The 72,089-nt window shown below is 40.6% G+C and overlaps 1 protein-coding gene across 8 annotated transcripts; it reads left to right on the top strand.

Annotated features, from left to right (window-relative positions):
* The first annotated feature begins 15,765 nt into the window (after positions 1–15,765).
* LOC102552595 (uncharacterized) lies at positions 15,766–57,754 on the top strand. Of its 8 annotated transcripts, XR_015620474.1 has the most exons (7): positions 15,768–16,128; positions 35,391–35,466; positions 39,446–39,561; positions 40,237–40,338; positions 56,077–56,148; positions 56,588–56,688; positions 57,460–57,754. XR_015620474.1 is itself a non-coding variant. In XM_087551543.1 (6 exons), the coding sequence occupies exons 1-5, from the start codon at positions 16,074–16,076 to the stop codon at positions 56,610–56,612; spliced, it is 357 nt and encodes a 118-aa protein (XP_087407669.1). In that variant the 5' UTR covers positions 15,857–16,073; the 3' UTR covers positions 56,613–56,688; positions 57,460–57,754. The 8 variants fall into 8 exon arrangements, 1 of the variants encoding a protein (XP_087407669.1); XR_015620472.1 differs by lacking the exon at positions 35,391–35,466 and having other exon boundaries at positions 15,766–16,108; XR_015620473.1 differs by lacking the exon at positions 35,391–35,466 and having other exon boundaries at positions 15,782–16,108; positions 40,250–40,338.
* Positions 57,755–72,089: the final 14,335 nt, after the last annotated feature.

The following is a 72,089-nucleotide window of genomic DNA, read 5'->3' as shown; positions in this document are numbered from 1 at the left end:
TTTAGCAGATCCCTGCTATTAGTGTGCTTTTCCTGTTATTACTAAATATATATAACAATCACTAGGTATTATCCCATGCTTTTGAACAGATCTTTGCTGATCTACAAATATGTACTCTCTTGTAGTGATGCTATATAAACAAATGAAGACTTCTTAAATTTTAATGATGATCCTCTAAGAATTCCTAAAGTTGTATCAGTGATTGTTAAGCTCTTTTGTAGTGAGACTGCTATTACATCCTTTTCTGATAGTTAAAACTGCAGTGAGAACTCTGTCAGTCTCCCATGTGTTATCAGTCAGTTGCCTCTTAGATATTAACCAGACATTATACTACTCAGAGCATTTTCCAAGAGGTTGAAAAACCATTAAGGAAGAGCATAGAAAGTCAACAAATGATTGACTTACTTTAGGTACTGGGACAGAAGATAAAATATTGACTGGGTTTATCTATACAGAACTTTACCAAAAACTTAGTTATGTCTTTTATTAACTCTCAGTGAATCTGTGGAGCTGGGACAGGTGATAGATGTTACGTTGTAAAATTCTATTTCAATTTATGATTTGATTTTTTGTGTGAAATTGTAATGAACATTTCATCATGTGCTCATGAATTCTGAAAAGATGTATAAGCAAGGAGAACAGTAAGGGGAACTGAGCTAAGGAGAAGTTTTAGACAGAACTGAACTCAAGAAGAACTTAAAAGAATAGACATAGAATTGGGAGAAAAGGCATTGAGAGTAAGGGTATTATTGTGACATCAGAGCAGGAGGAGAGAGCAAAATTTGAAGAAGAATGCAAAGTGGAGTAACTTAGAAATTATAGGTAACAAAAACTAAGAGAACAATGTACAGAATGCAGAGGGAAAGAGGAAAAAAAGAAGAAATTGTAGAGAAAGCAAAAGGAGCAGACAGGCTTCTCCTTACCCTGGAACAGAACAGGACTTTTCTTCATAATATGGCAGGCTTAGTCTTACTAAAGGAACAAAGCTTTTTTTCTTATAAACGGGTTTAATTCATTTAGCAGAAAAGGGTAGAAGCTTTTTCTTTCTCTATTCAATAAAGATTGGAGCCCATTTTTCATCCAGAATGAATGAGTTCTTTCTGCACCGGTTCTTGGTATTTTGTTCCATATGCATACATGTGTGTGTGTGTGTGTGTGTGTGTGTGTGTGTGTGTGTGTGTGTGTGTGTGTGTTTGTGTACACAGGTACATAAGTAATTGTGAGAATATATGTGTGTGTGTGTGTATATGTATGCCGATCCCAACTGGATGATGGAAATGTATAAATGCACATGTGTGAATCTGTATATGAATTTATACGAGTTTACACATATTTATTTATGTAAAAGTTTTTTATGAGCATTACTCTCATCTCCTGGTTTAATAGAAGTTTATTGCTCCAAAATTCTCCCTAGCTGGACAAGTGAGAGGCATCTGGACAAAAGGAAAAAGGCTCTAGAAATTAATCCTTTACTTAATCTCCTGTTGTCTTATAATGCAGTGCTAAGTGCCAGAGACAGCAGATTTTGGCCTCAGAGAAGCACAGAGGGCAGGTCAGCTACAGTAGCAAAGTAACATAGACTAATATAATTAATTTTTTAATATATTACAGTAACCCTAAAATCTCTTTAGACAAAGTCTTACCCTCTGCCAACACTCTTCTCCATCTGCTGCCTCAAAAAGAACTGACTAGGAAGAAAACCCCCACCAGGGCTGACCCCTGGCAGCATGAAGTAAAAATCATTCCAACTGTGATACGGTTGTCAAAAAAGAGACAGTTCTTCTCTCCTAAGATAAAGCTGAGAGAGGAACCATAGTTCAATTATTTCAAGACACTAATATTGTCACCTCAATGTCCTTAAGCACAAAATGGGAGCATGCATCGGATCTGTTAAAGGCTGAAAAGGGAGCTTCTGGTCTATAAAAAGTGCTGAATAAACACACCCCAGCAATGATTTTGCTGCAGGGAATGCTAAGACTGTGTCACCAGCTAGGTGAGGTCACCTGAGTCACTGCAAGCCACCCTGATTGGCAGCCAGAGTTCCAAGCACTTGTCACTGAGCTAAGATGTTGTTAGCTGGATCCTAGTTGCTCTTGTTGGTCTATCTTGTGTTCTGGTGTTGTGATGACAGGTCACTAGGGAGTCAGACCTATCACTAGAAGTGCCACAACTACCCCTTGTGTGCTTGTCCTGGAAAGGTGAGTGATAAGTAGATGGGCACAGGGCAGGTGACCCTCTGCCATTCACAGCTGGGATCATATCTGCAAAGCAAGTACTGTAAGGGCAAGTATTTGGGATTTGGGAGTTGGTCTGCATTGGAGAGAAGGCAATCCTGTGCTTTTGGTGAGATCTTAGGGAGAACTGTGCACTACTGAACTCTATGCAGCTCATAGTCTGGCCAACCTGTTCCTGCTGAGCTGGGGAACACACACAGGCATTCAGTTTTTCATAGTTACCTCACATTACTTACTATACCTGAAAGTGAAGCACAGTGAATTCTTGCTTTCCAGTGGGGAAACAGTATATAAACAATTAAGGGAAACATGTTGACAGAATCCATTTAGGAAAGGTTATGCAAGCAAGTGAGTTTTCTGGAGATGGACACATATATGCCTAGTTCAGGGTCTTTGAATTTACTGTTCTTTTGACCACACATACTTAATGGCGTTTTCATTCATTCACTTGAGCTCTGTTCATAACTCAGTTGTCACTTTCTGGGTAAATTCTGTCCTAATTAACTACAAGCACAAGCTCACACTTCAGGATCTGTTTTCTTACATGTGGAGAAAGCAAAGTGAGGGTGGACACATGTTGGGACTTTTAAGGCTTGTGTAAGGACTTGGAATAGGACTGTGTAGCCAAGGCTTTGTACCCACTATGTAGTTCAGGCTAGCCTGTAACTTAGGATGTGGGTAGCAGAATATGCCTACTTTACATATGTAAAGAATTAATCTCAGCCCATTGTGCTAGATAAAGCCTGTAGAGAACTAGTTTATGGAAGTAATTCTCCAAAACTCAGGAGACAAAAGGAGTATGTCCGCAACTTTGATACTGGCATGATCTATATGGCAAGTTCCATATCAGCCAGAGGCACATAGGGGGACCCAAAAATAATAATATTTATTTAGTTAAAATTTAAAATGAAGTGGATGAATCTTTCTATTTGTGACATAAGATAGTCATTAGTATGCCCTTCAAGTATTTACCAAAATAAAAGCTGTGTGTGTCATTAGAAAGAAAGGGATTGAGGAACAGAGTCATAAAAATTACAAGGATTGTAGGCTGCTTATCAACAGAGATGATAACATGTATTTTCCTCAGGACCTTGATGGGGCTGGATTTATTATCTGTAAAAGTTTCTTTAAAAATCTTCTTTAAAAGATTCCTGGTGTAGGATTCAGCCCATTGGTCTGTTCTGAATCTCTCTGGCTTCATCCTGTAGCTAGTTTTCTTTTCTCTTCTGAAAAAGTGAAGAGAGATCAGGGCCAAGGAAGGTCTATGGACAGTAGAAATGAAGGAGAGATCCCCAGGGATCAGACATTATGCTTAAAGGCATGATGACCTGTCTGTCTTGTCTCAACAGTGTTCTTTTTGTTTTAATTGCTCTGTTGAGAATTTTCAATATCAAAGGAGCTAAGAGGGTAAACTGCAGACATTAAATACCAGAGAAGCCTGTGACTCAGAGCTGTTACTATAGTGTGACAGTGTCACTATAGTAACAGCTGTGTGGTAGAATGAAGTGTTTAGAAGTGGTGGAGCTTTGACATATTTGAGGGTGATGTCACAAATTTAGATATGGCATGAAAGACAAGGGAGGCAGAGATAGCACCACAGTTGTGGGTTTGAACAAATAGAAAGAGAAATTCTTTTTTTGCCAAGACGGTAGTTTGGAGGGGGAGCACATGTGAGGAGTACTTGGTGTGTATATATGAGTTGTGGGGAGAGGGGTACTAGGGAGGGGCAAAATGTAGATATGGAAGGAATGACAGGGAGAGTGGGAAAGGGAGGGAGAGAGCCATAGAGAGGGAAGGAGGGTGGGAGGGAGACAAGCACAAACACACACTGACAGAGAGAGACAGATGGGGGAGGGAGGAAGGAATGGAGGGAGGGAGGGAGAGAGGGGGGAGGGGAAGGGAGAGAGAAACACTGGGGAAGGAGAAGCAGTAAGATCATGAGTTCAGGGCAGGCCAACCTGAAGACATTGCCAGACCCTACCATAGACAAACTAAAATTTGATTCAGAATTGTCCCTATTTAAATTAAGGATCTTTATTATTGTTTAGTTATTGATTTCGTTAGTTTGAGCCTTTAATTTGAGTGTGTGAGTGTGAGTGTGAGTGTGTGTGTGTGTGTGTGTGTGTGTGTGTGTGTGTGTGTGTGTGTAAGAAAATGTAGAAGTGAACTACCAGGGACTAACCCACTACCCAAAGACTATACGTGGACTGACTCTGGACTCCAACTGCATACAACAATGAGTAGCCTAGTAAAAGCACCAGTGGAAGGGGAAGCCCTTGGTCCTGCTAAGACTGAACCCCCAGTGAACGTGATTGTTGGGGGGAGGGTGGTAATGGGGGGAGGATGGGGAGGGGAACACTCAGAGAGAAGGGGAGGGGGAGGGGGTAGGGGGATGTTGGCCTGGAAAACGGGAAGGGGAATAACAATTGAAATGTAAATAAGAAATAATCAAGTTAATAAAGATGAGATTAGAAAAAGAAAATGTAGAAGTATGACAAAAGTTTGTGGGATACATTCCTTTTCTTCCCCTATATGGGTCTCAGGGATTAAACTCAGGTCCTTACGCTTGGCAGCAGAAGTACCATGCCAACCTTGCCTGTTGCCTTCTTTAATCCCATTGCCCATAGTAACCTACAGTTTTCCAGGTAAACTCGGGATCCTTTTTCCTCTGAATCTTAAGTACTGGGATTAAAATCATGGGTACTATGCCAGATTAATTTGATTTTTACAGATAGTTTCCTATGTAGCACAGGTTGTCCTTTATCTTGATATGTAACCAAGGATAACTTCTCATTATCCTTAATCTCTATCTTATCTTTCTTTCTTTCCTTCTTTCTTTCTCTTTCTTTCTTCCTCCCTTCCTTCCTTTCTTTCTTTCTTTTTTTTTTTTTTTTGTTATTTCATGTTAAGACAGAATCTCCCTCACTGTGTACCCTAGGCTTCATCCAGGCTAGCCTCAAATCCCTAGCCTCCACCTTGTGAGTACTGGGATTATAGGAACCACAAGTCCAGGGTCCCAAAGGTAATCTTGAACCCCTGATATTCCTACTTTCTGAGTTACAGTGCTCAGTGTGGAGACCATGCTGACCTAGAATTAAGGATCCTATGTTGCACATCTGTAGAGTTGAGACTCCTGACATGTTAGGACATGTGAGGTAGACCCAGTTTTTGATTCTGTAAATCTAATACTGTTTCAAACAACTGGGAGGTAATACAGAAGGTGAGAACTTTAGTTCAGAATGTCTTCACTCTTGTTCCATCCTGTCCTGTCACAGTGTAAAGTCACCTCAGGAGTGATGATGTCAGTAGTGGGAACTCCTTAGTTTCTGGAGTTGGTGTGAACAATCAGAAAACAGCCAAGCAGAGACAGTGAGAGAACATCCTGAGGGGTGGAGGTGAAGTCAGGAGTCTTGTAAGCCACTTGAAGAATTGTCCCCTGAAGAAGGAAGCAAGCCAAGAGAATTGTCTAATGCCTGAAAATACAGGGTTGAGGAGGCCCAGGAAGTTAGATGGCTGCAAGTTCAAAGACTGATTTGATTATCTAGTCAGTTGTGAGATTATAGTGAGTTCCTGCATAATCATGAGTAGTAACCCACCTAAAATCAATCAGACAAACTAACAAACAAACAGAACAACCAATCCTTCACCAGACAGAAGAGAAGGGAAGATAGGAGATCTTCAATCTTCACATAAGTCTTTTATGAGCAGAGTAGGAATTCGTCATTGACTCAGCCATGTGTATGAGTGCTGATAAAAGCAGTTGGAGCCTGATTTTTAAGGCAGGTTGAAGAGAATCACAGAGAAGAAAAATTAGAGTCTGTTAATATGGACAGGACTTATGAGACTTCTTCAGATCCCAGTGTACTAGGGCCAGGCTCATAGAAGATGTGAGATAGGTGCTGCCCTTTCCAGCACTAAGCTTGTTGCTCACAAAATTGTGTTGTGTTGGGAATGGCCAGCTCCTGCTACAGGGGCAAAAGAGTTTACCAGACCAGAACAAACATAAAAGTCTTAATGAAGAATAGACCCTGTGTACAGAAACACAGTAGGCTGATTCTATAAGAACTGCACCTCAGCAAGGAGTGGGGCACTTGTTTTACAGTTCAGAGAATCTACCTTGCCTTGCTTCAGTATTCCCTTTGTGTTTGTGTTTGAGTGGCCAGAGGCAGGCAGTGAATCAGTTAAAAGTAATTGTCCTCTGTGAGGCTGGCTATTTAGGGTGTAGGCTCTTTAAGCTCTAGTTGTCTATAAAGCATTACAGGTCACTCTGTCAGGATGCAAAACCCAGGGGATTTTGTTTTTCGTTTTTAGTCTTTGCCTGTGTGTGCCTCAGGCACGTCATGTACCTCATCCTGGTCCAGGCAATCTTCTTGCTTCAGTCTTCTGAGTGATGACATTACAGATATATGTCACTGTACTTGGCTCCCTCATTTGTTTTTTGTGTTTTAAATTTACTATGTAGCCAAGCAAAACTTTGAACTTCCAGGGCTTCTTATTTTGCCTTCCAAGTCCTGGGCCCATATGTGTGCACCCATTGTGTAGATTTGCCATCCTGAGGTCTTATGCAGAGATTTTTCCATGCTGGACTAGCCTTCTCTTAACATGAAGACTTCTCTAGCCTAACATGGCATTCTGAAGCTTGTTAGTATCTGCTGGACAGAGCTGAACAAGAAGCATTCTGTAATCTGTTAGTGTTGAGGCGAAATTCATGTAAAAAGAGGTTTACCATTCTCAGTGCACAGTTCAGGGGTATTGAGTCTGTCCAGAAGCTGACAGAAACTTAGCTTCTCTCAAGTTTCAGAACTGTCAGCACCCAGAAAACACAGATTAAGACTTTTTTTTTCTTTTCCTCATCACTTTTGATAACCTCCAGTACATGTTCTATGTTTGTGTGATGTATTACTCTGCATATAACATGTAAAAGGTATCCCATAATTTATGTCTTTTGTGGAGGGTTTTTTGGAACAGACTTTGAGGTTCATCCTGGTTGTAGCCTGTTTCAGCGTGCTATTTATAGGGGAATAGTGTTTCATTATACTAATATAGAACCTCTTGTTTATCCATTAATGGACATTTGGTTTCTTTTTACCTTTTGCCATTACTAACAACATTACTGCAAACTTTTGTGTAAAGTTTTATCTGGCTCTGAATTTACTTTGGTACAAAGGTAGGAGCGGAAGTGATCAGACATATGATGACAAATGTCACAATTCGAAGTCTGAACTCAGACCTATGGGCTTTACTGGCTCAACCCACAGCCATCTGTACTTCAGTTCCTGAGTATCAGATTTTCTTTTCTGGCCTCAAGGGTACCAATTTTACATATGGTGTTCAAATGTACATGTAGGCAAACCTGTGTATACATAAAATCAAACAAATGAATCATTTTAAAACTGTAATAAAAAACAATGAAATGAAAAGTAAGCTTGGGGCTAGTGAAACATCTCATTCCATAATGTGCTTGTTTAATAAATGTAGGAACCTCAGTTAGATACCCACATCCACAGGTGAAGAGACAAGGACCTGTAATCCCGGTGCTGAGGAGGCCAAGACATGGGAATCCCTGGCATTGCTTACCAGAGTCTAACCAAATCAAGGAGTTCCAGGTTTAATGGGAAATGTTTTCTCTAAAAATAAGGACAGAAAGAGTCAGGAAGAAACTGGATAGGTTTCAGTAGCCCAGGTTGCCCTGGAACTTTCTCTGTAGCAGTGAATGATATTAGACTCTTGTTTCTCATGCCTCTGCTTGGAAAGTGCAGGGATTATAGGCCTGGACCACCATACCAGCATGGTTATACTTTTTGCTTCTTCAGCCAGGGTGTCTGATGCAAACTGAGGAGGAAATTGTGGGTCAAAGTTGGTGTCCTAAATGGGTGAGTTAGTAGGATCCTGGTCCAGCAACGAATGTCAGGAGGTCTTCACCAGAGACTTCATTATTACAGCTCTTTTAGATGGTATTCAATGAATCAGCTGTTTGATGATATTCAGCAAAATAGCTTGAAGTCTTTCTTCATTGTGAGAGGACAGTATAAACCTTAGAGAGTGGGCAGGGTTTTTTATTAGCATGAAGTTTCATTGCTGAGGCCTAAGGTACTGGGGATTTCTCATTTGTATGGAGATGCATTCTAGGAAGATGAACCTGTAATTTCAGCAAGATTACATAACATTCCTCAGGTACAGTATGAGTATCTGGCTCCCCAGATAAGGTAGAGAAGTGGAAGCTCTGTTAGGGAAAAGGAGTTCTCCATTTTTTTGCAGAACTCTGGACAGCTATCCAGACATTTTAGACCTTTAAATAGCAGGATATTGCCTGAGCTCTGGTTTTCTCTTGAAGGTAGCTGCTAGCTGGGCAGTAGGAGTGGAGTCAGGAGGAAGGTGTCAGTGGAAACAAGAGTTGGTCTTGGGAGAGATTTGGTTTGTTTTTAATTATAAGGTAGACCTTTGACTTTAGATTACTCTGAGGCCAGAAGCTGCAGGCTTTTGGACCTACTGACATTTGTTGCTAACAGCAGAGGGGTTAGGCAAATGATTTATTGCTATGACCCCCTTCTCTGCTAAGTAGCTAGAAACCTTTCTGACTCAGCTAGTTAACTCTTGGTGAATCAGAAATGCAGGAAAGGAAAAGAATTAAAGTCTTTAACACAAGGAAATATGCACAGAAACATACTCAACCATATACACATTTTCATTTTCATTCACATTCACACTGACATATTAACAGATTCTCATTTTTCTTTGGCCCAACCCCCTGTCTCATACACAACTCAAGTATCCATGCATGCTTGCATATACACATATATCTATACACATGCATATAGGTAGAAATATAGATTTGGATGGATGGGTGGATAGATGCCAAACCATCCAACCAACTTTATTTCATTTCCCTGGGTTTTTATAAAATTTTAGACAAAATATTCTTTAGAATTTTATCTCAGAGATAAAATGTTACATAAAATAGGAGTTATAGGATATTGATAGTAAGCTCAAAGCACTGTTTCATTCTGTATGATCATTAAAGGTTCAAAGCAGGTTTTTTCATGACCTTGCTTTATCATACCTGTGGCTGCATCCTTGGATTTTAATATTTTTCCTTGAACACAAAGTTGCCCCAAGTGTATATTTCTTTTTAGTGTATGCTATGAAAGCTCAGTGTATCTCTTATTATGCAGGCTTTACTGAGTATATGAGTGGGCATGTTCTGTTCCTGATTCAAATATTCTGACGTCTTTCTAGCAATGCACCTAAGACCATCTCTTCATTTGCATAACTGAAGAACTTATAGTAAGACTGAGGAGTTACATGAAGCTGTCAGAGCCTGTGAAGTATGCGTGAGAAAGACAAGGAGAGATATTTAGGACTCATCTGGCTGGTGCTATTCCAGCTTCTATACTCTATTTAAAGGTGCTGGCTGTTAGAGTGTGTTTCTAGTCAGTGATAGATGGCAAAGAAGAGGAGAATATAGGAATCCAGTGTAAGGATAAAGACAAGGATCTCAGTTCTTAGACTGAGAAGTGGCCAAAATATAGGGTGCTTTAAAGTGTCATTTTAGAAGTCATGTGTGATCCAAGCACTCAGGAGGGTGATACAAGTGGATCTTTATGAGTTTGATACCAGCCATTTTGCAAAACCAGTTTCAGGCCAGCCAGGGCTACAGAAACACACAGGCACATGCACCCACACATGCACCCGCAAATGCACATTCACATGCACACTCACTCACACACATGAGAGAGAGAGAGAGAGAGAGAGAGAGAGAGAGAGAGAGAGAGAGAGAGAGAAGTGTTGAGGTTGTACTTCACAATTTGAGGCCATTTGGTTAACTCATGGTCATCTGAGGTTTCTGGAATCTGTAAGACCTAGGTCAAGTAGTTATGCAGGAGAATGAGGAATTGAGTGATGTATTGAATGGAGAGCTAGAATCTGTCTTTAAGGAAGATTCCAAATGACAGCAGTGTAGCAGGCATTATGGTACCGATTACTTCAGATGAAAGTGCCCATAGGTCTAGGGGCAACATTTTAGGTCTTTTATTTGGAGGAGGCAAAATCTAATGGAATAGAAATTATTCTACCTGAGAGATAGTTATTACAAAAACAGACAGCTTTTCTCTGCTAGACACAACTGAGACAAAAGGCACAGTTTAATTCCTTGAGGACACTAACCTTGCCACCTTGATGTCCTTATGTATAAAATGGGAGCAGGGAAGCAGCTTCTGGTCTGTGGTAAGAACAGAATAAATACATGTCAGCAATCCTTTTACTGCATGGAATGCTCAGTCTGCAGCACCAGGTCTAAGACATGTTCAACTGGGTCCCTGAGAGTCACCCTGATTGACAGCTGGGGACACAAGCACTTGTTCTTGTCACTGAGCTATGATAGTGATACATGGCTCCTGATGGCTCTTCTCTGTCTGTCTTCTCTCCTGGTGTTGAAATGCTAGCTCCTAGGGTGTCAGGACCTAAAGTCAGAACTATCGCAACTACCTGTTGTGCTCTTGCATGAGAAATGTTGAGTGAGGACTAGATGGACACAAGGCAGGTGGCCCTCCTCCTTTTGCACCTGGGTTCATATCAGCAAATTCAGATCTGTAAGCTTGAGTGTTTTGGATTTGGAGGCTGCTCTGTAAAGGAAGGGAAGGCAGCCCTGTGTTTGTGGTGAGTCCTCAGGGTAAGCTGTGTAGTTTATGTTGTCTTTGTTAAAATCCTAGCAGATTAGCATCAACCTGCATCATCTAACAGTCATGTCAGCCTGTCCTTGCAGAGCTGAGAGGGACATTCAAGTTTTCATTCCTTCAGTTGACTCACATCACCCACTATCCCTGAGTATAAAACAAACTGAATTCTTTGCCCTTCAGGAATATGCTTTCCACTGAGGGAACATACTATAAGGAAATAAGGGAATCATGGCAAATGGTGATGGGTGCAGTGGAAAGAAACATAGCATGTGGAAGAAGATATAGCCTGAGGGGTGAGCTTGTGCTTGTGGACAGCAAGGTTAGAATAGGATTCACACAAAAGAGAGAAAACTGTGCAGAGCTGAAGTGGATGAGGGAAGATGCCATATGGTTGTGTTGTCAAAGGAGCAGCAGATGCAAGGGCCCTAAACTTGGTGTATTACTGTCCAGATCAATGGAGGAGACACAAATGGACCAAGAAAGGAGGAGAACACATTTGCTGAGGCTTTTTATACTATTGTAAGGATTTAGAATTGGACTAGGAACTTGTGAGGAGGTGGGTAGCAGAAAGTCTGTATCCTACATTGGTAAGGAATTGCTCCAAGCCCATTTTTGTTGCTAATTCCTATAGAGAGCCAGTTTAGGAAAGTATCTCCCACCCCACTCTGCACCATGTAGGAGGCCAAGGCAGGGGAATCTGTATAAGTTTCAGACCTTCCTGAACCCTGGGTGTTTTCTGGATTTTATCTTTAATTTCTGTTGTCTTTTTTTTTTCTGGTCTTCTTGCGTGAGGGTCTAGAGGTTTTGGTGACCAGTGGTTTTGCAGATCCAGTAGGGTTTCTGTGCCAGGTATTTTTAGTCACATATGTGACCTCTGGGGGCGGGGGGTGTCTCAGTCCCAATGTTGCATCTGGGGTCAAGAATTGGCATGGCCTCTAGGAATGCAGAGGTCTTATGCCAAAATCATGTGTTACAATATGGATGTGAGGGGCTGGTGTGTATTTTACAATGTTGGGATGGTTTTTAGGGGAGATGGCATACATTGGGCAGGATCTTACTTGGGATCCCTGGTACCTGTGTGCCTTCCAAAAAAGCAGTCAGAGTGTAGTAACAGTGACTTGTAAACTAACACTTGTTTTTCATGAGCATGGTCATTTGACGTACAGGATCTTCAAGTTCTAGTAGTTTGGAAAATGTCACAGGTCACTCTGTCAGGATATGAAAAGCAGGGGATTGTTTTTTTCATTGTTAGACTTTGGTTGTGTGTCCCTCAGGCAGTTCATGTTCCTGAACCTGGTCCTGGCACTTCTCCTGCTTCAGTTCTCTCTGATGACATTACAGATTTCTGTCACAACAACTGGCTTCCCCTATCGCTTTTAAACTTATTTATTCAAATTTGATAAGGAGCCAAGAATAACCTTAAACTTCTAATCTTCCTCCTTCTGGTTTCCAAATGCTGGGACCATCTGTGTTTACCCTTGCCTAGGTTACGTAGTACTGGTGTCCTACCCAAGACCTGGTGCATGCTAGGCAAGTACCCTATCAGCAGGGCTACTTCTCCCAATACATATGAATTTCTTTTTTTTTTTGAATTTTTAAAAATTGGATTTATATTTATTTACATTTCAAATGATATACCTTTCCTGGTTTCCCATCCATAAACCCCCTATCTCATCCACTCTTCCCCTTCTTCTATGAAGGTGTTCCCCACCCCACCACCCACTCCTTCACACCTCCCCACCCGACCTTCCCCTACGCTGGGGGGTGGTCCAGCCTTGGCAGGACCAAGGGCTTTCTCATCCCATTGGTGCCCAACAAGGCCAAACTATGCTATATATGCAGCTGGAGCTTAGTCTGTGACTAAGGCATCTCTTTTTTTTTTTTGGTTGGCATTATTTTTCTTTTTTTTTTTAAATTTAGAGAATACTTTATTAGTTTTTGTAATCAAACCCACGTAGATAAGACCTTACATATTTAATACAGTGCGTTACCCCTGTACAAATGGAAAAAACTTAAGTTCAACATTTCTAGACCAATATGGCTGTTAATTTCTGTACAGTGCCAACTCAACACAGTAAACGGGGATACTTTTTTCCAAAGTTGACAGCACAGCTAAAGTTTCGAAAAATTCAAATTATATATCTGTATATATATATTTATATTTATATAAAAAGACCAATAATAGCAGTGCGTTATGCATCAACAGCAGCAACAGCTTTTCCAGGTTCTGCAGTCATCTGAACAAAACTGTAGAGACATCCAGCACACTCCATTAAAAAAAAAAAGTAAAAAAACAAAACCCGAGAAAACAGCACAGTTCTGTTACTCTTGTGGTACCTGGCACCATTTTTTTTTTAAATTAGCTTCTCAATCATCATCTGGAAAGAAAACATTCTGAGCAACATCATTAAAAACAGCTCTGATAAAGCACGTCACTACTACGTATCATAAAGCAGGTACAAGCTATTTTACATCCACAGAGGTATGATACACTACTGTCCTATATCTATAATACTAGAGGATACAATTTAAAAGGCATTATTTGAGACTTGATTCTACTTTTCCAGCAGAGGGCCCAAAGGATGGTGTGACACAGCTTTGTAAAGAAACATACTCTAGACAGGATTTCCTTTCACTAGTGGCACAGTTCTAAGGATTCATTCTCTCCATGAATGTCAGCTAAAACCGTTATTAAAAAAATGAAATATCCCTAAAACAAAACCGTATAACCACCGGATTCACATGAAGATGACCTAGTGGAGACAAGCTGGACCTCACCTTACCAACAAGCTATCAAATCTGTTATGTTTAAACAGTGAGACCTCCAAGGAAGGAGATGCCAAGTAGTGCTTCAAAGCTTCGGACCACAATCAAACACAGCATCCTTTTCAACAGAAGCAGAAGCTCATCTGAATATGCTCAAGGATGCTGACATCAACATTTAATCATCTCCTCACTCATCCAGGAAGAGGGGGAGATCAGTTACTACTGTACTTTATTGTGTTCAACCAAATCACCATGTTACAAAAATAGCAAGCTGCCATAATAAAAAATAAGGCTCCTCTATCCAGCACCAGATAGCATCATTTTACTTTCAAGCCTAGAAATTGCACACTTGTATATAAACCAACCGAAGATGAGGATTGAGAGTTCATCTTGGTGGATTTTTCCTTTGATGAATATGAAGTGTCCTTCCTTATCTTTTTTGATTACTTTTAATTGAAAATTGATTTTATTTGATATTAGAATGGCTACTCCAGCTTGCTTCTTCTGACCCTTTGCTTGGAAAGTTGTTTTGCAGCCTTTCACTCTGAGGTAGTGTCTGTCTTTGTCTCTGAGGTGTGTTTCCTGTAGGCAGCAGAATGCAGGGTCCTCGTTGCATATCCAGTTTGTTAATCTATGTCTTTTTATTGGGGAGTTGAGGCCATTGATGTTGAGAGATATTAAGGAATAGTGATTATTGCTTCCTGTTATATTCATATTTGGATGTGAGGTTATGTTTGTGTGCTTTCATTCTCTTTGTTTTGTTGCCAAGACGATTAGTTTCTTGCTTCTTCTAGGGTATAGCTTGCCTCCTTATGTTGGGCTTTACCCTTTATTATCCTTTGTAGTGCTGGATTTGTAGAAAGATATTGTGTAAATTTGGTTTTGTCATGGAATATCTTGGTTTCTCCATCTATGTTCATTGAGAGTTTTGCAGGATACAGTAACCTGGGCTGGCATTTGTGTTCTCTTAGGGTCTGTATGACATCAGTCCAGGATCTTCTGGCCTTCATAGTTTCTGGCGAGAAGTCTGGTGTGATTCTGATAGGTCTGCCTTTATATGTTACTTGACCTTTTTCCCTTACTGCTTTTAATATTCTTTCTTTATTTTGTGCGTTTGGTGTTTTGACTATTATGTGACGGGAAGTGTTTCTTTTCTGGTCCAATCTATTTGGAGTTCTGTAGGCTCCTTGTATGCCTATGGGTATCTCTTTTTTTAGGTTAGGGAAGTTTTCTTCTATGATTTTGTTGAAGATATTTACTGGTCCTTTGAGCTGGGAGTCTTCACTCTCTTCTATACCTATTTTTTTGGTTCTTTTTTTTTTTTTTCGGAGCTGGGGATCGAACCCAGGGCCTTGCGCTTCCTAGGCAAGCGCTCTACCACTGAGCTAAATCCCCAACCCCTCTTCTATACCTATTATCCTTAGGTTTGATCTTCTCATTGAGTCCTGGATTTCCTGTATGTTTTGGACCAGTAGCTTTTTCCGCTTTACATTATCTTTGACAGTTGAGTCAATGATTTCTATGGAATCTTCTGCTCCTGAGATTCTCTCTTCCATCTCTTGTATTCTGTTGGTGAAGCTTGTATGTACAGCTCCTTGTCTTTTCTTTTGATTTTCTATGTCCAGGGTTGTTTCCATGTGTTCTTTCTTGATTGCTTCTATTTCCATTTTTAATTCCTTCAACTGTTTGATTGTGTTTTCCTAGAATTCTTTCAGGGATTTTTGTGTCTCCTCTCTATGGGTTTCTACTTGTTTATTTATGTTTTCCTGGAATTCTTTCAGGCATTTTTGCGATTCCTCTCTGTAGGCTTCTACTTGTTCTCTAAGGGAGTTCTCCACGTCTTTCTTGAAGTCCTCCAGCATCATGATCAAATACGATTTTGAAACTAGATCTTGCTTTTCTGGTGTGTTTGGATATTCCATGCTTATTTTGGTGGGAGAATTGGGCTCCGATGATGCCATGTAGTCTTGGTTTCTGTTGCTTGGGTTCCTGCGCTTGCCTCTCGCCATCAGATTATCTCTAGTGTTACTTTGTTCTGCTATTTCTGACAGTGGCTAGACTGTCCTATAAGCCTGTGTGTCAGGAGTGCTGTAGACCTGTTTTCCTGTTTTCTTTCAGCCAGTTATGGGGACAGAGTGTTCTGCTTTCGGGCGTGTAGTTTTTCCTCTCTACAGGTCTTCAGCTGTTCCTGTGGGCCTGTGTCTTGAGTTCACCAGGCAGGTTTCTTGCAGGGGAAAAGTTGGTCCTACCTGTGGTTCCAAGGCTCAAGTTTGCTCGTGGGGTACTGCCTAAGTCCTCTCCGCGGCGGCAGCAACCGGGAAGATCTGCACCACTCTTTCCAGGAGCCTCCGTGCACCAGGGTTCCAGATGACGTTTGGTGTTTTCCTCTGGCGTCTGGATGTGCACAGAGTGCAGTCTCTTCTGGTTTCCCAGGCATGTCTGCCTCTCTAAAGGTTCAGCTCTCCCTCCCACGGGATTTGGGTGCAGAGAACTGTTTATCCGGTCTGTTTCCTTCAGGTTCCGGCGGTGTCTCAGGCAGGGGTCCTGCCGCTCCTGGGCCCTCCCCTACGGGAACCCAGAGGCCTTATACAGTTGCCTCTTGGGCCAGGGATGTGGGCAGGGGTGGGCAGTGTTGGTGGTCTCCTCCGCTCTGCAGCCTCAGGAGTGCCCACCTGACCAGGCGGTGAGGTCTCTCTCCCACGGGGTTTGGGAGCAGAGAGCTGCTGCGGGCCGGGATCCGCGGGTGTCACATATGAATTTCTTAAATTGTTAGGATCTGATAGAGCAGAAAAGGAAGTGTTCTTTTGTTTATTACTGCTAAGGTGAAATTAATTCTTGTAACCTCAGGTTCACTGGTTTCCATACACAAGTTGGTGGGTTTGAGCCTGTTTACAAGCTGAGGCATTGGCAACTTCTTTCTAGTTTCAGACTTTTCAGCACACAGGAAACACTCCATGTGGTCAGCCTAAGTCATTATTTCTGTCCCCACTCCTTTCAATTCTGATAACCTCCAGCCTATTTTCTATACATGTGGTGTGTCTAGTTTTGTACATAACAGGTAAAAATTACCTGATAACTTGTCTTTTGTGTAATGCTATTTTCCATGCTTTGGGGATCATCTAAGTTGCAGCCTGCCTCAGTACTTCATTTCTATTCATGGGTGAATAGTATTCCATTGTATGAATATACCACAGGGTACTTATATAGTAAGGCACATATTTTTAAACTTTTGCTATTACCAACAGTACTGCTGTAAACATTTGTATAAAGTTTTATCTAGACATATTTTTATTTTTCTAAGTTGTAAAAATAGGAGTGGAATTGCTGGGCCATCTGATAATACATGTTTAGTTTTGTTTTTAGAGACTGCGATACATTTTTTTCACAGGGGTTGCATTACTACATTTCCACTATTGTGGCACAAGTATTCTAATTGCTCCATATTCTCAAAGTCTATCTGATGTTGTTTTAACTTGCATTTCTGTAAAGAAGAATGGTGCTGTTGACCATTTCCAATCTTCTTGCAGACAGGTTATTTTCATTCTTTTCCATTTCTTTTTTAATGTTTTCGTTTATTTATTTTGATGGTTTTTGGGATCCATTTGCTATTTATTTTATGTGTATGGGTTCTTTTGTCTTAATGTATGTTTGTGTACCATGGGTATCAGTGGCCACAGAGGGCAGAGAAGGGTTCCCCTGGAACTATAATTATAAATAATTGTGAGCCAGCAAGAACCTGCTAGAAAGAACACTCAGTGCTTTTAAAGGCTGAGCAATTTCTATTATACTATTTATTTATTTTGAAACTTTACCTCATTGTCTAACCCTGTTGGCCTGGAATTTTATCTGTAGATTAGGCTTGTTAGAATGTTGGAAGGAAGGCATCCACTACAATGCTAGAGTGAAGATTATCATTTTTTTAACTAAGACTGGAGAGATGGTTGAGTGGTTAAGAGTATTAGGTGCTCTTGCAGAGAATCCAGGTTGGGTTCCCAGATCCCACAGGGAGAACCATTCATCCCTCCAGTTGCAGAGGATTAAGTACCCTAATCTTTTTTTCATCAGGCAACATGAACATACATAGTGCACATGCATATGTTGCATACATACATGCAGGGAATTATTCACACTAAAATGAAAATAAATTTTCTATAAATATTTTTATTTATGTATATGTATTTCTGTAAATGTCTTGTGTTCACATGCCCTTAAAGGCTAGAAGATATAGCTAAACACCCAGAAGTGGCCTTCAGGGCTTCAACTTATATATTCAGCTAATATAATCCACACTATTAACCACTTAATCACATTTTAAGTCTAATGCCACACACACACACACACACACACACACATGCACACACACGTGCGCGCACACACACACACACACACACACACACACACACAGAGGCATCATTTCTTCTTTTTTCCCATCTATATTAAATTGGTATTTCTTATTTACATTTCAAATGTTATTCCCATTCCCAGTTTCCAGGCCAACATCCCCCTAAACACTGACCCCCTTCTATATCAGTGTTCCCCTCCCCACCCTCCCCGCATTGCTGCCTTCCCCCAAAAACTCTCATTCACTGGGAGTATAGCCATGGCAGGACCAAGGGCATCCCCTTCCGCTGGTGCCCTTACTAGGCTATTCATTGCTACCTATGCAGTTGGACCCAGGGTCAGTTCATGTATAGTCTTTGGGTAGTGGCTTAGTCCCTGGAAGCTCTGGTTGGTTGGCATTGTGGTTCATATGGGGTCTCGAGCCCCTTCAAGCTCTTTCAGGCCTTTCTATGATTCCTTCAACAGGAGTCCCGTTCTCAGTTCACTTCAGTGGTTTGATGCTTGCATTCACCTATGTATTTGCCGTATTCTGGCTGTGTCTCTCAGGAGAGATCTACATCCAGTTCCTGTCAGCCTGCACTTCTTTACTTCATCCATATTATCTAGTTTGGTGGCTGTATATGTATGGGCCACATGTAGGGCACGCTCTGATGGACGTTCCTTCAGCCTCTGTTCTAAACTTTCCTCCCTATTCCCCCCCAAGGGTATTTTGTTCCACTTTTACAGAAGGAGTGAAGCATCCACATTTTGGTCATCCTTCTTGAATTTAATGTGTTCTGTGCATCTAGGGTAATTCGAGCATTTGGGCTAATAAACACTCATCAGTGAGTGCATACCATGTGTGTTTTCGTGTGATTGGGTTACCTCACTCAGGATGACATTTTCCAGATCCATCCATTTGCCTATGAATTTCATAAAGTCATTCTTTTGGATAGCTGAGTAGTATTCCATTGTGTAGATGAACCACATTTTCTGTATCCATTCCTCTGTTGAAGGGCATCTGGGTTCTTTCCAGCTTCTGGCTATTATAAAAAAGGCTGCTATGAACATAGTGGAGCATGTGTCTTTGCTATATGTTGGAGCATCTTTTGGGTATATGCCCAAGAGAGGTACAGGCTGGGCCCTCAGGTAGTGCAATGTCCAATTATCTGGGAAACCTCCAGAATGATTTCCAGAATGGTTGTACCAGTCTGCAATCCCACCAACAATGGAGGAGTGTTCCTCTTTCTCCACATCCTTGCCAGCATTTGCTGTCACCTGAGTTTTTGATCTTAGCCATTCTCACTGGTGTGAGGTGAAATCTCAGGGTTGTTTTGATTTGCATTTCCCTTATGACTAAAGATGTTGAACATTTCTTTAGGTGTTTCTCAGCCATTCGGCATTCCTCAGCTGTGAATTCTTTGTTTAGCTCTGAACCCCAATTTTTAAAAGAGTTATTTGTCTCCTTGCAGTCTAACTTCATGAGTTCTTTGTATATTTTGGATATAAGCCCTCTATCAGTTGTAGATTTGGTAAAGATCTTTTCCACATCTGTTGGTTGACATTTTGTCCTAACAAGAGTGTCCTTTGCCTTACAAAAGCTTTGCAGTTTTATGAGATCTCATTTGTCAGTTCTTGATCTTAGAGCATAAGCCATTGGTGTTTTGTTTGGGAAATTTTCTCCTGTGCCCATGTGTTCCAGATTCTTCCCCACTTTTTCTTCTATTAGATTGAGTGCATCCGGTTTGATGTGGAGGTCCTTGATCCACTTGGACTTAAGCTTTGTACAGGGTGATAACAATGGTTTGATCTGCATTCTGCTACATGCTGACCTCCAGTTGAATCAGCAACATTTGCTGAAAATGCTATCTTTTTTCCATTTGATGGTTTTGGCTCTTTTGTGAAAAATCAAGTGACCATAGGTGTGTGGGTTCCTTTCTGGGTATTCAATTCTATTCCACTGGTCTATCTGTCTGTCTCTGTACCAATACCATACAGTTTTTACCACTATTGCTCTGTAATACTGCTTGAGTTCAGGGACTGTGATTCCCCCGGAAGTCCTCTTCTTGTTGAGGATAGTTTTAGCTATCCTAGGTTTTTTGTTATTCCAGATGAATTTGCAAATTGTTCTGTCGAAGTCTCTGAAGAATTGGATTGGAATTTTGATGGGAATTGCATTGAATCTATAGATTGCTTTTGATAAAATGGCCATTTTTCCTATATTAATCCTGCTAATCCAGGAGCATAGGAGATCTTTCCATCTTCTGAGATCTTCTTCAATTTCTGTCTTCAGAGGCTTTAAGTTCTTTTTTTTTTTTTTTTGGTTCTTTTTTTTCGAAGCTGGGGACCGAACCGAGGGCCTTGCGCTTCCTAGGCAAGCGCTCTACCACTGAGCTAAATCCCCAGCCCCGGCTTTAAGTTCTTATCATACAGATCTTTCACTTGCTTAGTTAAAGTCATACCGAAGTATTTCATATTATTTGGGACTATTATGAAGGGTGTCATTTCCCTAATTTCTTTCTCGGCTTGTTTCTCTTTTGCATAGAGGAAGGCTACTGATTTATTTGAGTTAATTTTATACCCAGCCACTTTGCTGAAGCTGTTTATTGGGTTTAGTAGTTCTTTGGTGGAACTTTTGGAATCATTTAAAAACACTATCAAATCATCTGCAAATAGTGATAATTTGACTTCTTTCCAATCTGTATCCCTTTGGTCTCCTTTTGTTTTCTGATTGATCTGGCTAGGACTTCAAGAACTATATTGAATAAGTAGGGAGAGATTGGGCAGCCTTGTCTAGTCCCTAATTTTAGTGGGATTGCTTCAAGTTTCTCTCCATTTAGAATAATGTTAGCTACTGGTTTGCTGTATATGGCTTTTATTATGTTTAGGTATGGGCCTTGAACTCCTGTTCTTTCCAGAACTTTTATCATGAACTGGTGTTGAATTTTCTCAAATGCTTTCTTCGCATCTAATGAAGTGATCATGTGGTTTTTATTTTTCAGGTTGCGTATATAGTAGATTATGTTGATGGTTTTTCATATATTAAACCATGCCTGCATACCTGGATTGAAGCCTACTTGATCATAATGGATGATTGTTTTGATGTGCTCTTGGATTCGGTTTACAAGATTTTTATTGAGTATTCTTGCATCGATATTCATAAGGGAAATTGGTCTGAAGTTCTCTTCCTTTGTTGGGTCTTTGTGTGGTTTAGGTATAAGACAAATTGTGGCTTCATAGATGGAATTTGGTAGCGCTCCATCTCTTTCAATTTTGTGGAATAGTTTGGATAGTATTGGTATCAGGTCTTGTATGAAGGTCTGATAGAATTCTGCACTGAACCCATCTGGACCTGGTCTCTTTTTGGTTGGGAGACTTAATGACTGCTTCAATTTCTTTAGGAGTTATGGAGTTATTTAAATGGTTTATCTGTTCCTGATTTAACTTCGGTACCTAGTATCTGTCTAGGGAATTGTCCATTTCCTCCAGATTTTCAAGTTTTGTTGAATATAGGCTTTTGTAGAAGGATCTGATGATTTTTTGAATTTTTTCTGATTCTGTAGTTATGTCTCCCTTTTCATTTCTGACTTAGTTAATTTGGACACACTCTCTGTGTCCTCTGTTTAGTCTGGCTAAGGGTTGATCTATCTTGTTGATTTTCCCAAAGAACCAGCTTTTGGTTCTGTTGAATCTTTGTGTTGTCCTTTTTTTCCTACTTGCTTGAATTCAACACTGAGTTTGGTTATTTCCTGCCTTCTACCCCTCCTGGGTGTATTTACTTCTTTTTGTTCTAGAGCTGTTAGGTGTGTTGTCAATCTGTTGATATATGATCTCTCTTGTTTCTTTCTGCAGGCACTCAGAGCTATGAGTTTCCTCTTAACAAAGCTTTCATTGTGTCCCATGAGTTTGGGTATGTTGTACCTTCATTTTCATAAAATACTAAGAAGTCTTTAATTTTTTCTTTATTTCTTACTTGACCAGGTTATCATTGAGTAAAGCATTGTCCAACTTCCATGTATATGTGGGCCTCTTTCCTTATTGATATTGAAGACCAGCTTTAGGCTGTGGTGGTCTGATAGGATGCATGGGATTATTTCTTTCTTTCTGTATGTGTTGAGGCCTGTTTTATAGCCGATTATATGGTCAGTTTTAGAGAAAGAACCATGAGGTGGTGAGAAGAAGGTATATCCTTTTGTTTTAGGATGGAATGTTCTATAAATATCTGTTAGTCCATTTTGTTCATGACTTCTCCTAGTCTGTGTATGTCTCTGTTTAATTTCTGTTTCCATGATCTGTCCATTGATGAGAGTGGGGTGTTGAAATCTCCTACTATTATTGTGCAATGTGTGCTTTAAGCTTTAGTAAGGTTTCTTTTATGTATGTAGGTGCCCTTGTATTTGGAGCATAGATATTTAGGATTGAGAGTTCATCTTGGTGGATTTTTTCCTTTGATGAATATGAAGTGTCCTTCCTTATCTTTTTTGATGTCCTTTGGTTGAAAATCAATTTTAGTCGATGTTAGAATGGCCTCTCCAGCTTGCTTCTTCAGACCATTTGCTTGGGAATTTGTTTTCTACCCTTTTACTCTGAGGTAGTGTCTGTCTTTGTCTCTGAGGTGTGTTTCCTGTAGGCAGCAGAATGTTGGGTCCTCATTGCATATCCAGTTTGCTAACCTGTGTCTTTTTATTGGGTAATTAAGTCCATTGATGTTGACAGATATTAAGGAATAGTGATTGTTGCTTCCTGTTATATTCGTATTTGGATGTGAGATTATGTTTGTGTCCTTTTCTTCTCTTTGTTTTGTAGTTGTTTCTGTCTACTGGCTTTCAGCTTTTCCTGTTGGCGTGTTTCCTGAGTCCACTGAGTCACTTGGAGCAGGCTTGAAGTTGCTTCTGGGGACTGGGTTTCAGCTCTCTGTGAGAGCAGCAACCAGAAGGGCCTGCCCCTCTTTCTTCTGGGTCCCTGTGCACAGGGGACCCAGATGGCCGTAGGTGTTTTTCTCTAGAGTCAGAAATGTGGGCAGAGAGTAGTTTCCTCTGGCTTCCCAGGTGTGTCTGCCCCTCTGAATGTCTAGCTCCCCCTCCCACGGGATTTGGGTGCAGGGAGCTGTTTGACTGGGTCCCTTCAAATCCAAGCGCAGTCTGGACCACAGGGCTCCTGCACCTTCAGTGCCCCTACCTTCCTGTTCCTGTTGAGGCCCTATATAGTTTCCTCTTGGGCCAGTATCGAGGCAAAGGTGAGCAGTACTGGCGGTCTCTCCTGCCCTGCAGTCTCAGGAGTACCCACAGGTCTGGGCAATCAGCTCTCACTCCCTGAGGCATCATTACTTAATTATAATTTTGACCGTGCTATGTTGTAATATATCTTAAAATCTTGAGGACACCGAACTCAAATACCTATTTCACAAATATTTTGTTTTACCGTGGAGGCTACCATCAAACACTAGCTCCAGCTTCTTTTACTGTGGCTTGAGACTCCATGGGGCTTTATTGAACTGAATGTAGTGCTTGAGAAAAATGTGACAACAGCATTCTGAAAGCACACTAAACAAATATTAATTCACAATGAAGGATGATATTATAGAATTGTTTTAAATATGAGTATTTTTCTTCCTGTGACCAAGCTCCAGGAATACTAACAACTCCAAGAATCAAAATATATTTTAAAACACCTTGGCCATAAACTATGGCTTTTTATCTGATTAGTTCATATATTAATATTCCTTTTATTATTTAGTAGAGGTGGCATGCTACCTCTACTCAGGTTCTATGTGTCTCCTTCCTAGGGATTCTGCTTCTGTGTCCATTGGGTAATTCATGTTGTTCTTAAGATTTTCCTTCTTTGAATGGAGACTATGACCCAAGGCAACTCTTTTTTTGTTTGTTTGTTTTGTTTTGTTTTTTGTTTTTGTTTCTAGCTGCTGAGTTTATACAGAGGGCAAGTTAATCATAAAGTGGAGTCTGAAAGTAAAACGGAGTTTATAATGTTAAACTGGGCTCTTCAACTCAAGCCCTGTTTGAATTAATTTCTTTTTTTTAATCTTTATTGAGAATTTCTTATTTACACTTCGATTGTAATTCCCTTTCCCAGTTTCTGGGCCAACAAACCCCTAACCCCTCCACCTCCTCTTCTCTATGGATGCTCCCCTCCCCATCATCACCCCATTACTGCCCTCCCCCAACAATCACTTTCACTGGGGGTTCAGTCTTGGCAGGACCAATGGCTTCCCCTTCCACTGGTGCTCTTACTAGGCTAATCATTGCTACCTATGAGGTTTGGAGCCCAGGGTCAGTCCATGTATAGTCTTTGGGTAGTGGCTTAGTCCCTGGAAGCTCTGGTTGCTTGGCATTGTTGTTCATATGGGTTCTTGAGCCCCTTCGAGCTCTTCCAGTTCTTTCTCTGATTCCTTCAACGGGGGTCCTATTCTCAGTTCAGTGGTTTGCTGCTGGCATTCGCCTCTGTATTTGCTGTATTCTGGCTGTGTCTCTCAGGAGAGATCTACATCCGGTTCCTGTTGGCCTGCACTTCTTTGCTTCATCCATCTTGTCTAATTGGATGGCTGTATATGTATGGGCCACATGTGGGGCAGACTCTGAATGGGTGTTCCTTCTGTGTCTGTTTTAATCTTTGCCTCTCTATTCCCTGCCAAGGGTATTCTTGTTCCCCTTTTAAAGAAGGAGTGAAGCATTCACATTTTGATCATCCGTCTTGAGTTTCATTTGTTCTAGGCATCTAGGGTAATTCAAGCATTTGGGCTAATAGCCACTTATCAATGAGGATGTACCACATTTTCTGTATCCATTCCTCTGTTGAAGGGCATCTGGGTTCTTTCCAGCTTCTGGCTATTATTAAATAAGGCTGCTATGAACATAGTGGAGCATGTGTCCCAAGCAACTCTTATAAGGGCAACATTTAATTGGGGCTGGCTTACAGGTTCAGAGCTTCAGTCTATTATTATCAAGGCAGAAACATGGCAACATCTAGGCAGGCATGGTGCAGGAGGAGCTGAGAGTTCTACATACTTGCTTCCAGGATGCTAGGATGAGAGTTTTATAACACACACCCACTGTGACACACCTTCTAATCATGCCATTCCCTGTGCCTAGCATGTACAAACAATCACACTCTCCCTGGTCCTGGTAATTCCCCTGCTTCAGTTTTCAGTGATGACATTCCAGGTATGGTTCTTTATGCCTTGTTCTGGACTTTTTCTTTTTTGTATTTTTAATTTGCTAAGGAGCCACAAACAATCTTGAACTTCTAATCCTCCTTCCTCAGTCTTCCAAGTCCTGGGACCATATATATATACACCCTTGCCTAGGTTATGTAGACCTGAGGTCCTACCAGGACTTGGTACATGCTGGGAAACATACTATCAGCAGGTCTACTTCTCCTGCCACACATGGACTTCTGAAGATTGTCTGATACTGTTGAAATTCATGTAACATCAAGGTCACAGTTTAAGTGTACAGTTTTGTGTTATTGACCCTGTTCACAAGCTGAGGCAACCTCAACTTCTTTGTAGTTTCAGAACTTGTCAGCACACAAGAAATCTTCCATATGGGTTGTCATTTTTTCTTTCCCCATCTTCTCACTCCTGATGACCTCCAGCCTATTTTCTATGCTTATGGGATGTCTTATTTGGAACATAATAGATAAAGGTTATCTGATCATTTGTCTTTTGAGTAGTGCTTCTTTCAAGAACATGCTTTCAGGTTCATACAAGTTTAATATTTTATTTCTATTTATAGGTGAATATTATTCCATTGTATGAACACCACAGGTTATTTATTCAGTAAGGCACAATTGACTTTTTTTTAACCTTTCATTACTGCCAACAATAATACTATAAACATTTGCATAAGGTTTTATCTTTGTGTTTATTTTTCTAAGGTGTAAAGGTAGGAATGGAATTGCTGGGTTATTTGATAATTGCATGCTTAATTTTGATCTTAGACAGGACCAAAATTTTTCACAGGGGTTGTATTGCTACATTTCCACAAAGAGGGCACAAACAATTCTATTGCTCCATGTCTTCAAAGTCTGAGTACAAATCAGAACATTGTTATTTTAACTTGCATTTCAGTAAAGAACACTGGTGCTATTGGCCACTTCCTATCTTCTTTCAGACACAGTTTTTTATTCTTTCCCATTTCCATTTTTATTACTTCATTTAGTTATTTTGTGTGTGAGTTTTTGTCTGAATGTATGTCTTTATATCATGTGCATGCAGTGCCCAGAGAGGGCAGAGGAGTGTTCCCCTGGAACTGTAGTTACAGACAGTCGTGAGCCACCATCTAGGTCAGCACCTAGAACAGTCAGTACTTTTAAAGGATTAGCCATTTCTCTAGTCCTATGTATTTATTTTAAGATAGGATCTCATGATCAACCCCTATTAACCTGGAAATTGACAGATTGTTGGAAGAAAAACATTCACCATCATGAACCTGAACTTTTAATTTTTTTAAAACTGGGACTTGAGAGACGGCTGAGTGGTTAAGAGCATGAGATGGTCTTGTAGAGGATGAAAGTGGTGCTCTCCACAGCCACAGAGCAGCTCACAACTGTTCATACCTACAGCTACAGAGGATTAAGCATCCTCTTCATGCCTCTTCAGGTATCATACATGTAGGTAGTAAACACATATACATTACGTACATACATTCAGACAAAACAACATACAAAATGAAAATGAAAAAGTCTATAAAAATTGTATTTGTGTATGTGCATTTGTGTAAATGTCCTATGCTCAGATGACCACAGAGGCCAAGAGATACGGTGGAACTTCCAGAGTTGGAGTTTGAGGTCTGTGAGTCACCAGACCTTAGAGTCTCTGCAAATAGAGTGCACACTTCCTCCCCCCCACACACAAAATTTCTTGATTATACTTTTCACCTTGCTATGTTGTAATACTTCTTTAAACTTGCGAACATTAAAATCAGATACCTGATTCATAAATTCTTTGTTTTATCATGGAGGCTGACCTCGAACACTCACTTCCGGCTCTTTTACTGGGTATTGAAAGCCCATGGGGGTTTACTTTCTTGAATGTGGGGCTTGAGACATGGCAGAAGTAACCTGCCATGTGGCAGAACTTAGACAAGAATAGATGGGGTATCAATTTATGAACTAATTGTAAATGTGAGTATTTTCTTCCTTGAGCCAAGCTCCTGGAATAATGACACAAAGATTCAAAATATATTTATAAACACTTTGATTATAAGCTTTGGTTCGTTCTCTGACTAGTTCATAAATTAATATTCCATTTATTCTAATATAAGTTCTGCTACAAGGCAGGTTACCTCTGCTCGGTTCCATGTGTCTCCTCTTTGGGGTTCTTAAGAGCCAAGATCCTTCCATGAGGTCTATCCCAGTATCTTTCCTGCCTACCAGTATCCCACCATCTATTGTGACTTTTCCTATCAACCATTGGCAATTTTATTGACCAGTGACACATCCATACAATACACAAGATATTCTCTCAACAACTCCTTTTAGTTCAATAAAAGTGTCCTGTACTATAAAATAACAATTATGAAACAATTGTGAAAGCGATTAGGTAGGATTTATAGTCACAATATCCAGTTCATATATATTTGGCAACTTAGAAGAAATACTCTATTATCTGTCCTATCTACATGAGTTTAAAGTTCTGTACCTAAATCATTTCTGTAATAACTTGCCAATTAAAAACATGGTCTTATACCTAAAATTATTTTCTCAAATTATAAACAAGCTAGCTTAATATTAAGACAACAACCTCCTCAGAGAATTGAGTATGCAGGAAGTGCAGAGCAAGCAGCTTCCAAAGCTATCAAAATGACAGAGAAAGCCGACTGCCGGAACAGTTGCCCTAAAAGCTTCTAGAACTTTGAATAATTAATCTTCAGACTTCTGGTCCAGAATATCAGACAAACTTATTTGTAAGACAGAATTATGAAGAGCTGCTAACCTTGAATTTGTGAAGCTCAGCAATAGACTTCCCTGTATCCACGTTCCCTGTATCCTAGTTTGGACAGCATTCTGTCCACATTGAACACATGGCATTGTCTTGCCCAATGGCGGTCTGCTGCATCTGAAGCAAATTCCATATGGAAGTCACTTGATGCTCTTCATCTTCTTTGATGTGAAAAATGGGTGGTGCAAGGAGCTCACATGTCACTGTCATGGGGACATGAAAACTTAGATTATAATAAGAAAATAATTTAAGGTATATAAGAATGAATAAAGAATGCTTCAGATTTTGTCCCTTCACTATGTTACTATTATATTAAGGACTCATAGTTCAGAGAGAACATTAACTAATGGAATTGTGATAAGTTATTGGTCTAGTTCGGATAAAGCCTTCAACTATATGATCCCATTCATAGTCACAAGCTACATATTTTAAATTTCATTTAATATAGACTTAAAGTATTTCTTTTTTTTTTATTAACTTGAGTATTTCGAGTGTTATTCCCTTTCCCCGTATCCGGGCAAACATCCCCCTTTCCCCTCCCCTTCCTTATGGGTGTTCCCCTCCCAACCCTCCCCCCATTGCCGCCCTCCCCCCACCAGTCTAGTTCACTGGGGGTTCAGTCTTAGCAGGACCCAGGGCTTCCCCTTCTGCTGGTGCTCTTACTAGGATATTCATTGCTACCTATGAGGTCAGAGTCCAGGGTCAGTCCATGTATAGTCTTTAGGTAGTGGCTTAGACCCTGGAAGCTCTGGTTGCTTGGCATTGTTGTACATATGGGGTCTCGAGCCCCTTCAAGCTCTTCCAGTTCTTTCTCTGATTCCTTCAACGGGGGTCCTATTCTCAGTTCAGTGGTTTGCTGCTGGCATTCGCCTCTGTATTTGCTGTATTCTGGCTGTGTCTCTCAGGAGGGATCTACATCCGGCTCCTGTCGGCCTGCACTTCTTTGCTTCATCCATCTTGTCTAATTGGGTGGCTGTATATGTATGGGCCACATGTGGGGCAGACTCTGAATGGGTGTTCCTTCAGTCTCTGTTTTAATCTTTGCCTCTCTCTTCCCTGCCAAGGGTATTCTTGTTCCCCTTTTAAAGAAGGAGTGAAGCATTCACATTTTGATCATCCGTCTTGAGTTTCATTTGTTCTAGGCATCTAGGGTAATTCAAGCATTTGGGCTAATAGCCATTTATCAATGAGTGCATACCATGTATGTCTTTCTGTGATTGGGTTAGCTCACTCAGGATGATGTTTTCCAGTTCCAACCATTTGCCTACGAATTTCATAAAGTCGTTGTTTTTGATAGCTGAGTAATATTCCATTGTGTAGATGTACCACATTTTCTGTATCCATTCCTCTGTTGAAGGGTATCTGGGTTCTTTCCAGCTTCTGGCTATTATAAATAAGGCTGCAATGAACATAGTGGAGCACGTGTCTTTTTTATATGTTGGGGCATCTTTTGGGTATATGCCCAAGAGAGGTATAGCTGGATCCTCAGGCAGTTCAATGTCCTATTTTCTGAGGATCCTCCAGACTGATTTCCAGAATGGTTGTACCAGTTTGCAATCCCACCAACAATGGAGGAGTGTTCCTCTTTCTCCACATCCTCGCCAGCATCTGTTGTCCCCTGAGTTTTTGATCTTAGCCATTCTCACTGGTGTGAGGTGAAATCTCAGGGTTGTTTTGATTTGCATTTCCCTTATGACTAAAGATGTTGAACATTTCTTTAGGTGTTTCTCAGCCATTCGGCATTCCTCAGCTGTGAATTCTTTGTTTAGCTCTGAACCCCATTTTTTAATAGGGTTATTTGTTTCCCTGCGGTCTAACTTCTTGAGTTCTTTGTATATTTTGGATATTAGGCCTCTATCTGTTGTAGGATTGGTAAAGATCTTTTCCCAATCTGTTGGTTGCCGTTTTGTCCTAAACACAGTGTCCTTTGCCTTACAGAAGCTTTGCAGTTTTATGAGATCCCATTTGTCGATTCTTGATCTTAGAGCGTAAGCCATTGGTGGTTTGTTTAGGAAATTTTTTCCAGTGCCCATGTTTTCCAGATGCTTCCCTAGTTTTTCTTCTATAAGTTTGAGTGTGTCTGGTTTGATGTGGAGGTCCTTGATCCACTTGGACTTAAGCTTTGTACAGGGTGATAAGCATGGATCGATCTGCATTCTTCTACATGTTGACCTCCAGTTGAACCAGCACCATTTGCTGAAAATGCTATCTTTTTTCCATTGGATGGTTTTGGCTCCTTTGTCAAAAATCAAGTGACCATAGGTGTGTGGGTTCATTTCTGGGTCTTCAATTCTATTCCATTGGTCTATCTGTCTGTCTCTGTACCAATACCATGCAGTTTTTATCACTATTGCTCTATAATACTGCTTGAGTTCAGGGATAGTGATTCCCCCTGAAGACCTTTTATTGTTGAGGATAGCTTTACTGTCCTGGGTTTTTTGTTATTCCAGATGAATTTGCAAATTGTTCTGTCTAACTCTTTGAAGAATTGGATTGGTATTTTGATGGGGATTGCATTGAATCTGTAGATTGCTTTTGGTAAAATGGCCATTTTTACTATATTAATCCTGCCAATCCATGAGCATGGGAGATCTTTCCATCTTCTGAGGTCTTCTTCAATTTCCTTCTTTAGTGTCTTGAAGTTCTTATTGTACAGATCTTTTACTTGCTTGGTTAAAGTCACACCGAGGTACTTTATATTATTTGGGTCTATTATGAAGGGTGTCGTTTCCCTAATTTCTTTCTCGGCTTGTTTCTCTTTTGTATAGAGGAAGGCAACTGATTTATTTGAGTTAATTTTATACCCAGCCACTTTGCTGAAGTTGTTTATCAGCTTTAGTAGTTCTCTGGTGGAACTTTTGGGATCACTTAAATATACTATCATATCATCTGCAAATAGTGATATTTTGACTTCTTCTTTTCCCATCTGTATCCCCTTGACCTCCTTTTGTTGTCTGATTGCTCTGGCTAGAACTTCAAGAACTATATTGAATAAGTAGGGAGAGAGTGGGCAGCCTTGTCTAGTCCCTGATTTTAGTGGGATTGCTTCAAGTTTCTCTCCATTTAGTTTAATGTTAGCAACTGGTTTGCTGTATATGGCTTTTACTATGTTCAGGTATGGGCCTTGAATTCCTATTCTTTCCAGGACTTTTATCATGAAGGGGTGTTGAATTTTGTCAACTGCTTTCTCAGCATCTAATGAAATGATCATGTGGTTTTATTCTTTCAGTTTGTTTATATAATGGATCACGTTGATGGTTTTCCGTATATTAAACCATCCCTGCATGCCTGGGATGAAGCCTACTTGGTCATGGTGGATGATTGTTTTGATGTGCTCTTGGATTTGGTTTGCCAGAATTTTGTTAAGTATTTTTGCGTCGATATTCATAAGGGAAATTGGTCTGAAGTTCTCTTTCTTTGTTGTGTCTTTGTGTGGTTTAGGTATAAGAGTAATTGTGGCTTCGTAGAAGGTATTCGGTAGTGATCCATCTGTTTCAATTTTGTGGAATAGTTTGGATAATATTGGTATGAGGTCTTCTATGAAGGTTTGATAGAATTCTGCACTTAACCCGTCTGGACCTGGTCTCTTTTTGGTTGGGAGACCTTTAATGACTGCTTCTATTTCCTTAGGAGTTATGGGGTTGTTTAACTGGTTTATCTGTTCCTGATTTAACTTCGGTACCTGGTATCTGTCTAGGAAATTGTCTATTTCCTGCAGATTTTCAAGTTTTGTTGAATATAGGTTTTTATAGTAAGATCTGATGATTTTTTTGAATTTCCTCTGAATCTGTAGTTATGTCTCCCTTTTCATTTCTGATTTTGTTAATTTGGACGCATTCTCTGTGTCCTCTCGTTAGTCTGGCTAAGGGTTTATCTATCTTGTTGATTTTCTCAAAGAACCAACTTTTGGTTCTGTTGATTCTTTCTATGGTCCTTTTTGTTTCTACTTGGTTGATTTCAGCTCTGAGTTTGATTATTTCCTGCCTTCTACTCCTCCTGCGTGTATTTGCTTCTTTTTGTTCTAGAGCTTTTAGGTGTGCTGTCAAGCTGCTGACATATGCTCTTTCCTGTTTCTTTCTGCAGGCACTCAGCGCTATGAGTTTTCCTCTTAGCACAGCTTTCATTGTGTCCCATAAGTTTGGGTATGTTGTACCTTCATTTTCATTAAATTCTAAAAAGTTTTTAATTTCTTTCTTTATTTCTTCCTTGACCAGGTTATCATTGAGTAGAGCATTGTTCAATTTCCAAGTATATGTGGGCATTCTTCCTTGATTGTTATTGAAGACCAGTTTTAGGCCGTGGTGGTCCGATAGCACGCATGGGATTATTTCTATCTTTCTGTACCTGTTGAGGCCCGTTTTTTGACCAACTATATGGTCAGTTTTGGAGAAAGTACCATGAGGAGCTGAGAAGAAGGTATATCCTTTTGCTTTAGGATAGAATGTTCTATAAATATCCGTTAAGTCCATTTGGCTCATGACTTCTCTTAGTCTGTCTACATCTCTGTTTAATTTCTGTTTCCATGATCTGTCCATTGATGAGAGTGGGGTGTTGAAATCTCCCACTATTATTGTGTGAGGTGCAATGTGTGTTTTGAGCTTTAGTAAGGTTTCTTTTACATATGTAGGTGCCCTTGTATTTGGGGCATAGATATTTAGGATTGAGAGTTCATCTTGGTGGATTTTTCCTTTGATGAATATGAAGTGTCCTTCCTTATCTTTTTTGATTACTTTTAATTGAAAATTGATTTTATTTGATATTAGAATGGCTACTCCAGCTTGCTTCTTCTGACCATTTGCTTGGAAAATTGTTTTCCAGCCTTTCACTCTGAGGTAATGTCTGTCTTTGTCTCTGAGGTGTGTTTCCTGTAGGCAGCAGAATGCAGGGTCCTCGTTGTGTATCCAGTTTGTTAATCTATGTCTTTTTATTGTGGAGTTGAGGCCATTGATGTTGAGAGATATTAAGGAATAGTGATTATTGCTTCCTGTTATATTCATATTTGGATGTGAGGTTATGTTTGTGTGCTTTCATTCTCTTTGTTTTGTTGCCAAGACGATTAGTTTCTTGCTTCTTCTAGGGTATAGCTTGCCTCCTTATGTTGGGCTTTACCATTTATTATCCTTTGTAGTGCTGGATTTGTAGAAAGATATTGTGTAAATTTGGTTTTGTCATGGAATATCTTGGTTTCTCCATCTATGTTAATTGAGAGTTTTGCAGGATACAGTAACCTGGGCTGGCATTTGTGTTCTCTTAGGGTCTGTATGACATCAGTCCAGGATCTTCTGGCCTTCATAGTTTCTGGCGAGAAGTCTGGTGTGATTCTGATAGGTCTGCCTTTATATGTTACTTGACCTTTTTCCCTTGCTGCTTTTAATATTCTTTCTTTATTTTGTGCGTTTGGTGTTTTGACAATTATGTGACGGGAGGTGTTTCTTTTCTGGTCCAATCTATTTGGAGTTCTGTAGGCTTCTTGTATGTCTATGGGTATCTCTTTTTTTAGGTTAGGGAAGTTTTCTTCTATGATTTTGTTGAAGATATTTACTGGTCCTTTGAGCTGGGAGTCTTCACTCTCTTCTATACCTATTATCCTTAGGTTTGATCTTCTCATTGAGTCCTGGATTTCCTGTACGTTTTGGACCAGTAGCTTTTTCTGCTTTACATTATCTTTGACAGTTGAGTCAATGATTTCTATGGAATCTTCTGCTCCCGAGATTCTCTCTTCCATCTCTTGTATTCTGTTGGTGAAGCTTGTATCTACAGCTCCTTGTCTCTTCTTTTGGTTTTCTATATCCAGGGTTGTTTCCATGTGTTCTTTCTTGATTGCTTCTATTTCCATTTTTAATTCCTTCAACTGTTTGATTGTGTTTTCCTGGAATTCTTTCAGGGATTTTTGCAATTCTTTCAGGGATTTTTGCGATTCCTCTCTGTAGGCTTCTACTTGTTTATTAATGTTTTCCTGTGTTTCCCTAACGGAGTTCTTCACGTCTTTCTTGAAGTCCTCCAGCATCATGATCAAATATGATTTTGAAACTAGATCTTGCTTTTCTGGTGTGTTTGGATATTCCATGTTTGTTTTGGTGGGAGAATTGGGCTCCGATGGTGCCATGTAGTCTTGGTTTCTGTTGCTTGGGTTCCTGCGCTTGCCTCTCGCCATCAGATTATCTCTAGTGTTACTTTGTTCTGCTATTTCTGACAGTGGCTAGACTGTCCTATAAGCCTGTGTGTCAGGAGTGCTGTAGACCTGTTTTCCTCTCTTTCAGTCAGTTATGGGGACAGAGTGTTCTGCTTTCGGGCGTGTAGTTTTTCCTCTCTACAGGTCTTCAGCTGTTCCTGTGAGCCTGTATCTTGAGTTCACCAGGCAGCTTTCTTGCAGCAGAAAAGTTGGTCTTACCTGTGGTCCCGAGGCTCAAGTTCGCTCGTGGGGTGCTGCCCACGGGCTCTCTGCAGCAGCAGCAACCAGGAAGACCTGTGCCGCCCCTTCCGGGAGCTTCAGTGCACCAGGGTTCCAGATGGCCTTTGGTATTTTCCTCTGGCGTCCGAGATGTATGTACAGAGAGCAGTCTCTTCTGGTTTCCCAGGCTTGTCTGCCTCTCTGAAGGTTTAGCTCTCCCTCCCACGGGATTTGGGTGCAGAGAACTGTTTATCCGGTCTGTTTCCTTCAGGTTCCGGCGGTGTCTCAGGCAGGGGTCCTGCCGCTCCTGGGCCCTCCCCCACGGGAGCCCAGAGGCCTTATACAGTTGCCTCTTGGGCCAGGGATGTGGGCAGGGGTGGGCAGTGTTGGTGGTCTCTTCCGCTCTGCAGCCTCAGGAGTGCCCACCTGACCAGGCGGTGAGGTCTCTTTCCCACGGGGTCTGGGAGCAGAGAGCAAGTATTTCTTATTATGCTAAATCTATATAAATTCAGTCTTCTAGATAGATGGAAATAGCCATGCTTTCATGGCTTATAGTCATACTGAAAATCAAGGTCAAATGAATGTTCGTCTGTTCTACTCCATGGAAGGCTCCTTTCTTCTCTTGGCTCACTTTTAAAGAGCATCTATCCATGCTTTAACCCCAAACCATTTTCCAAGTTTTGATTATAACACAAAATTATGAGTCTATTTGGGTTTCAGTACAGATTACAAATAGTGGTTATACTAACATACCCAGAATTTCTCTCCTTTTATAAAATTTAAAAGAAGCATATAACCTTCAGAGAATGACTTGAATCCACCTGCCACTGGTAAAATGGACTCCAGATAACCACCTGTTCCTGACTATGGGAATTTCTCCCTTTTTTTTAGGATTCTTCATCTTCCCCAATTATTAGGATATTTTAATACTGTCCTTAATCTATATTTGTCTCAACATATTTTTAGTGGGCTGAGAGACTGTATTCAGCTATCACTTGAGGATGGCAAATTGTTGAGGTTTGAACTTCTTTTTTTTTTTTTTTTAGGAGCTGGGGACCGAACCCAGGGCCTTGCACTAGCTAGGCAAGCGCTCTACCGCTGAGCTAAATCCCCAACCCCGAGGTTTGAACTTCTTGATAGTTGATGTAAATGTGATTGCTCCCTGTCTTTCAGCTATATCTGTTAATCTGATGCTTCTGATAAATGCCCTATTGCCTTGTCTTTGACTAGCCATTTCAGCTTGCCAGGGGACTTGTAGAAGTGCCCTAGATATAGTTACAGAAGAGATTACATTATCCATTGTTCCACTGACAAGAATGAAATAAGAAGTCACAAGAAAACTCCATGGCATAAGGGAGAAATAGCTACCCATAATGCTGACTGACATACCACTTTCATCACCAGTTTAACTGGGCACTTATTTTTTACTTTCCTAATTGTGCTTCATGACCCTTGCATGATAATCTTCATTCCATGTTTTATTCAAGATAGCATTAATACTATCAAACTTATGGTTTTGAGGGCAAAATAGAATCCCTTATATAATAGATAGGAATTGTAACATCAAAGACTTGATTCAGGTAGTGATGGAGAGTGTTGGGAATAAACAAAAGAAACGTATACCTTTTAATTTTCACACTCCACTTCATCAGAGGGTGAAACTAAATTCAAGGTCCCAGGCCCTAGGGAAGCTGAGGACTTTCTAATAGCTGAACAGTTTCTGTTGTATGGAAACAGTTGTATGAATTCAGGTATCTCAGGGATGACTTTTAAGGGAACAGGTGTCTGAGTGGAGACATCTCAAGGACAACTTTTCCATCCTACTGGAATTGTCAATCTAAGCTCAAGTTCCTAGGCCTCGGAATCCATTCCTATTCTGATTGTTGAAAATTCCCTTGCTCAACCAATTATGTCAAAATAAAATTGAACAATTTTACAGCCTACCCCGTTTCTCCCTCACTTTGTGCTCTCATCTTTTACATAGCTATGCAATTTTTCTTCAGGGCCACAGTTATGCTCCCATGTCTGCTCCTGGTTATGATAAATCAGTAGTGTCTTGATTATAGTAACATTTTATCATCCACATTAACATGGTGTTCGAGTTATGTTGGATATAAATTTCATTTAAGTGAATCCCATAAAATATCCCTACCATGAATATATATGCCCATATATATGCACACACACACACACACACACACACACACACACACACACACACAAACAAGCAAAGTAAATAAATAAAATGTGATAAAGACATAGGATAAGAGATGGTTAATTTGTTAAGCATACTCATTGGTTTTCCAGAAGCCTTGGATGCCAGAATCTACACCCATTCATAACCTCTGTTCCAGGGGATTCAACGTGCCCTACTGGCTTAGCAGGTGTCAAGGTTGTGTACATTCATTTAGGCAAACATGCACATATGTAAAAATCAAATAAAGAAATCATTTTTAAAATTAAAACAATAGCAACAAAAAGAAAAAAAACAGTTTTGGGCTAGTGAGATATTTAGTGAGTAAAGTGCTTGCTGCATAAGCATGTGAACCTAAGTTGGATGCCCACACCCACAGGTGTAGGAACAGGCATAATGTTTTGTTCTGAGGGGACAAAACAAGGGGATCCCTGGGGGTTCATGGCCAGAGAGTCTAATTAAATCAGAGTATTTCAAGATTCTTGGCAATCTGTGTCTCACAAATAAGATGAGAGAAAGGAACTGAATAGGTCTCAGTAGCCCAGGTTGCCCTGGAACTCTATGTGGATGACTTGAATATTTATTCCCTCCTGCCTCTGCCTTGAAAGTGTTGTGATTGTAGGCCTGGGCCAACATAAGCAGCTCAGCTTTTACTTTATAAATTGCTGCATGATTTGTATTTTTACAGCAAGAATACATAGCAACATGCCCCCATCTCTGTCTTTCTGTCTCCTCCTCTCCTCCTCCCCCTCTACCCTTCCCCCACTTTCCCCTCTCCCTCACCTCCCTCCCCCTCTCTCCCCTCTCTGTGCATTTGAAGGTATAAAATACCCTCAGATGTTGTTATCCAGGAGGCCTCCACATACTTTTTGAAGCAAGGTCTCACATTGGCCTAAAATAGCCAGAAATTTTGGGCTGGTTGGTCAGAGATCCTCAGGGATCTTCCTGTCTCTACCTTCTCAGTGCTAGCATAAGCACTCACAACCATGCCTAGAAATTTTGCTTGGGTTCTGGGGATCAAATGCTGGCCCTAGTACTTGTAAATCATGCACCTAAATGATGGAACTATCTCAGCGCTTTGTTAGATCAGCGTAACTATCTATCTATCTATCTATCTATCTATCTATCTATCTATCATCTATCTATCCACCTATAATCTATCTAATTTATTTATTTATTTACTTACTTACTTTCTTACTTACTTACTCTGTATGGGTGCTTTCCCTGAAAGCATTTCCCTGGTACCATTTGGGTACCTGATGCCCATAGAAGCCATAAAAGGGTATCAGATCCCCTGGAACAGAAATTACATACAGATATGATCCACCATGTTGAACCTGGGTCTTTTGGAAGAGCACCTAATACTTTTAAATGCTGAACCATGTCTTCAGTATTCCTTCAGTACTTTAATTTTTAAAACATAGAATCTCGTTGTATAGTCCTAGCTGGTCTGGAAATATCTATACGAATCAAAGTCATCTGGAACTTGTTGCAATCTTCCTGGCTCTCCCTCCCAATTTGAGAATTGCAGGCATCTGCCACCTTGTCTCTTATGGAAACATAACTTTAAAACACAGGATAAAATGATATGGACACATGAAACATTTCATGTAAAATGATGCACTATCTGCCAGTTATGGTAGCTCAGGCCTCGGGTACAAGCACTTGAAGGCAGAATCAGGTGAATCTCTGAGTTTAGGCCAGACAGGGATGTATAGTTACTTATTCTGTAAAACACAATGGGACCAGCCAGAGCAGAGAGTGGTTCTGTTTACTAGCATGGAGGAAGGTAGAACTGCCTTCCCTGATGGTAGTTGCTTATCTTAGACCCTTAATGAAGTCTACACTGGGTTCCTTCATAACATAGAAACATAACTTCCAGAACAAACAGAGGGGAACAGAGCGGGACACAGCAAAATATGGTGTGAACACACACATATGTATATGTATGTATATATATATATATACATGTGTGTACATATATATAGGCAATAAATAAATAAATTTAAGAGCTAGGGAGATGGTTTACTGGTTAAGGACACATACTGATCTCAACCTTGAGTTCAAAGCACTCTCATTGGTTTAGGGCTGGGGAGATGGCTCATAAGTTAAGACCCCTGACAGGCATTGCTAAACACCCAGGTTCATTTCCCAGCACCAGAATAGAGACTCAGAATTGTCCCTGAAGTTCAGACAGATTTTACGCTCCTTGGATACTTGTTTTTCTATGTGATGTATAAATATACAGGCCAGCAAATCACCCCACATAAAATAAAAATGAAAATTATTAATTGAAAAAGAAACCGTTACCCTGCCCAGGCCTTTGCTGCACCTCTATAATGGAAGCAGTCAGATGGTGGAAACAAGAAAATAATGTAGCAATTCATGACCAAAATGAAGCAATTCATGACCAATATAGCAAGATGTTGTATCAGGAAGAACAAAAGAAGGAAAGAAGGAAAGACAGAAGGAAGAAAGGAAGGAAGGAAGGAAAAAGAAAGGGGAAAAAGGAGAGAAAGAAGAAACCACAGAGTGAAAATATACCTTGAAGGCTAAGAGTCCTGTTTGAAGTTACAAGTATATTCCCACTTGTCCTTTTTGTTTGACTCATCTGCACTGGACGGGCTTGATCACATGTGAATGAGAATTTCATAAGCTGGAAATTCAGTAGACTCTAAAATTGCCCTTCATTGGATGTAGGTGAAAAGTACTAGGCAGGGAATAAGTCAAGATGTAAGCTTGGCCATGATTAGACCTGTTGGGAAATGTGGAGTGTGCATTTCAAGCCCCTGTAAATTGTGTCTTCTGGCCATTTTATGGGTACCCAGATGAAGACCTGGGCAGTATTTAAAGAAAATTTGCTTCAAATTTGCCTTTAAATTGTAGCAATGTTTTTATTTTCCACAGGTGGGATTAATGGAATGACATCGACATTCCTTCTCACACCAATCAGAATGGCTAAGATAAAAAAACTCAAACAACAGCACATGCTGGAGAGAGTATTAAGGAAGAGAACACCACTGGTAGGTTTACAAATTTGTACAACCACACTGGAAATCAATCTGTTGGTTTCTCAGAAAATTAGAAATAGTTCTACCCAAAAGACACTCCAGCAAATCATAAGGACACATGCTCCACTATGTCCATAGCAGCTTTATTCATAACAGCGAGGATTGGAATCAACCCAGCTCTTGCATAAGGTCAGGTGGGCACCCCTATGGAAGAGTTCAGGGAACGATTGAAGGCACTGAAGGGGACAGGAATCTCACAGGAAGACCAACATAGTGACCGTTAGGAGCTCTCAGAAACTCAAACACCAATCAAAAAGTCTACATGGTATCTACGAAGCTTCCTGGCACATATGTAGCCAATGTGCAGTTCGGTCTCCTTGTGGGTCCCAAAACAACTGAAGTGAGGGCTGTCCCTAAAGCTGTTGTCTGTCTGTGGACTTTGTTCCCCAACATGGCTGCCTTGCCTGGCCTCAGTGGGAGAAGATATGCCTAATCCTTCAGAGACCTGATGTTGTGGGGTAGGGGCACACCTTCTCTGAGCAAAAGGGGAGGGTGCATGGGGTGAGAGATCCTGTGGGGGAGGGACCAGGAGTGGGGCAATAAGTGGGATATTAAAAAAATAACAGAAGGAAAAGAAGCTCATGGTATCTCATTAACATTCTGTAAAGAATCCCATAATTTTCTCAGTTTTCCTGCCCAGATTGCTCTTCCTCAAAATCTGCAAGATTCATCCCACCATCCTGCTTCTAAAGATACTACAGGCTTGGTGAACAGGACGGACATTAGGAGGTGAGCTAAAGCATCGTGATCACAGACAGCCATGGTGGTGATTTGAAAGGGAAGAGCCTTCAGTCTGGAAACAGAGGGGGTTTCTGGTTCTTTCAGGCTTCATAGAATTGAGAGATTCTTCGCCACATAAACTCTTTGCTATAAGCTGTGAAAGCACATATTAATATAGGGACTTACATATGTAGAGGCATGTCACCAGAAATTCACACCCAGCTGGAACTTAGCTGTTTGTCTAGCTGTATAAAGGGAGGAAATCACTCTGAGCTGCTAAGAATAGGATGAATATCTTCAATGAAAAGTCGGTTGTTTAAATTCAAGTGCTGCATGTGATATTTGTATATTAAAAATTGAGAGAAAAAAAAAGAAAAGATTGTTAATGAGCCAAGGTTCCAGAGGCTGAGGTTTATTGCCTAGGTGAAAACCTCTTGGAAATATGGGACCACACACCATGCCCAGCCTTTTTGTTGTTGTTTTGATGTTGTTTGTTCCAGAGACTTGTTTAAATATTAAGGTGTTTTCATTGTGCATGATGTTGCTGTTTTGTTATGAACATTTGTCTATTTTGATGTGTAGGAGTGTTTTGTCTGTACATATGTAAAGTGTACTACAGGTATGCCTCATACCAGCACAGGACAGAAGATGGTATTGCATTCCTGCGACTATATTTAGGGCTGACAATTAAAACCAGGGCCTCATACATGCTATGCAAGCACTATACCATTGAGCTATGCCCCCAAGGCATAACTTTTTCATTATTTTTTTTGTTTTGAGGGTTACTCATTTTAACCCTGATTGTCCTCGCACTCACTGTAGACCATGCTGACCTAGAACTCAGAGATCTACCTACTTCTGTCTCCAAAGTGGTGAGATTAAAGATGTGCACCACCACACTCAGCTGAGACAAGATTTTTTCATAAAGATTTTGAAGGAGAGGCTTTTTTTTTATATCTTCAATTTTTTTCATCTTTATTAACATGGGTATTTCTTACTTACATTTCAATTGTTATTCCCCTTCCCGGTTTCTGGGCCAGCATCCCCCTAGCCCCTCCCCGTCTCCTTCTCCATGGGTGTTCCCCTCCCCATCCTCCCCCCATTACCGCCCTCCCCACAACAATCACGTTCACTGGGTGTTCAGTCTTGGCAGGACCAAGGGCTTCCGCTTCCACTGGTGCTCTCACTAGGCTATTCATTGCTACCTATGAGGTTGGAGCCCAGGGTCAGTCCATGTATAGTCTTTGGGTAGTGGCTTAGTCCCTGGAAGCTCTGGATGGTTGACATTGTTGTTCATATGAGGTCTCAAGCTCCTTCAAGCTCTTTCAGTCCTTTCTAAGATTCCTTCAACGGGGGTCCCGTTCTCAGCTCAGTGGTTTAATGATGGCATTCACCTGTGTATTTGCTGTATTCTGGCTGTGTCTCTCAGGACAGATCTACATCTGGTTCCTGTCAGCCTGCACTTCTTTGCTTCATCCATCTTATCTAGTTTGGTGGCTGTATATGTATGGGCCACATGTGGGGCAGGCTCTGAATGAGTGTTCCTTCTGCCTCTGTTCTAAAAGGAGGATGAGTTGCAGAGTAGGGATTCAGAGGAGAGGACAGTCTGTGCAAGAGAGGCTCCTAGAAAAGAAGTGGAGTGGATTCCAGACAACTGTGTAGAGGTTCTAAGTACTTAACTTCTCTGAAGCTGGTAGTGACAGGAATGATACAGAAAAATAAATGAGCTGTAAGAGGGCCACAATATGCAGACCCTGGGTGAAAAAAGAACAAGGAATGAAAGTTGAGGGAAGTTCAAAGCCTATATGGAGGTCAGAGACAGAACATGTACTGGGAATAAGTGAGTTAGGTGGAGTCTCATTGTAGAGAATACCCTGTCAGACTGGAGAGTAGGGAAAGCTCTGGAATTTTAGATTTGGGTCAACTGACAGACCAGCAGTCAGAAGCCTGCGAGCAATTTGCCTGACAAAAGAGCTGGTTGTCAAGACTGAGGAGAAACTATCAGGATTTGAGAGAAGCATGAGGCAGGCAATGAGAGCTATCCAGCCCATGGAGTTGTTCCAGATAGTCCACCTGGTGGAGTGTATTTAAAGGCATTGGTTGCTGCAGTGGGTTGCAAGTCAGAGGGCAAAGAAACTGAGGAAAACACATGGACTCAGCATAAGGCTGAAGACCAGAGCCCAGTTCAGAGTTGAGAAGTAGACAAAATATAAGGTGTTTAAAATTGTCAGATGAAAAGCCAAGTGTAGTGCTAATCCAAGCTCACAGGAGGCTAGTGCAGATGGGTCTTTATTTGTGGTTACCTGTCTATATTGTCACTTTCAGACCATCTAAAGTCACAGAAAGATAGACACACAACATACACACAAGCACAAGGAGAGGGTGAGAAGGAGAAGAAAGAAGAAGATGGAGGGACAGACAGACATACAGACAGACAGAGATGGAGGAGGGGAGAGAGAGGTTGAAGTTATGCTTCACAAAGGGGACCATCTAGTCACCTCTCAGTCATCTGAGGTTTCTAGAATCTGTGAGCTGTAGGTTGTTTTTGTTTGTTGGAGAATGAGGGACATATGATTGTCTGGAGTGGGTTGGCAGGAGCTGTTTTTAATAAGATTTCACATGATGCCAATGCAGCAGCTATTATAACTGGTTACTGTGATAAAAGGACCAGGGGCAAATTTTCAGTTCTTCTATTCAGAGGGGTACAAACTAATGGAATAAAAATCACTCCAACTGTGACACAGTTGTCAAAAAAGAAACAGACCTTCCCTCCTAAGACACAGCTGAGAAAGGAGCCAGCATTCAATTCTTTCAAGACACTAACATTTTTATCTCAATGTCTTCAATGTATACAATGGGAGCATTGCATAAGATCTGTTAAAGTCTGAAAGAGCAGGTTCTGGTCTAAGATACGCACTGAATAAACACAGCGCAGTGGTTTTGCAGCAGGGAATGCTCAGTCTGTGTCACCAGACAGGGGTGTGGTCATCTGAGTTATTGCAAGATACCCTGATTGCCAGCCAGAGATGCAGCCACTTGTTGTCACTGAGCTAAGATGATGTTACCTGTATCCTGGTGGATCCTATCTGTCTCTCTTCTGTTCTGGTGTTGTGATGCCAGATCATTAGGGAGTCAGACCTACAGCCAGAAACGCCCCAGCTACATCTGGTGTGCTTGTCCTGACAAGGTAAGTGATCAGTAGATGGGCACAGGGCAGGTGACCCTCTGCCATTCCCATCTGGGTTCACATCTGTAAAGAAAGAGTTGTAAAAGCAAGTATTTGGGATTCAACCAGATCTGCTGATCTGCATTGGAGAGAAGGCAATGCCTTGTCTTTAGAGAGCTCTTAGGGCAAACTGTGCACTACTGGGCTTTATGCTGCATGTGAAAATCCTAGCTGAGGTGGCTTCAGCCTCCAGCAGCTCGCTGTCAGACCAGCATGTCCTTGAAGTGCTGGGCAGCACACCCAGGTGTTCATTCCTCCACACAGTTACCTTACAGCACTCACTACACCTCAGTGTGAATTGACTGAATTCTTCACACTTATAAAACTATTCTTTCCAGTGAAAAACATAATATAAAGAAACAAGGAAACATGCTGACAGAAGACATTTAGCAAAGGTTATGCAAGCAAGTGAGTTTTTGGAGATGGCTTGGATGGGTGTGCCCTGGGAGGCAAGGACACTAGAGACTTCACCCCAGGATTGTTTCTTGTTGCTGATAAGCCATTTCTGCCATTATTACATGGCCTAATGATTCCTGAGCATCAGCCCACCCTACTTGGCATATTTTCTACCAATCTATATGAAGATGAACTTACATATAACAATGTGGTTTAGATATATTAATGACTTTATAGAGTTTAAATTTGGCTCAAATAATTTTAGGAAGAAATTATGAGGAAAAGGTTTTAGTTATTTTGCCAGCAAGATATAATAAGTTAGAATCAAGAACAGAATGTGTTCCCTCCTCATAGAAAAGTAAGTAAGGGCTACATAATAAGGAGCACAATGAGCTTTCATAAATTACACTAAGAGAAATAGGCTTGGCACAGATGACCAAGTAAAATTATTCATTCTAAGTCTGGTCCAAGGATGAGGTCATGAGTTTACAGTATGATAAAGCAAGGTCACATAAAACTATTGCTTGGAAATTATAAATAGTTTATAGAATGAAACACTGCTTTGTAATTACTATCTACATCCTTCTCTAATGCTGTTTTGTGTACCATTTTTTTCTGTGATGTAATTTCACAATGAACTTTTGTCTAAAATGGTATAAGAAAACTCAGAGATAAAAAGAAAGCATGGCTGTTCAGGCTTTGCTTCTTCTACCAAATGTGTGTGTGTGTGTGTGTGTGTGTGTGTGTGTGTGTGTGTGTGTGTGTGTGTGTGTTTGCATGTGTATGCATGTGTGTGTGTGAGTGTGTGTGTATATGTGTGTGTGTATTTGTGACTTTTTCTTTTTCTCTAGCTCATGAAAAGGTAAGTAAGGAGTAAAGACTCCAAGTAACTAAGGTTTTTTCCTTAATCTCCTACTGCCATCAGCTGGAGTCAATTGACAGAAACTACCAGCTTTTGGCTCCAGAATAACAAGAGAGGGTTGATTTGACAGAGGAACCAGCTTCTGATGCTGCATCTCACCTCAGTACCTGAATGTCATGGCAGGGCCCTGGCAACATATCAAATTGTGAAATGTGCCCTGGAGACAGACTATATACCTGTAAGAAGATAGAGCCTGAGGTGTGAGCTTGTGTTTGTAGCTAATTAGGACAAAATTCACCCAGAAAGTGACAACTGAGTCATGAACAGAGCTGAAGTGGATGAGGGAAGATACCATGTGGATGTGTAGTCAAAGGGGCAACAGGTGCACAGGCCCTAAACCTGGTATATCAGTGTCCAGATCAGCGTAACAGGAGCACAGGGAACAAAGGAAGAGAGGGTAAACACATGTTGTGGATTTTAAGACTAGTGTAAGGACTTGGAATTGGACAAGGAACTTGTTAGGAGGTGTGTTGCAGACTGTGCCTACTTTACACACGTAAAGAATTGTCCTGAGCTATTGTGGTAGATAGATCCTGTAGAGAACTAGTTTATGGAAGTAATTCTCCAATAATCAGGAGAGAAAGAAGGAGGATGTCTGTAATTTGATACTGGCATGATCTATATGGCGAGTTCCAGATCAGCCAGAGCTACATGGGGAGACCCATAAGTAATAATATGTACTTAGTTAAAATTTTACATTTTTTTTGGTTCTTTTTTTTGGAGCTGGGGACCGAACCCAGGGCCTTGTGCTTGCTAGGCAAGCGCTCTACCACTGAGCCAAATCCCCAACCCCTAAAATTTAAAAGGAAGTGAATGATTCTTCCTGTTTGTGACATGAGACGGTCATGCACACCCTTCAAGTGGTTAGTGAAACAAAACTGTGGCTGTTATTAGAATGAAAGGGATTGAGGAACAGAGTCATAAAGATTACAAGGATTGTAGGCTGCTTATCAACAGAAATGACATGTATTTTCCTCAGGACCTTGATGGGACTGGATTTATTAGCTACAAAAGTTTCTTTAAAAATATTTGAAAGGTTCCCAGTTTAAGATTCAGCTCATTGGTCTGTTCTGTTACCCTCTGATTTCATCCTACACCTAGTTTTCTTTCCTATTGTGATAAAGTGAAGAGAGATCAGGGCCAAGGAAGGTCCATGGACAATAGAAATGAAGGAGAAAGATCCCAGGGGATCAGACATTATGATTAAAGGCATGATACCTTTCTGTCTTGTCCTAACAGTGTCCATTTTGTTTTAATTGCTCTGTTGAGAATGAACTTTGGATGTCACAGGAGCTGAGAGTAAATTACAGACATTAAACACCAGAGATACCTGTGGCTCACAGCTGTCACTAATGTGTGACAGTGTCACAATGATAGCAGCTGTGGGGTAACATGAGGTGTGGAGAAGTGGCGGAACGTTTACATAATTGAGGGTGATATCGTGGGTTTAGATATGGCCTGACAGACAAAGGAGTTCGAGATCACACCACAGTTTGGGGCTTGGACAAATAGAAGGGAAAGTTTTCTTTATACCAAGATGTTTAGTTTGGAGGATGAGCACATCTGAGGAGTACATTTTGTGTGTATATAAGAGGGGAGAGAGGGGGAGGGAGGGAGGAACAAGGTACTGGAATGGAAGGAAGGACAGAGAAACAGAGTGGGAGAGGGAGCAAGAGAGAAAAAGAGAGGGGGGAGTGGGAGAGAGAGAGTGATGGACAGTGGGAGGGAGATGAACACATGCAAAGACAGAGAGAAAAAGAGAGAGAGAGAGAGAGAGAGAGAGAGAGAGAGAGAGAGAATATTCTTTTAAACAAAACAAATTGTCACAAGCCAGTCATCCCAGCACTGGCGATGCAGAAGTAGGAAGATCGTGGGTTCAAGCTAGGCCAATCTGAAGACATTGCCAGACCCTGTCATAGGCAAAACTAAAATATGATTCAGCATTTGACCCTACTTAAATTAAGATCCTTTATTATTGTTCAGTTGTCGATTGTGTTAGTTTGGACTTTTAAATTTGAGTGTGTGTGTGTGTGTGTGAGAGAGAGAGAGAGAGAGAGAGAGAGAGAGAGAGAGAGAAAGAGAGAGAGAGAGAGAGAGAGAGAGAGAGAGAGAGAGAGAGAAGGAGAATATAGAAGTCTGATAACAATTTTTTGGAATGCATTCCTTTTATTCCCCTATATGGGTCTCAGGGATTGAACTGAGGTCCTGACTCTTGGCAGCAGAAGTACCATGCCAACCTTGCCTATTGCCTTTTTTAATCCCATTGCCCATAGTAACCTACAGTTTTCCAGGTAAACTCCTGACCTTCTTTCTTCTGCATCTTAAGTACTGGGATTAAAATCATGAATACTATGCCTGATTAATTTGATTTTTGAAGATAGTGTCTCATATATTACATTTTGTCCTTCATCTTGATATGTAGCCAAGGATACATATTCATTTTCCTTTGTTTTTTTTCTTCCTTTGTTATTTTATATTAATACAGAATCTCCTTCACTCTGTAGATGGGGCTGTGTTGGTACTCACTACGTAGTCCAGGTCAGCTTCAAATCCCCAGTGATCCTTTTGCCTTCACCTTGTGAGTACTGCATTATAGAAATCACAAGTTCAGGGTCCCAACAGTAACCTTGGTCTCCTGATTTTCCTGCTTTCCAACGTGCAGGATTATACAAAGTTTACCAAGCTCAATGTGGAGTCCATGCAGATTTTGAATTAAGAATCTTATGTCCCACTTCTGAGGGGTTGAGATTACTGACATGTGAAGACATGTAAGGCACACCTTGTTTTGGATACTGTAAATCTGATGCTGTTTTCAAAAAACTTAAGAGGTGATACAGAATTAATTGCACATGTGGGAACTATAATTCAGAGTGCCTGCACTCTTGCTAATTTAATGTCCTGTCTTGTCATAAGGTAAAGTCACCCCAGGAGTGACTATGGCAGAAGTGGGGACACCATAGCTTCTGCAGTTTGAGTGACCAACAAGAAAACAACCAAACAGAGATAGTGAGAAAACATCCTGAGGGGTGAAATGAGGTCAGGAGAATTTGTTGTCCTGGAAGCCACTGAAGAAAATATTCCTTGAAGAAGGAACCAAGACAAGACTGCTGTCTCTCACCTGTAACCACAAGGATGAGGATGCACAGGAAGTTAGATGGCTGCATATTTAAAGGCAGATTTGATTACTAGTCAATAGTGGGATTATAGTAAATCCCTGCATAGTCTTGAGTGATAACCCACCTAAAAAATGTCAATCAGACAAACTAATAAATAAGCCCAACTAAAACATACCCCCCACCAGACACAACAGAAGGGAAGATAGGAGGTCTCCAAACCTCACACAGATATGTTTTTGATGAGCAGACTTGGAATTGATCATTAGACTTGGCCATGTGTATGAGTGGTGACAAAAGCAGTTGGAGGATGATTTTTAAAGTGGGTTAAAGAGAACCATAGAAAGGACTGAGAGTTCATTAATATGACAGGTTTGTGATGATTCTTCAGATTCCAGGGCTACTTGGTAGGGCCAGGCTCATTGAGGATGTAAGATTGATGCTCCCCTCTCAAGCACTAAGTTTGTTGCTCACAAAATTGTGTCATGTTGGGAATGACCAGTTCCTGGTGCGGGGATAAAAGAATTTGCCAGACCAGAATTAGCATAAAAATTTAATGAAAAATAGACACTGGAGACAGAAATACAGCAGGCTGATTCTGTGAAAATTGCACCTCAGCAAACAGTGGGGGCACTTGTAGTGCAGTTAAGAGAAGGGACCTTGCATTGATTAGTATGCCCTTGGTGTTTGTGTTTGAGAAAACGAAGGTAAGCAGTTCACATTTTGATAGGCAGCAAGTCATGTAACAGCAATTGTCCTCTGTGAGACTGACCATTTGGGGTCCAGGCTCTTTAAGCTCTATTTGTTTGTAAACCATCACAGCTCACTCTGTTAGGATGTAAAACCCAGGGGATTTTGTTTTTCATTTTTAGCCTTTGCCTGTGTGTGCCTCAGGCACTTCATGTACCTCATCCTGGTCCAGGCAATCTTCTTGCTTCAGTCTTCTGAGTGACGACATTACAGATTTGTGTCAGGGCACCTGGCTCCCATATTTTTTTTTGTTTGTGTTGTAACTTTACCAAGTAGCCAAGCAAAACTTTAAACATCAAATCTTTCTGATTTGCCTTCCGGTCCTGACTATATGTGTGCACCCATTGTCTAGGTTATAGAGGCCTGAGATTCTATGCTGGACTCATTCTATGCTGAACAAGCTTTATCTAAGAAGGGATACTTCTCCGTTCAAATGAGGCCTTCTGAATCTTGTTAGCACCTGCTAGACAGAGCTGAGCAAGAAGGGTTCTGTAATCTGTTAGCCTTCAGGTAAAATTCACGTAAAAGCAGGTTTACCCTTTTTAGTGCACCATTCACAGTGTTGAGCCTGTTCACAAGCTGAGAGAATCTCCTCTTTTCTCTAGTTCTGAACTGTCAGAACCCAGAACACGCTCCCTATGGGTTGTCAACTTTTTTCCTTTCTCCTCCTGACTGCTGATAACCTTCCGGACATTTTCTATGTTTGGGGGTGTCTTATTCTGTATATAAAATGTAAAAGGTATCTGATAATTTATGTCTTTTGCAGAGGGTTATTTTATGGAACATACTTTGAGGTTCCTCCTAGTTGTATTATATTTCGACGTGCTATTTTTATGTGAATAATGTTCCATTATACTAATAAAGCACAGCTTATTTATCAAACAGATATTTGATGTTATTTTATCTTTTGCACTTCTTTGCTTCATCCATCTTGTCTAATTGGGTGGCTGTATATGTATGGGCCACATGTGGGGCAGGCTCTGAATGGGTGTTCCTTCTGCCTCTGCTCTAAACTTTACCTCCCTATTTCATCCCAAGGGTATTCTTGTTCCTCATTTAAAGAAGGAGTGAAGCATTCACATTTTGATCATCCGCCTTGAGTTTCATGTGTTCTGTGCATCTAGGGTAATTCAAGCATTTGGGCTAATAGCCACTTATCAATGAGTGCATACCATGTATGTCTTTCTATGATTGGGTTACCTCACTCAGGATGATATTTTCCAGTTCCAACCATTTGCCTACGAATTTCATATAGTCGTTGTTTTTGATAGCTGAGTAATATTCCATTGTGTAGATGTACCACATTTTCTGTATCCATTCCTCTGTTGAAGGGCATCTGGGTTCTTTCCAGTTTCTGGCTATTATAAATAAGGCTGCGATGAACATAGTGGAGCACGTGTCTTTTTTATATGTTGGGGCATCTTTTGGGTATATGCCCAAGAGAGGTATAGCTGGATCCTCAGGCAGCTCAATGTCCAATTTTCTGAGGAACCTCCAGACTGATTTCCAGAATGGTTGTACCACTCTGCAATCCCACCAACAATGGAGGAGTGTTCCTCTTTCTCCACATCCTCGCCAGCATCTGCTGTCACCTGAGTTTTTGATCTTAGCCATTCTCACTGGTGTGAGGTGAAATCTCAGGGTTGTTTTGATTTGCATTTCCCTTATGACTAAAGATGTTGAACATTTCTTTAGGTGTTTCTCAGCCATTCAGCATTCCTCAGCTGTGAATTCTTTGTTTACCTCTGAATCCCATTTTTAATAGGGTTATTTGTTTCCCTGCGGTCTAACTTCTTGAGTCCTTTGTATATTTTGGATATAAGTCCTTTATGAGTTGTAGGATTTGTAAAGATCTTTTCCCAATCTGTTGGTTGCTGTTTTGTCCTAACAACAGTGTCCTTCACCTTACAAAAGCTTTGCAGTTTTATGAGATCCCATTTGTCCATTCTGGATCTTAGAACATAAGCATTGGTGTTTTGTTCAGGAAATTTTCTCCAGTGCCTATGTGTTCGAGATTCTACCCCACTTTTTCTTCTATTAGTTTGAGTGTATTTGGTTTGATGTGGAGGACCTTGATCCACTTGGACTTAAGCTTTGTACAGGGTGATAAGCATGGATCGATCTGCATTCTTCTACATGTTGATCTCCAGTTGAACCAGCACTATTTGCTAAAAATGCTATCTTTTTTCCATTGGATGGTTTTGGCTCCTTTGTCAAAAATCAAGTGACCATAGGTGTGTGGGTTCATTTCTGGGTCTTCAATTCTATTCCATTGGTCTATCTGTCTGTCTCTGTACCAATACCATGCAGTTTTTATCACTATTGCTCTGTAATACTGCTTGAGTTCAGGGATAGTGATTCCCTCTGAAGTCCTTTTATTGTTGAGTATTGTTTTAGCTATTCTGGGTTTTTTGTTATTCCAGATGAATTTGGAAATTGTTCTATCTAAATCTCTGAAGAATTAGATTGGTATTTTGATGGGCATTACATTGAATCTGGACATTGCTTTTGGTACAATGGCCATTTTTATTATATTAATCCTTCCAATCCATGAGCATGGGAGATCTTTCCATCTTCTGAGGTCTTCTTCAATTTCTTTCTTCAGAGGCTTGAAGTTCTTATCATACAGATCTTTCACTTGCTTGTTAAAAGTCACACCGAGGTATTTTATATTATTTGAGACTATTATGAAGGGTGTCGTTTCCCTAATTTCTTTCTCGGCTTGTTTCTCTTTTGTATAGAGGAAGGTTACTGATTTATTTGAGTTAAATTTATACCCAGCCACTTTGCTGAAGTTGTTTATCAGCTTTAGTAGTTCTCTGGTGGAACTTTTGGGATCACTTAAATATACTATCATATCATCTGCAAATAGTGATATTTTGACTTCTTTTCCAATCTGTATCCCTTTGATCTCCTTTTGTTGTCTGATTGCTCTGGCTAGAACTTCAAGAACTATATTGACTAAGTAGGGAGAGAGTGGGCAGCCTTGTCTAGTCCCTGATTTTAGTGGGATTGCTTCAAGTTTCTCTCCATTTAGTTTAATGTTAGTGACTGGTTTGCTGTATATAGCTTTTAGTATGATTAGGTATGGGACTTGAATTCCCATTCCTTCTAGGACTTTTATCATGAAGGGGTGTTGAATTTTGTCAAATGCTTTCTCAGCATCTAATGAAATGATCATGTGGTTTTGTTCTTTCGGTTTGTTTATATAGTGGATTACATTGATGGTTTTCTGTATATTAAACCATCCCTGCATGCCTGGGATGAAGCCTACTTGATCATGATGGATGATTGTTTGATATCCTCTTGGGTTCGGTTTGCCAGAATTTTATTGAGTATTTTTGCGTCGATATTCATAAGGGAAATTGGTCTGAAGTTCTCTTTCTTTGTTGGGTCTTTGTGTGGTTTAGGTATAAGAGTAATTGTGACTTCATAGAAGGAATTCGGTAGCACTCCATCTGTTTCAATTTTGTGGAATAGTTTGGATATTATTGGTATGAGGTCTTCTATGAAGGTCTGAAATAATTCTGCACTGAATACATCTGGACCTGGGCTCTTTTTGCTTGGGAGATCATTAACGACTGCTTCTATTTCTTTAAGAGTTATGGGGTTGTTTAAATGGTTTATCTGTTCCTGATTTAACTTCGGTACCTGGTATCTGTCTAGGAAATTGTCCATTTCCTGCAGATTTTCAAGTTTTTTTGAATGTACACTTTTGTAGTAGGATCTGATGATTTTTTGAATTTCCTCTGATTCTATAGTTATTTCCCCCTTTTCATTTCTGATTTTGTTAATTGCTCTGTGTCCTCTGGTTAGTCTAGTTAAGGGTTTATCTATCTTGTTGATTTTCTCAAAGAACCAGCTTTTGGTTCTGTTGATTCTTTGTATAGTCCTTTTTATTTCTACTTGTTTGATTTCAGCCCTGAGTTTGATTATTTCCTGCACAGCTTTCATTGTGTCCCATAAGTTTGGGCATGTTGTACCTTCATTTTCATTAAATTCTAAGAAGTCTTTAAATTCTTTCTTTATTTCTTCCTTGACCAGGTTTTCGTTGAATAGAGCATTGTTCAACTTCCATGTATATGTCAGCATTCTTCCCTTATTGTTATTAAAGACCAGCTTTAGGCCATGGTGGTCTGATAGGACACATAGGATTATTTGTATCTTTCTGTATCTATTGAAGCCTGTTTTATAACCAAGTATATGGTCAATTTTGGAGAAAATACTATGAGCTGGTGAGGAAAAGGTATATTCCTTTGTTTTAGGATAGAGTGTTCTATAAATATCTGTTAAGTCCATTTGGCTCATGACTTCTCTTAGTCTGTCTATGTCTCTGTTTAATTTCTGTTTCCATGATCTGTCCATTGATGAGAGTGGGGTGTTGAAATCTCCTACTATTATTGTGTGAAGTGCAATGTGTGCTTTAAGCTTTTGTAAGGTTTCTTTTACGTATGTAGGTGCCCTTGCATTTGGGGCATAGATATTTAGGATTGAGAGTTCATATTGGTGGATTTTTCATTTGATGAATATGAAGTGTCCTTCCTTATCTTTTTTGATGACTTTTGGTTGAAAATTGATTTTATTTGATATTAGAATGGCTACTACAGCTTGCTTCTTCAGACCATTTGCTTGGAAAGTTGTTTTCCCACCTTTCACTCTGAGGTACTGTCTGTCTTTGTCTCTGAGGTGTGTTTCCTGTAGGCAACAGAATTCAGGGTCCTCATTGCGTATCTACTTTGTTAATCTGTGTCTTTTTATTAGGGAATGAGTCCATTGACGTTGAGAGATATTAAGTAACAGTGATTATTGCTTCCTGTTAAATTCATGTTTGGATACGTGGTTATGTTTGTGCTTGTCTTCTCTTTGTTTTTTTGCAAAATGATTAGTCTTGCTTTTTCTAGGGTGTAGCTTGCCTCCTTGTGTTGGGCTTTACCATTTATTATCCTTTGTAGGGCTGTATTGTGTAAATTTAGTTTCGTCATGGAATATCTTGGTTTCTCCATCTATGTTAATTGAGAGTTTTGCTGGGTACAGTAACCTGGGCTGGCATTTGTGTTCTATTAGGTTCTGTATGACATCTTCTGGCTTTCATAGTCTCTGGCGAGAAGTCTGGTGTGATTCTGATAGGTCTGCCTTTATATGTTACTTGACCTTTTTCCCTTACTGCTTTTAATATTCTTTCTTTGTTTTGTGCATTTGCTGTTTTGACTATTATGTGACGGGAGGACTTTCTTTTCTGGTCCAATCTATTTGGATTCTGTAGGCTTCCTGTATGTTTATGGGCACCACTTTCTTTAGGTTAGGGAAATTTTCTCCATGATTTTGTTGAAGATATTTACTGGTCCTTTGAGCTGGGAGTCTTCACTCTCTTCTATAACCTACTATCCTTAGGTTTGATCTTCTCATTGAGTCCTGGATTTCCTGTATGTTTTGGACCAGTAGCTTTTTCCGCTTTACATTATCTTTGACAGTTGAGTCAATGATTTCTATGGAATCTTCTGCTCCTGAGATTCTCTCTTCTATCTCTTGTATTCTGTTGGTGATGCTTGTATCTATAGCTCCTTGTCTCTTCCTTTGTTTTTCTATATCCAGGGTTGTCTCCCTTTGTGCTTTCTTTATTGCTTCTATTTCCATTTTTAATTCCTTTACCTGTTTGATTGTGTTTTCCTGTAATTCTTTCACGGATTTTTGTGCTTCCTCTCTATAGTCTTCTACTTGTTTATTTGTGTTTTCCTGCGTTTCTCTAAGGGTGTTCTTTATGTCTTTCTTGAAGTCCTCCATCATCATGATCAAATGTGATTTTAAATCTAGGTCATTGCTTTTGATTGCTGAGTAGTACTCCATTGTATAGATGTACCACATTTTCTGTATCCATTCCTCTGTTGAAAGGCATCTGGGTTCTTTCCAGCTTCTGGCTATTATAAATAAGGCTGCTATGAACATGGTGGAGCATGGTTCTTTGTTGTATGTTGGGGCATCTTTTGGGTATATGCCCAGGAGAACTGGGTCATCAGGTAGTGGAATGTCCAATTTTCTGAGGAACCTCCAGAATGATTTCCAGAATGGTTGTACCAGTTTGCAGTCCCACCAACAATGGAGATGTGTTCCTTTTTCTCCACATCCTTGCCAGCATCTCCTGTCACCTGAATTTTTTTATCATAGCCATTCTGACTGGTGTAAGGTGGAATCTCAGGGTTGTTGACTAAGAATGTTGAACATTTCGTCAGGTGCTTCTTGGTCATTCAATATTCTGAGAATTTTTGTTTAGCTCTGTACCCCATTTTTAATAGGTTTATTTGGCTGTCTATGATATCCTCCTATTCAATGCATGGTCCAGTGCCACATGACTGCAAGTATGTCTTTCACCTACCCCCAGTGTTCACCTTCACACACACACACACACACACACACACACACACACACACACACACACACACACGATTTCTAATTATATTATCTGTTTTGCTAAGGTTTAAGAATTCTTTTTTATCTTCTGGACATTGACTGAGCTGACAAACATGTTTTACACATATTGTCTTTTATTCTGGAGGCTGGCCTCATCGTCTAGTTTCCTCCATCCTGTATTGTGGGTTGAGATCCCATGGGAGTTTATCAGACTGAATGTAGGGCTTGAAGAAAATATGGCAACAATATTCTCAATGCACAATGAGAAAACATTAATTGAAAATCAAAAGTGAAGTGAATCAAGTTGTCCTAGCAGTGTGTGCACATTCCAGTCCACTGGAGTCTTGGTTCTGAACACCAAACACTTGCACTGTGCATTTATTGTACATGCTGTCCTACCAGGAATGCCAACAAATGCTGCCTAAGACACTCTGTTCCAGACCAGTGTATGTTATGAAATCCAGATATCTTATTGTGCATAAGATGTTTATGTTCTTATAGAAACAGTGGTTTAGTTACAAGAATCAAGGTCTTCTAATATTTTCTTCAGTGCATATTATGGGCTCTGTCTTTTATACTGTCTTGTAATTTTGCATTTTCTTAAATTGCTGTTGGTGGGGCTAGACAGATGTCATAGTCATCAAGTACATTGAGAACCTGGGTTAAGTTGCCAGTAATGCATAGCAGCTTACAACTGTTTGTAACTTCTGTTCTAGGGGACCTGAGGTTCACTTGTGGACTCTGTGGTTAGTGTATACAAGTAATGCACAGACATATATGAAGAACAATATCCATATATAGTAAAAATTTTGTTTTGTTTGAAAAGCACTGAAATATTATGGGACTATATTTTCATTTTTCATTCCGGTGGGGGATATGGTACTGCTTCAAATTGTCCATAGCTGCTGACTATGATTTACCTCTTACTCTATCAGGGGCGTGAAACTTTCTCCTGCAGAAAACTGCTGGTATATTGTCCAGTTCTTGATTCTTGGGACATTTTACAGGTAATATAAAAACTAAGGCATTCGGACATGGTGTGGGATGGTGCCTGCTTTTAGTAGTTTGTTTTTTGGTTTTTTTTTTTGTTTGTTTTTTTGTTTTTTTGTTTTTGCTATTGCCAAATTCCTGTGCAAAAGTGAAAGAATAAAAAATTAAATGTCCTGACTGTGAAGATTAAAATGTCTCTAAAGAACTAAACACCCCCAAATCAAGAGGAAGTAGTCTACTGATAATATATTGCCTTCTTTCCCTTCTATCCTGTTTTGCTCTCATATCTGGTGTTAGGGGGATGAAAAGATACTAAAAGCTGGAACTATAAAGAACCCACAAAGTAGCAAAAAAAAAAAAAAACCAGCTACACCCTTACATGCAAAATAAAATATTAAATAAACTTTTTAAAAGTAATGTTTTGATTCAAGAATTTCCACTGTTTATTTTGTTAAGTGGGTGTAACATTAAGTATGGATGACACAGACGTGATGTTTCAAATGGAAAATCCTGAAGTTTATATCCCGTCTCTTAACATTGACAAGGACATCATTGAGGTAAGATGCCATCTTGTTCCCAGAGGGATTACCTGAGGGGTTTGATAGACAGTGCTTTGTGAATGATTGCCCTTACAAACCACTCCCTGTTGATTTGTTGTATTTTGTGTCAGGTTGTAAGATTTTGGTATATGGTCCAGGCTTGCCTGGAACTTGTTCTTCCTGCCCCAGCCTCAAGAGTGTTAGGATTGCAGGCATGTACCTTCATGCTCATGCACTCTATGGATATATGACGGCCTCAGCTTATATGTGTGACTTTTCTGTTGCTGTGATTAAAAAAAAAAAAAACCGGGTTGGGGTTTTAGCTCAGTGGTAGAGCGCTTGCCTAGTAAGCGCAAGGCCCTGGGTTCGGTCCCCAGCTCCGGAAGAAAAAAAAACCTTGATGAGAAGCAACTTATGTAGAGTTTATGTGGTTTTATGGTTCCAAAGGGATAACAGCTTATCATGGCACAAAGGCATAACAGCAGGAGATGGAAAGTGAATTAGCACAGTTTCAACTGCAAGCGTGAAGCAAGAAAAAGCAAACTGGAAGTGAGGTTAAGTCTATGAACCCTTAAATCCTACCCCAGTGATATACTTCTTCCAGAAAGGCTGCAGCTGCCTATAGCATCCCCAAACAGCACTGCAATGGGGGACCACCATTTTAAATACCTGAATCTAAGGGGGGACATTCTCCTTCAAACCCCCATACAACTTAAATCAGCAACACTCTTAGAGAAGATCCTGTTATCAACAACCCCATCCTTTCTTATCTCAATGCTTGTTTTTTAGGATGTGGAGAACAAAGTCTTATATGTCACCTCTCATGAATGTACGATTCTTGCTAAGGATCCTGAGTTGAGAGATTACTTCATTGTTTATACAATCTTTGAAGCACTCAAGTTTCGGTGACTGTCATGTTTCATGGTAATTAATGTGTCTTTTATTCAAGTAAATTGACTCTAATCAATTTGAGATTCTCCTCATATCAATGAAAATGAATTATCATTAAAATATACTGTGGGTTGGGGATTTAGCTCAGTGGTAGAGCTCTTGCCTAGCAAGTGCAAGGCCCTGGGTTCGGTCCCCAGCTCCGAAAAAAAAAAAAAAGAACCAAAAAAATATATATATATACTGTAAGCTTTGTATAATTTATTTTATTTATTTGTGTATGTGTGTTTCTGTGTGTCTAAGTGTGTGTGTGTGTGTGTGTGTGTGTGTGTGTGTGTGTGTGTGTGCATGTTGTTCTGTGTCTGTACACATTTGTGAGCATGAGTTTCGAGGTTAGAAGTCAATGTTTGGTGTCTTCATCAATTGCTCTCCACCTTTTCTTTTAAGAAAAACAACATTATTTTGTCAGTCTGCATCTCAGGAGAGAGAGAAAGCAATCACAATATCTCTAACCTGGCTGGGACAACAGATTCTGTCATGCTCTGGCCTGGTGGGAATGACCAAAACTTTACCATTCTCCAAGCAGAAGCTGGGGCAGTGCAGATGTCCATTCATATTGCTGCTACCTCAACAGCCCCAGAGCTAGTGATGGCAGGTGGTTAGCACCCTTAGCCAGAGCCACAGCACAAGTGATGGTAGGTGGCTGTGATCAAACAATCAACCACAAAAGGCATCCTGTAGACACAGCAGCAAACAGTTGCAGCCAGTATGCTGGGTGGAGCCTGGGTCCAGGGATGAATGCTTTAGGATAGAAATTTCTTCCCTAGAGTGTGTCAATTCAGAGAGACAGGTACCCTCAGATGATTCTTGGTGAAATAACATGTGCATTTTATTCATTGTGGACAGGAATCTTATAAATATATTTTTGGGCTAGAGTAGGATCCAGGGGTAGATGCTTCCCATTGACTCAGCCTGCGATATTAGGGATGCTTTATTTGCATGGGCAAGGATTTCAGGTGTTTCTTACATGACTGTTCGTCATGGTCCTCTAAGTTGGGTGTCATGGTTATGTGTCCCAGGACAGGTACAGTCTGGCTGGGAGCTGGGTTACACCTGCCTTTCTCAATTATGAGATTTATCAGGGTTTTGAATATGATTCAGCAATTCCAGTTCTTCTGTCTGCTAGCACAGGCTACTTGTCCCCACATTTAAAAAGATATTTGCATGTATGTGTGCGTGTGTGTGTGCGTGTGTGTGTGTGTGTGTGCATTGTAGTGGGGCATGAATGCATGTGAGTTCAGTGTCCCCAGAGGGTAAAGGAGGGGCATCAACATCGCCTCAAACTTGAGTTACAGTAGATTGCTAACTACCCATTGGGGATGCTAGGAACAGGATTTGAATGCTCTGAAAGAGAAGCAAACACTCTTGACCATGGCTATCTTTCCATCACTCTACATAGATAGATAGATAGATAGATAGATAGATAGATAGATAGATAGATAGATAGATAGATAGATAGATGGATGGATGGATGGATGGATGGATGGATGGATGGATGGATGGATAGATAGATAGATAGATAGATAGATAGATAGATAGATAGATAGATAGATAGATAGATAGATAGAAAGATAGAAAGATAGAAAGATAGAAAGATAGAAAGATAGATAGAAAGAAAATAGCATTGGTATGGGATGTTTGTTTGTTTTGCTGTTTTTCCAGACAACCTTTCTCTGTGTGGTACATGCTGTCCTGTAAATGACAGTATATAACAGGTTGGACTTAGCCTCAGGAGTGCAGGAATAGAAGTCTGTTCTTGGATATTTTAATTATTTAAACTATATTTATTTATTTAGTGTGGGCCTGCTGGAAAAAAATGATGGTGATGACTGTTAGCATTTTGTCTGAGCTCTGCTCTACAGTTACCTAGCAACAGCCGGGTGTGCCTGACTCACTACAAAAGGGACTGCTTGCCCTCTCTGCTCTGTCTTATCTTCTTGCTCTCATTCTGTTCTCTCAATCTTTCCCCTTCTCTCTCCATTCACCTCCCCCCTCTCTCCACATGCTCATGGTCAACCACTACTCTACTCTGTCTCTCTGCCCTACTCTGTCTCTACTATCCTCTCAACTCCCCTCCCCATGACCTGACTAAACTCTATTCTATTGTATACACTTGTGTGGCTAGTCTTTTGGGGGGCTGGGAGAGGTTGGCGGGGAAGGGATGCCTTAGCATGGGCCCACAGAGGCACCCCCTTCTCCCACACTTTATTACACCTCTGCCAAACATATTCCTTCTCTCCTGTATCTTTTTATAAATAACAAGGTCTGGACCTTGCATCCTGCTGTGGACTATATTTGCTGAGACATTGCTTTCTGTGTACCTTTCTGTGTACCTCTCTGTCAGGGACTACGCTCCCACTCTCTGCCCATATTGGCTGCCACCACCTCCTGGCTGGATGTCCAGCTTTCGCCCTGCCCCCTTGTGTTTCCTGTGCCCTGTCTGTGACATGCAGTGCTGTTTTCCCCTGCCCCTATGCAAGCATGAGTTCTCTCTCTCTCTCTCTCTCTCTCTCTCTCTCTCTCTCTCTCTCTCTCTCTCTCTCTCTCCTCTCTCTCTCTCCTCCCCCCACCTTTGTGAGCTCTCTCGAGCTCTCCCTCCCCCTCCTACTCCTCCCTCCCCCCACCTCCCTTTCTCTCTCTCTCCCTCCCCACCCCCCTGCCCAGAATTGCCCCTGAGACCTCTGCCTCTGCCCAGGGTTTCATCAAGTTAGTGCAAGTGTTGCTGTCACAGGAAAAGCATGCACATAACCCTGCACCAGAGCTTCCACTGTTGCTGCCACACTCCCACCTCTGAGGGACAGTGGGACTGCTGTGAGCTCACTTTCTTAACTCTGCTGTCTGGTGTTTCCTGTCAGAGTTCTCTCTCACAACTTGGGTGGAGTTCCTAGGAGACAGAAGGCTACTTCAGGTGCTTTCATTCCCCCTGCCCACCAGGTCCTCCAACAGGCAGGTTGGGGCAACACTGGCTCACAGCTGGAAGCACTAGGCAAGGACTTTCCAGCTGCTAAGAAGAAGCCCCACCCCATTTGTTGTGTCTGAGCTGTGTGTGTGACACCTTCACTGCTGTTCAGAGGTGCCTCTGATGCCCACCCATTATTGTGGCTACATGTGGCCTGCATGCGTCTGTCTCCACCTCCTGTTCCCACTTTGTGTGTGTGTATGTATGCCACAACGACCATTGCCGTGTTCCACATCTGGCTCCTCAGACCACTATCAGATGTCTGGCTACCTGAGCCACTCTGTCACAGGCTGGGAAATGGGACTGTGCACCTGCCTACTCAGTTCATGTCACAGGTCTGAACCCACCTGGACAAACACACTTTCACCACAGTCTCATGCCACCCCTGTTAGCTCTCTAATTTCTTTCCCTTCTTGTCCACACTAACTTTAAGCCAAGGGTTTCTCTGCTAATGCAACCTGTCAAAGTTACTTAGCAATTAAGATTTTCATTCCTTTCCTGCCTTGGTAAATTTTTACCAATGCCATTAAATTATAGTGTACTCTATTGTCTAACTCAGATTATGCTTAATAGATAGCATTCTCAGTCTTGTCAGAAGTCTGCAAATGTGTATTAATATTCAAGCTTATGAAAGAGACTCCCAAAGCCTCTCTGGCTTACCAGGCGTTAGACATCACTTTCAAACATGGGTGCTTTATTCTACCAAATAACTGTATCTTATTGTTTGGGGTTAAAGGTGAATACTAAGGCTCTGCCTGTATTCTAGCTTGAAAGATTAAACTTTTATCCTAATGGCTGGGCCATGTCCTAACTAAAAACAGGTGCATCTAACCTGTAAAATTCCATTGCAAATTTTAATATTCTAATCTTAATTAAATTAATGTAAGTTATCCATTTAGACAATTTTTTTTGTGACTCCCTAGCCCGTGTTTATTGAAAATGAGTTTGGATGTCTTAATAAAATATCCCCTTTCTGTTGATTTGTATGGTTTTTTTTTTAGTTTTTTTTTATATTATACATAAGTTATGCATAATATATATTATAAATATGTTTTTTTCTTTTTTTTTATTAACTTGAGTATTTCTTATATACATTTCGAGTGTTATTCCCTTTCCCGGTTTCCGGGCAAACATCCCCCTCCCCCCTCCCCTTCCTTATGGGTGTTCCCCTCCCAACCCTCCCCCCATTGCCGCCCTCCCCCCATAGACTAGTTCACTGGGGGTTCAGTCTTAGCAGGACCCAGGGCTTCCCCTTCCACTGGTGCTCTTACTAGGATATTCATTGCTACCTATGAGGTCAGAGTCCAGGGTCAGTCCATGTATATAGTCTTTAGGTAGTGGCTTAGTCCCTGGAAGCACTGGTTGCTTGGCATTGTTGTACTTTTGGGGTCTCGAGCCCCTTCAAGCTCTTCCAGTTCTTTCTCTGATTCCTTCAATAGGGGACCTATTCTCAGTTCAGTGGTTTGCTGCTGGCATTCCCCTCTATATTTGCTGTATTCTGGCTGTGTCTCTCAGGAGCGATCTACATCCGGCTCCTGTCGGTCTGCACTTCTTTGCTTCATCCATCTTGTCTAATTGGGTGGCTGTATATGTATGGGCCACATGTGGGGCAGGCTCTGAATAGGTGTTCCTTCAGTCTCGGTTTTAATCTTTGCCTCTCCCTTCCCTGCCAAGGGTATTCTTTTTCCTCATTTAAAGAAGGAGTGAAGCATTCACATTTTGATCATCCGTCTTGAGTTTCGTTTGTTCTAGGGATCTAGGGTAATTCAAGCATTTGGGCTAATAGCCACTTATCAATGAGTGCATACCATGTATGTCTTTCTGTGATTGGGTTAGCTCACTCAGGATGATATTTTCCAGTTCCAACCATTTGCCTACGAATTTCATATAGTCGTTGTTTTTGATAGCTGAGTAATATTCCATTGTGTAGATGTACCACATTTTCTGTATCCATTCCTCTGTTGAAGGGCATCTGGGTTCTTTCCAGCTTCTGGCTATTATAAATAAGGCTGCGATGAACATAGTGGAGCACGTGTCTCTTTTATATGTTGAGGCATCTTTTGGGTATATGCCCAAGAGAGGTATAGCTGGATCCTCAGGCAGTTCAATGTCCAATTTTCTGAGGAACCTCCAGACTGATTTCCAGAATGGTTTTGCCAGTCTGCAATCCCACCAACAATGGAGGAGTGTTCCTCTTTCTCCACATCCTCGCCAGCATCTGCTGTCACCTGAGTTTTTGATCTTAGCCATTCTCACTGGTGTGAGGTGAAATCTCAGGGTTGTTTTGATTTGCATTTCCCTTATGACTAAAGATGTTGAACATTTCTTTAGGTGTTTCTCAGCCATTCGGCATTCCTCAGCTGTGAATTCTTTGTTTAGCTCTGAACCCCATTTTTTAATAGGGTTATTTGTTTCCCTGCGGTCTAACTTCTTGAGTTCTTTGTATATTTTGGATATAAGGCCTCTATCTGTTGTAGGATTGGTAAAGATCTTTTCCCAATCTGTTGGTTGCCGTTTTGTCCTAACCACCGTGTCCTTTGCCTTACAGAAGCTTTGCAGTTTTATGAGATCCCATTTGTCGATTCTTGATCTTAGAGCATAAGCCATTGGTGTTTTGTTCAGGAAATTTTTTCCAGTGCCCATGTGTTCCAGATGCTTCCCTAGTTTTTCTTCTATTAGTTTGAGTGTGTCTGGTTTGATGTGGAGGTCCTTGATCCACTTGGACTTAAGCTTTGTACAGGGTGATAAGCATGGATCGATCTGCATTCTTCTACATGTTGCCCTCCAGTTGAACCAGCACCATTTGCTGAAAATGCTATCTTTTTTCCATTGGATGGTTTTGGCTCCTTTGTCAAAAATCAAGTGACCATAGGTGTGTGGGTTCATTTCTGGGTCTTCAATTCTATTCCATTGGTCTATCTGTCTGTCTCTGTACCAATACCATGCAGTTTTTATCACTATTGCTCTGTAATACTGCTTGAGTTCAGGGATAGTGATTCCCCCTGAAGTCCTCTTATTGTTGAGGATAGCTTTAGCTATCCTGGGTTTTTTGTTATTCCAGATGAATTTGCAAATTGTTCTGTCTAACTCTTTGAAGAATTGGATTGGTATTTTGATGGGGATTGCATTGAATCTGTAGATTGCTTTTGGTAAAATGGCCATTTTTACTATATTAATCCTGCCAATCCATGAGCATGGGAGATCTTTCCATCTTCTGAGGTCTTCTTCAATTTCTTTCCTCAGTGTCTTGAAGTTCTTATTGTACAGATCTTTTACTTGCTTGGTTAAAGTCACACCGAGGTACTTTATATTATTTGGGTCTATTATGAAGGGTGTCGTTTCCCTAATTTCTTTCTCGGCTTGTTTCTCTTTTGTATAGAGGAAGGCAACTGATTTATTTGAGTTAATTTTATACCCAGCCACTTTGCTGAAGTTGTTTATCAGCTTTAGTAGTTCTCTGGTGGAACTTTTGGGATCACTTAAATATACTATCATGTCATCTGCAAAGAGTGATATTTTGACCTCTTCTTTTCCGATTAGTATCCCTTTGATCTCCTTTTGTTGTCTGATTGCTCTGGCTAGAACTTCAAGAACTATATTGAATAAGTAGGGAGAGAGTGGGCAGCCTTGTCTAGTCCCTGATTTTAGTGGGATTGCTTCAAGTTTCTCTCCATTTAGTTTAATGTTAGCAACTGGTTTGCTGTATATGGCTTTTACTATGTTTAGGTATGGGCCTTGAATTCCTATTCTTTCCAGGACTTTTATCATGAAGGGGTGTTGAATTTTGTCAAATGCTTTCTCAGCATCTAATGAAATGATCATGTGGTTCTGTTCTTTCAGTTTGTTTATATAATGGATCACGTTGATGGTTTTCCGTATATAGAACCATCCCTGCATGCCTGGGATGAAGCCTACTTGATCATGGTGGATGATTGTTTTGATGTGCTCTTGAATTCGGTTTGCCAGAATTTTATTGAGTATTTTTGCGTCGATATTCATAAGGGAAATTGGTCTGAAGTTCTCTTTCTTTGTTGTGTCTTTGTGTGGTTTAGGTATAAGAGTAATTGTGGCTTCGTACCATTTAGACATTTTTGTGCTAGAAGAACTTGTAGACACACATGAGATATGATACGTATATGACACTTATGGGACCTCATATATAATGTATAATTCCTATTTCTGATTACTTGTTTTATTTGAATAAGTAGTGACATTAATTATGAACCTAAGAATCATCCAAAATAAGTTCAGCAGTTTTAATAGGTAAAATAACTCTCTGCATATTGATAATCAGTAAGTATATTAAGAACTCCAGCCCGGCCCGCAGCAGCTCTCTGCTCCCAGACCCGGTGAGAGAGAGACCCAACCGCCTGGTCAGGTGGGCACTCCTGAGGCTGCAGAGCGGAAGAGACCACCAACTCTGCTCACCCCTGCCCACATCCCTGGCCCAAGAGGAAACTGTATAAGGCCTCTGGGCTCCCGTGGGGGAGGGCCCAGGAGCGGCAGGACCCCTGTGCCTGAGACACCGCCGGAACCTGAAAGAAACAGACCAGATAAACAGTTCTCTGCACCCAAATCCCGTGGGAGGGAGAGCTAAACCTTCAGAGAGGCAGACAAGCCTGGGAAACCAGAAGTGACTGCTCCCTGCACACACATCTCGGACGCCAGAGGAAAAAGCCAAAGACCATCTGGAACCCTGGTGCACTGAAGCTCCCGGAAGGGGCGGCACAGGTCTTCCTGGTTGCTGCCGCTGCAGAGAGCCCGTGGGGAGCACCCCACGAGCGAACCTGAGCCTCGGGACCACAGGTAAGACCAAATTTTCTGCTGCAAGAAAGCTGCCTGGTGAACTCAAGACACAGGCCCACAGGAACAGCTGAAGACCTGTAGAGAGGAAAAACTACACGCCAGAAAGCAGAACACTCTGTCCCCATAACTGACTGAAAGAGAGGAAAACAGGTCTACAGCACTCCTGTCACACAGGCTTATAGGACAGTCTAGCCACTGTCAGAAATAGCAGAACAAAGTAACACTAGAGATAATCTGATGGCGAGAGGCAAGCGCAGGAACCCAAGCAACAGAAACCAAGACTACATGCCATCATCGGAGCCCAATTCTCCCACCAAAACAAACATGGAATATCCAAACACACCAGAAAAGCAAGATCTAGTTACAAAATCATATTTGATCATGATGCTGGAGGACTTCAAGAAAGACATGAACACACTTAGGGAAGCACAGGAAAACATTAATAAACAAGTAAAAGCCTACAGAGAGGAATCGCAAAAATCCCTGAAAGAATTCCAGGAAAACACAATCAAACAGTTGAAGGAATTAAAAATGGAAATAGAAGCAATCAAGAAAGAACACATGGAAACAACCCTGGATATAGAAAACCAAAAGAAGAGACAAGGAGCTGTAGATACAAGCTTCACCAACAGAATACAAGAGATGGAAGAGAGAATCTCAGGAGCAGAAGATTCCATAGAAATCATTGACTCAGCTGTCAAAGATAATGTAAAGCGGAAAAAGCTACTGGTCCAAAACATACAGGAAATCCAGGACTCAATGAGAAGATCAAACCTAAGGATAATAGGTATAGAAGAGAGTGAAGACTCCCAGCTCAAAGGACCAGTAAATATCTTCAACAAAATCATAGAAGAAAACTTCCCTAACCTAAAAAAAGAGATACCCATAGACATACAAGAAGCCTACAGAACTCCAAATAGATTGGACCAGAAAAGAAACACCTCCCGTCACATAATTGTCAAAACACCAAACGCACAAAATAAAGAAAGAATATTAAAAGCAGTAAGGGAAAAAGGTCAAGTAACATATAAAGGGAGACCTATCAGAATCACACCAGACTTCTCGCCAGAAACTATGAAGGCCAGAAGATCCTGGACTGATGTCATACAGACCCTAAGAGAACACAAATGCCAGCCCAGGTTACTGTATCCAGCAAAACTCTCAATTAACATTGATGGAGAAACCAAGATATTCCATGACAAAACCAAATTTACACAATATCTTTCTACAAATCCAGCACTACAAAGGATAATAAATGGTAAAGCCCAACATAAGGAGGCAAGCTATACCCTAGAAGAAGCAAGAAACTAAGCGTCTTGGCAACAAAACAAAGAGAATGAAAGCACACAAACATAACCTCACATCCAAATATGAATATAAAGGGAAGCAATAATCACTATTCCTTAATATCTCTCAATATCAATGGCCTCAACTCCCCAATAAAAAGACATAGGTTAACAAACTGGATACGCAATGAGGACCCTGCATTCTGCTGCCTACAGGAAACACACCTCAGAGACAAAGACAGACACTACCTCAGAGTGAAAGGCTGGAAAACAACTTTCCAAGCAAATGGTCAGAAGAAGCAAGCTGGAGTAGCCATTCTAATATCAAATAAAATCAATTTCCAACTAAAAGTCATCAAAAAAGATAAGGAAGGACACTTCATATTCATCAAAGGAAAAATCCACCAAGATGAACTCTCAATCCTAAATATCTATGCCCCAAATACAAGGGCACCTACATACGTAAAAGAAACCTTACTAAAGCTCAAAACACACATTGCACCTCACACAATAATAGTGGGAGACTTCAACACCCCACTCTCATCAATGGACAGATCATGGAAACAGAAATTAAACAGTGATGTCGACAGACTAAGAGAAGTCATTAGCCAAATGGATTTAACGGATATTTATAGAACATTCTATACTAAAGCAAAAGGATATATCTTCTTCTCAGCTCCTCATGGTACTTTCTCCAAAATTGACCATATAATTGGTCAAAAAACGGGCCTCAACAGGTACAGAAAGATAGAGATAATCCCATGCATGCTATCGGACCACCACGGCCTAAAACTGGTCTTCAATAACAATAAGGGAAGAATGCCCACATATACGTGGAAATTGAACAATGCTCTACTCAATGATAAACTGGTCAAGGAAGAAATAAAGAAAGAAATTAAAAACTTTTTAGAATTTAATGAAAATGAAGATACAACATACCCAAACTTATGGGACACAATGAAAGCTGTGCTAAGAGGAAAACTCATAGCGCTGAGTGCCTGCAGAAAGAAACAGGAAAGAGCATATGTCAGCAGCTTGACAGCACACCTAAAAGCTCTAGAACAAAAAGAAGCAAATACACCCAGGAGGAGTAGAAGGCAGGAAATAATCAAACTCAGAGCTGAAATCAACCAAGTAGAAACAAAAAGGACCATAGAAAGAATCAACAGAACCAAAAGTTGGTTCTTTGAGAAAATCAACAAGATAGATAAACCCTTAGCCAGACTAACGAGAGGACACAGAGAGTGCGTCCAAATTAACAAAATTAGAAATGAAAAGGGAGACATAACTACAGATTCAGAGGAAATTCAAAAAATCATCAGATCTTACTATAAAAACCTATATTCAACAAAATTTGAAAATCTTCAGGAAATGGACAATTTCCTAGACAGATACCAGGTATCGAAGTTAAATCAGGAACAGATAAACCAGTTAAACAACCCCATAACTCCTAAGGAAATAGAAGCAGTCATTAAAGGTCTTCCAACCAAAAAGAGCCCAGGTCCAGACGGGTTTAGTGCAGAATTCTATCAAACCTTCATAGAAGACCTCATACCAATATTATCCAAACTATTCCACAAAATTGAAACAGATGGAGCACTACCGAATTCCTTCTATGAAGCCACAATTACTCTTATACCTAAACCACACAAAGACACAACAAAGAAACAGAACTTCAGACCAATTTCCCTTATGAATATCGACGCAAAAATACTCAATAAAATTCTGGCAAACCGAATTCAAGAGCACATCAAAACAATCATCCACCATGATCAAGTAGGCTTCATCCCAGGCATGCAGGGATGGTTTAATATACGGAAAACCATCAACGTGATCCATCATATAAACAAACTGAAAGAACAAAACCACATGATCATTTCATTAGATGCTGAGAAAGCATTTGACAAAATTCAACACCCCTTCATGATAAAAGTCCTGGAAAGAATAGGAATTCAAGGCCCATACCTAAACATAGTAAAAGCCATATACAGCAAACCAGTTGCTAACATTAAACTAAATGGAGAGAAACTCGAAGCAATCCCACTAAAATCAGGGACTAGACAAGGCTGCCCACTCTCTCCCTACTTATTCAATATAGTTCTTGAAGTTCTAGCCAGAGCAATCAGACAACAAAAGGAGATCAAGGGGATACAGATCGGAAAAGAAGAAGTCAAAATATCACTATTTGCAGATGACATGATAGTATATTTAAGTGATCCCAAAAGTTCCACCAGAGAACTACTAAAGCTGATAAACAACTTCAGCAAAGTGGCTGGGTATAAAATTAACTCAAATAAATCAGTTGCCTTCCTCTATACAAAAGAGAAACAAGCCGAGAAAGAAATTAGGGAAACGACACCCTTCATAATAGACCTAAATAATATAAAGTACCTCGGTGTGACTTTAACCAAGCAAGTAAAAGATCTGTACAATAAGAACTTCAAGACACTGAGGAAAGAAATTGAAGAAGACCTCAGAAGATGGAAAGATCTCCCATGCTCATGGATTGGCAGGATTAATATAGTAAAAATGGCCATTTTACCAAAAGCAATCTACAGATTCAATGCAATCCCCATCAAAATACCAATCCAATTCTTCAAAGAGTTAGACAGAACAATTTGCAAATTCATCTGGAATAACAAAAAACCCAGGATAGCTAAAGCTATCCTCAACAATAAAAGGACTTCAGGGGGAATCACTATCCCTGAACTCAAGCAGTATTACAGAGCAATAGTGATAAAAACTGCATGGTATTGGTACAGAGACAGACAGATAGACCAATGGAATAGAATTGAAGACCCAGAAATGAACCCACACACCTATGGTCACTTGATTTTTGACAAAGGAGCCAAAACCATCCAATGGAAAAAAGATAGCATTTTCAGCAAATGGTGCTGGTTCAACTGGAGGGCAACATGTAGAAGAATGCAGATCGATCCATGCTTATCACCCTGTACAAACTTAAGTCCAAGTGGATCAAGGACCTCCACATCAAACCAGACACACTCAAACTAATAGAAGAAAAACTAGGGAAGCATCTGGAACACATGGGCACTGGAAAAAATTTCCTGAACAAAACACCAATGGCTTATGCTCTAAGATCAAGAATCGACAAATGGGATCTCATAAAACTGCAAAGCTTCTGTAAGGCAAAGGACACGGTGGTTAGGACAAAACGGCAACCAACAGATTGGGAAAAGATCTTTACCAATCCTACAACAGATAGAGGCCTTATATCCAAAATATACAAAGAACTCAAGAAGTTAGACCGCAGGGAAACAAATAACCCTATTAAAAAATGGGGTTCAGAGCTAAACAAAGAATTCACAGCTGAGGAATGCCGAATGGCTGAGAAACACCTAAAGAAATGTTCAACATCTTTAGTCATAAGGGAAATGCAAATCAAAACAACCCTGAGATTTCACCTCACACCAATGAGAATGGCTAAGATCAAAAACTCAGGTGACAGCAGATGCTGGCGAGGATGTGGAGAAAGAGGAACACTCCTCCATTGTTGGTGGGATTGCAGACTGGTAAAACCATTCTGGAAATCAGTCTGGAGGTTCCTCAGAAAATTGGACATTGAACTGCCTGAGGATCCAGCTATACCTCTCTTTGGCATATACCCAAAAGATGCCCCAACATATAAAAGAGACACGTGCTCCACTATGTTCATCGCAGCCTTATTTTTAATAGCCAGAAAATGGAAAGAACCGAGATGCCCTTCAACAGAGGAATGGATACAGAAAATGTGGTACATCTACACAATGGAATATTACTCAGCTATCAAAAACAACGAGTCTATGAAATTCGTAGGCAAATGGTTGGAACTGGAAAATATCATCCTGAGTGAGCTAACCCAATCACAGAAAGACATACATGGTATGCACTCATTGATAAGTGGCTATTAGCCCAAATGCTTGAATTACCCTAGATCCCTAGAACAATCGAAACTCAAGACGGATGATCAAAATGTGAATGCTTCACTCCTTCTTTAAATGAGGAAAAAGAATACCCTTGGCTGGGAAGGGAGAGGCAAAGATTAAAACAGAGACTGAAGGAACACCCATTCAGAGCCTGCCCCACAGGTGGCCAATACATATACAGCCACCCAATTGGACAAGATGGATGAAGGAAAGAAGTGCAGACCGACAGGAGCCAGATGTAGATCGCTCCTGAGAGACACAGCCAGAATACAGCAAATACAGAGGCGAATGCCAGCAGCAAACCACTGAGCTGAGAATAGGTCCCCCGTTGAAGGAATCAGAGAAAGAACTGGAAGAGCTTGAAGGGGCTCGAGACCCCAAAAGTACAACAATGTCAAGCAACCAGAGCTTCCAGGGACTAAGCCACTACCTAAAGACTATATATGGACTGACCCTGGACTCTGACCCCATAGGTAGCAATGAATATCCTAGTAAGAGCACCAGTGGAAGGGGAAGCCCTGGGTCCTGCTAAGACTGAACCCCCAGTGAACTAGACTATGGGGGGAGGGCGGCAATGGGGGGAGGGTTGGGAGGGGAACACCCATAAGGAAGGGGAGGGGGGAGGGGGATTTCCCCGGAAACCGGGAAAGGGAATAACACTTGAAATGTATATAAGAAATACTCAAGTTAATAAAAATAAATAAATAAAATAAAAAAAAAAAAGAAGTTGCTTTGGGGACTCAAGCAAAAAAAAAAAAAAGAATTGTCAAAATGAAAAGACAGTGCACAAATTAGCATAATCTGGGAAAAATAAAAGTATAACTGTAAATAAAACAAGGGTTGAAAGTATTGTAAAATAATTCAATGAAAGCTGTAAAGCAAAGACTATAAATCTTAATCAAAATAGATAATTTTCTAGAAAAATGAATATTTTTCAATAAAGTTGGGAAAAAAGCTAAAAAAAAAAAAAAATAACTCCAGAAGGGGCTGGGGATTTAGCTCAGTGGTAGAGCGCTTACCTAGGAAGCGCAAAGCCCTGGGTTCGGTCCCCAGCTCAAAAAAAAAAAAAAAAAAAAAAAAGAACTCCAGAAAAATCTAATAATACTGTGTCATACAGCTCTGATTTATCAACTGAATTTTAAGGACTCTGAGACACCTTACCTATTCTTCCTGATTTATAATCTGTGTTTTCTTCTTCATTTGAATCTGTATAGAATGTAGGAGCTCCAGAAATTATTGTCCTTTTAACTATACTGTGGATAATCCAATTAGTTATTTTAATAATCTGAAGTAGTTTGCTTTGGTGTGTTTGTTATAAATATCTCCTCAAAATGACTGCAAGGTCATTGCCAATGTTCATTTTCTGTCCATAATGAGGTGATTTCAGCATCAGTAAAATTTATTAAAAATTCTGCGGGGTTGGGGATTTAGCTCAGTGGTAGAGCGCTTGCCTAGGAAGCGCAAGGCCCTGGGTTCGGTTCCCAGCTCCGAAAA

This window comes from Rattus norvegicus, chromosome 5 (genome assembly GCF_021556685.1).
Source record: "Rattus norvegicus strain SHRSP/BbbUtx chromosome 5, alternate assembly SHRSP_T2T, whole genome shotgun sequence".
In the NCBI taxonomy this organism is placed as follows: Eukaryota; Metazoa; Chordata; class Mammalia; order Rodentia; family Muridae; genus Rattus; species Rattus norvegicus.
This window is presented reverse-complemented; position numbering and strand designations above follow the sequence as displayed.

Excerpts from the sequence above, each read along its gene's own strand:
- LOC102552595 (XM_087551543.1), top strand. The coding sequence starts at position 16,074 with ATGTGCACAGAGTGCAGTCTCTTCTGGTTTCCCAGGCATGTCTGCCTC. Across the intron at positions 16,129-39,445 it reads GCATGTCTGCCTCTCTAAAG|GTGGGATTAATGGAATGACA; the intron begins GTTCAGCTCTCC and ends TATTTTCCACAG. Across the intron at positions 56,149-56,587 it reads ATTCTTGGGACATTTTACAG|TGGGTGTAACATTAAGTATG; the intron begins GTAATATAAAAA and ends TATTTTGTTAAG.